General features: G+C 37.0%; 1 protein-coding gene across 1 annotated transcript; it reads right to left on the bottom strand.

Moving 5' to 3' along the window:
• Window positions 1-23,101: 23,101 nt before the first annotated feature.
• Window positions 23,102-68,244, bottom strand: LOC121378404 (wings apart-like protein homolog). Its single transcript, XM_041506559.1, is given in 18 exon segments — window positions 23,102-26,501; window positions 27,142-27,237; window positions 27,989-28,077; window positions 29,014-29,245; window positions 31,416-31,532; window positions 34,258-34,373; window positions 35,313-35,455; window positions 40,522-40,598; window positions 41,542-41,645; window positions 47,755-47,866; window positions 48,470-48,715; window positions 51,409-51,520; window positions 55,048-55,184; window positions 57,290-57,469; window positions 59,782-59,844; window positions 61,126-61,371; window positions 61,373-63,149; window positions 67,860-68,244. Coding segments are annotated over 17 exon segments (3,912 nt in total). The 5' UTR covers window positions 63,146-63,149; window positions 67,860-68,244; the 3' UTR covers window positions 23,102-26,432.
• Between the last annotated feature and the right edge of the window lie 3,845 nt (window positions 68,245-72,089).

The following is a 72,089-nucleotide window of genomic DNA, read 5'->3' as shown; positions in this document are numbered from 1 at the left end:
TAAACCAGACTCTTGATTCATTTAAGACAGGGCCCACATTGGTGTCCACAATCTATAGCATTTGCAACTCGCAATTATCAAACCTGACCCTGGAATGATTTAAGATATATATTGGTGTCCACAATCTTTAGCACTTGCAACTCTGGCGTATTAAATCGGACCCTGGATTGATCTAATACAAGGCCCATTCAAATTGCTGTCCAAAATCTGTAGAACTTACAAATCTATTAAACCGGTAGTTCTGCAGCAGAGGCTGAAAAAAAGGGCCTTAGTTTTTGAGTAACCGGGTCCGAAAGTATAACATTTGTCACTATGGCTGAAATTAATCTCTAGGTGTGGAGTTCATGAAAATATAAAATGACATTTTCTAAAGTTGGTGCGAACAAGATGGCGGTCGTTTTTCAAAATGGCCGCCAGTTCATCATCAAAACTGCATATCCTCGGAATTACAGCATTTCGAAATGTGATCTTGGTGTCAAAACGGATGATGGCTGAATGAGTTCACTAAAACTGTTTTTAATTCTGTCAGATATTGTGTTGACTAATGGCTGACTAATAGGATGGTAATTATGGTATAATATCTAAAAATATTTGTAACATGACTTAGAAAAAGCTAATTTTATGGCATTTTTAAAAATTATTAAAATAAAATATAACTGCAAATTATAAATAATTGTATAACATAACAGATCAAGATACTGACATATGTCATGCTATTGATCAATGGTTCCCCAGTAAAAAGCGTTGTTGTAATTATACACCTATCAGCATCCACAAACACCTAACCACTGAAGCGTGAAAAAATAAACGAATGCATGAATTAGTGAGTGTGTATATGTTTGAATGAATCAATGAATCAATGAATATTTAAACTCCAGGACATAAAAACCTAGAGAGTTGTTCACAAAACGACCTCAATGTGTTGTACATAATACATAGTACATAGTATCTCAGTGGTAAAGTGCTCGCCTGATGCGCGGTCAGTTTTGGATCGATCCCCGTCGGTGGGCTCATTGGACTATTTTTCGTTCCAGCTAGTGTACCACAACTGGTATATCAAAAGCTGTGGGATGGTGCATATAAAAGATCCCTTGCTACTAATGGAACAATGTAGTGGATTTCCTCTCTGAGACTATATATTAAAATTACCGAATGTTTGACATCCAATAGTCAATGATTTACAAATCAATGTGCTCCAGTGATGTTGTTGAACAAAACATACCTTAACTCAACTGACATAACTTGTGTTGGTGGATGTACACATGCAACAGAATCATCTGGTGCAGCCCTTGGATACATCTGCATCCTGCTGTGCCAGGTTGTCTAATGTTAAGATATGAGCACTTTGACGTACATGTGTATATAAAAAGAGTCGAGTGCTGCACACCAGGATGTTCAGCAATTTTGGATCAATTAATGCAAATAGTCTGTTTCATCAGTTTTGGTAAACTCTACCAATGAAATGTTTTCTCGAAATCAAACTTGGTGGAATGCTCATTTATGGGCATCGTGTTTATCGCTATGTTAACTGGTATCAGAGCAGTCTGCATAATGTAAATGTGGTGGTGATTTCTTTGCAAAGATACTTATAGACAATATCTCACTGAATATTGTTTAACAACGTGCAGTCAGCGATTTTGAACAGGATACAAAAAAGCTGATAGCTACCATTTTGTATTCCTAAAACAATATTTCCTGTGTTCCCAGGTTGGAAATGACTAAAACTGTTAAAACGGTATAAACTTTTTTCATTATTATGCAGTATACTTAGTGTTTCCCATGACCCTAGAAAGAGCTCACAGTGTTGTAGCTAGTTATAGACAGGATGCAGAACCCATACTACAGTGCTGCATACGCTTTAGCTGGTGATACACAGCAAGTGCTGGTTTTTACCAGGTATGACTGGAATGTGTTCTTTTATTGCATGTGAGGAGATATACAAATATTTTCTTTACTCTAACTATACTCATATTACGGTAATACAGAAGCAATACGAGAATATCACTGCTTATTACAATGTGTGGTGTTTCATGCATGTAGCACAATTCTGGTGTCAGCCTAATTCGTATTTAAATATATTGACTTCACAACTGCCATATTTTGTAATATTTACTTGTCTTGTCCTGTTCAACAATGAGACACAGCATATTCGTGCCGTTTAGACTGATACCTAGACATTTGACCATGTACTTTGTATAGACATATAATATAGTATTCGAGGTTTGCCTAATATTATAATTGGAATGAACAAAATATTATTATATCTCCTCATATATGGAAACAATATATGCCAGTCTTAACTGGTTTACATCAATGCGTGTTATATATGACCAGCTAAGGAATAAGCAATACAGTATCATTATTTGGCTGTGACACGGAACATTTTCAATTTAATGATGAAGAAAGTTGACCAGTTGCAGTTGACTGCAAACTTGGGAACACAAGGGATATTGTTTTAGGAAGAAAAGTTGGAGGCCACCAAATGTTGGGTCCCCGTATGAAAATGCATATTGCATATTCTATGGTAGATTGTATTTTCACAGTTTTAAAATTTAGTTCACTGACAAATCACGCACATAAATGAAATGCATAATGATTTCACTTTCTAAAACAAACATAGTATTGAGTTTATTATTAAAATTATTGCTTACTAGAATGTTGACAAACCATGTGCATTACAAAAACGTGTTATGGTTTTGTAGGGATAGCATCTCTCAGTCACGTGCTTTTGTCCCATCAGTTAAACTAGAAAATTAAGCAGTATTAAAAGCGAAAGAGGCATTTGTCTCAAAACTGATTTTAATGCAGAATAGTGAAAGGGCTGTAAACAAAAATCATATCTTTCAAGCTGAGATAGTGATTACACTGTCGGTACACTCTGTGAAAAGACTTGGTCGGTAAATGTCCCATGTGTTTTCTCGACAAGAAGAATCAACTTTCCATGAGGTTTTATAACCAGTATTTATTTTAAATTTTAAAATTTTCTCCTACAATTTGGGAATTTTTTATCAAATGTCTCATAAGTCACGATGGAATTCACCAAAATTTAATAAGCTACTCAAAGTGAAGACAGCTTTAACCTACATAGCAGTGATGCCTCTACCGGCGGATGACATCGCGAGACGTCAACACACCCAGACGTGAGTTTGGAAATGCTACCAAGAGTGGCTTTGAAAAGAAAAATGTTTTATGGGGGTATGTGGTACCCAAGCTAATGAACCAGGTTTGATGTTACCCAGAATTGCTGAACAACCTGATAGAAAAGTGACTGCCCATTTCGTGTGCTTCAAAGTGATCATGCTTTGATAATAGAATGAATGAATGAATGTTTAACGACACCCCAGCACGAAAAATACATCGGCTATTGGGTGTCAAACTATGGTAATGCAAATAAATAAAGTGATGATCAACATCAATATAAAAATTCAAGGTTTAAACAAAAACAGTGTAAAGAACTGTGCAAAAATACAAATACAAATATCACAGAATTTTACGGACACCGAATTTTACTCAAACTTCAATTTGTGCTGTATTGGCCATTCTCAAAGAGAATGTTACACCCCTGCACCACGGTGAGGTTACAGCACACGCAGGGGCTTTGATAATAGATAACCATGCACAACATCAGACAATGAAGAAACCGGATGATTATGTTGTGTGTGTGAAGATATGATAGTGAGATGAAGCCGCCAGTGTACCAGATGATAAATAGTATGTGGATATGAGGAAGTTATATTTTGTTGTAGTATTCTTCAAAACATGTCAGCTATATTTATCAACCATTACAATTTAATATTTCACATAAAAGGTGTCTTTCCAACACAATTTGTTTGGGTTTTTTGGTCAAAAACACCGCCATTTTCATCAGCCATTTTTAACTGTTTGACAACCAATTATCTGACAGTATAACAAACCGTTTTGATTAACATATTGACTCCATCAGTTTTGACACCAAGATCACCTTTCTAAATATTGTAGTTCTAAAAATACACAATTTTATTGATGGCCTGGTCGCCATTTTGGACACATTCGCCATCTTGTTCGCACCAACTTTAGAAAATGTCATCGTATATTTTGATGAACTCTGCACCCTAGAGATTAATTTCCACCATGTTTACAAATGTTATACTTCCGGCCCCGGTACACTTCACTTTTGGGGACCTCTGCTGCAGGACTAAACCCTGGATTGATTTAAGACATACTGGTGCCCAAAATGTTGTGTACTTGCAACTCTGAATGATTAAACCGGATCCTAGGATTGATTTAATACAAGGCTCATTCAAATTTCTGTCCAAAATCTGTGGCACTTTTATACAACTTAGAATTTTGCCTGAAGCATTCGACAGTACTAGTAACGCTCTTCCGACGATTCCTTAATTCTGTTGAGGACGCGACACTCGTGCTAATGTTATCAGTGGCGCTCAGACACGGCGCCTGGTACTCGCAATTGGTTTTGACAAGCTTGATAACCAGAAATGCATTATAAAAGCAATGTACTGTCGGTAGGAAATATTCAAACTGACAACCTGCCTCGGCGTGTATCTCTGGAGACCTTCAGACGTCCACTTAAATACGACAGAACACACTTGGAGTCGCTTCTCCAATGACATCGTGGCACAATTTCAGAACATAATTGATTTGATATATATGCACGAAGGGCTTTTTCATTATTCACAACTTATTATCGGTTTCACGGTATGAAGTAATGTAAACTGAAAAGTATTTCGTTTATATTTTTGGAGTGTAATATGGTTTCGTCTTTACTTTTCTTTTTTCTCTTTTTTTTCTTCTTTTTTTTCCACATAATATTTAAATAATTGTAAATTTTGTCTTGCTTTCAGAAAGAATATTTAATTCAAATCTTTATTTGTATAAAGAATAAAGTATGTATGGTCACATACCAGTTTAACTCATTTGAGGTGGGGTTTTTTTATCCAATATGAAATACAAGCTACATTAGATTTTTAAAAATTTAAAATAAAGTGAAATCTGTCAGTGTAAACTGAATATATAGTGTATAATATAAAGTAGTTATGTTGGTCATGTGACCTCAATCATTGATTCTCGTTCCTTCGTGTGCTCCACAACTAGTGTAACAAAGGCCGTGTTATGTACTATCCTGTCTGTGGGATGGTGCATATAAAAGTCCCTTGCTGTCTATCGAAAAGAGCAGCCCATGAAGTCGCGACAGCGGGTTTCCTCTCTCTATATCTGTGTGGTCCTCTGACACCATATAACCGTATATAAAATGTGTTGAGTGCGTCGTTAAATAAAACGTTTCCTTCCTTTAATTATTGAATAAATGTCTCTACTTTTGGATTTAGTGTGAGATGCTCTAATATGCTGACGGTTTTGTCATCCAGAAATAACGCCGATTATTGCTGGCTGCATTCTCCTGGGCAAGATGTTGCTGGGGTGCCCAAGAACAAGACGGGGGTGTTTGAGGACCCTGAGGAGTTTGTAAGCAGTTCAATGTCATATTAGCAAATCTTATCTATACAGTATATTGTATATATTATGTATTGTATACTGAAGCTTAGAGGTTTACATTGTTACAAGCTCCTGCTTCACATCGATATAACGAGCAGCTGATGACAACATGAGTTATATCTGTCAATTTGTCAATATAATTACATATATTGCATAAATAACTCGACATAATGCCAACTATATCAAGCATTTTAACGTTAATTTAAAGAGATTCATATATAACAAAATTACAAAAAATGTTAAATTTAAGCTCGAACTGAATGTATTTTCTTGGATGTTGCAGTAGTTTTACAAAGTATAACCGTTTACTATTGCAATTATATTTCTGTGAGATTTGTTTTTATGACATTAAAGCACACACTATTTTGTCATAGGCGTCGGCGGTGGGAAAGCAAGCAAGGAAGGAAGGAAGGAATGTTTTATTTCACGAAACACTCCACATATTTTAATTACGGTTATATGGCGTCAGACATATGGTTAATAACCACACAGATATTGAGTGAGGAAACCCGCTGCCGCCACACTACTCTTTCCGATTAGAAGCAAGGAACCGGCAGTGGGGAGCCGAAGGGCCAAAGTATCGAGCATACACGTTGCACCCCCTCTTCACCACCACATTTGAAAGGCAAATTGATAACTGACTCCTCCAATTGCTGCTATTTTCCGACGTCAATGGCTGTGTACTTTATTCCATTATGCAAAGCCAAGCTGGCCGCCTTGTCATAATCATCAACGACGTAATGCATTCCGACAGGCGTGATCTATCGGCTGGGCTCAACTCATCAATTTTCTGCAATCGGAGCCAGCCAATTCTTGTGATAATGGAGAGTTCCTGACATCAGAAGTGACAAGAAACACGAAATTAATAAGAAAATGTCACTTCCCCGACATCTCGGCATTACCCCTAGGTCGGCCAGCCATGGCGGGCTTTCGCTGGCCATAGGTCCCACAATGATGCTAAAATGTCGTCTGCTATCGATAGCCATGGCAAAGAATCATTTTCTTCTTTCGACGATAAATTACCAAGTTTCCCCCAGAGTACGGTGTAGAGAAAGATTGAAGCTTTCTGTCAGATAAACTGGCATTTCAGTAGTCGATTAACTGCATACGGGCAATCTTGTTCACTCGGCTTTTTCTCGGTAATTACACCCGAATATGGAAGCAGCGAGGAGTTTGATAAGTGGCAACTGGCATAAAATAAATCTGGCCGTTCAGACAAAAAGATTGTATTAGTGTAATAAAACCGTCATGACTCGTAATATTTATTGTGGTCACCCAATCGGCAATCTTCGCAAGATTCGGCTCGTTTGTTTCGCTGTTATGAGCGTGAGTCCGTATTATGTGAATCATAACTTTGCAGCATTACTCCATCGGTCATAAGGCTAGTAGGTACTGGGTTCGCCTCTCGGTACCAGGTCCCACCCAGGGCGAGTTTTAACGACTCAGTGGGTGGGTGTAAGGCTACTACACTAACTTCTCTCTCAGTAGCCACTAACAACTGATCACGAACCCTCTGTCCTGAACAGACTTAAAGTAAAGTTTGTTTTATTTAACAACACCACTAGAACACATTGATTTATTAATTATCGGCTATTGGATGTCAAACATATAGTCATTTAGACACAGTCATAGAGAGGAAACCCGCTACATTTTTTTTTCTATTAGTAGCAAGGGATCTTTTATTTGCACCATCCCACAGACAGGATAACACATACCACGGCCTTTGATACACCAGTCGTGGTGCACTGGCTAGAACCGATGGGCCCACCGACGGGAATCGATCCCAAACCGACCGCTACATCCCGCTCTCTCCTGGAAAGACAGTCCAGATAACTAAGGTGTGTGCCCAGGACAGCGTGTTTGAACCTTAATTGGACATGAGCACGAAAATAAGTATAAATGTATGAATAAGAAGCTGCAGTTGTTGACTTTTTCAAGATGTCCTCCGTCGCCTTGGTCCTAATGATACTCTCAAGGCACTGACTAAATGTTATTTGTCGGGCCGATTCGAAATCCACGATGGACGTCATGTTTCAACATGCAAATTTCAGTCAGACCAAATGTTGTTATTTTTCGCGATAATTCGAAATAAATGTAGTGGAAAACTAAAAACATCGCGGCAATCTCCGCGGCATTGCCGAATGTCGTGGTTACTTCCCTGCTATATGAAACTATGGGTGAACGTGCGAACGTCCACGGCATTTCCGACTACCGTGGTTAATTCATTGCTATATGAATATATTGGTGAATGTGCAAAACTCCGCGGCATTGCCGATTGCCGTAGTTAATTCCCTGCTCTATGAAACTATTCGTGAATGAGCGCGTATTAAATGCATTTTTTTGGATAAACGACAGACGTGAGTTTTGGTTCGCTACAGCCACCCATAAAACGAAGTAATTGGTTTTCTCACTAGATATCATCAGCCGAGCGGCCTGAAGGATGATATATCGGAATGACACACCCGACTCCGAGGGGACTTATATATCTTTGTTTCCAAACACGATCACACAATTTAGATCAATCTTCCCACACAACAAATGCAATTCTGCCATCAAATTCTGACACAAATAATGTCAAAACTGACTCTACAGCCGACTGCAATGTTCAGACCAATTTGTTTTGTCGTCCATTATTAAATGAACTCAGATGATTCTGTTTGGATGACAAAACTATTTTTATTGTCAGAAGTAATATATGGAAGTTTCTTTTATTAAAAAAAGAGAAAAAAATATAAAAAGCTTACATGTGGAATTAAGTATCCTCCCAAGCCTGACAGGTCATTTGCATGTTGCTGACTACTTCGCTTTAATTGCTCACATGGGAAGTCTCGATCAGACGTAACGTCTCCATGTTGGCGATTCTGCACAATATCATTGGATCGTTACATGGCCCGAAAAGGCTTTAAATGTCTCGAGCGTTTGCGGTTTTGGTATGTCACAAATATATGTAGAGCGGTCTTTGACATATTGACATAATAGCTCTCCAGATAGCATCGCGTTGGCTCCAAGGTGACCAACCGGAGCGTGTTGCCCCTGCTTGTCTCTTAATCGCTGTCTATGTCTAATGAACGACGCCCAAATTGTGTATCATCGTTAATATCGTGTGGTGTGTGCGTGTCTCTGCAAGGGGATTGGGCAGCCTCGATGATCGGGTTCGCGTTTTAAATATCAATTCAACGTTTTGGCGTCGTTCTGATAATGCTTCTTTTTTTTAATGAAATTAAAATGTTACGGAATTAGTTTGGTATTGCAACATTAATGCAGAGAGAGAGAGAGAGAGAGAGAGAGAGAGAGAGAGAGAGAGAGAGAGAGAGAGAGAGAGGGGGGGAGAGAATTAGGTAGGAACTATTTGCCACATAGGTTATTCTTACTGAAAAATAAGCAAGATATATTTTTATAATTCATTTGCTCACAGAACCGTGCACATCACATCCTTTAATGTTGTGGAGCACTGGAAAACCCGAAACCACCCATGAGTTGCTCTCCGTACATACGCATTGCTGCTTTTATGATTAAAAAAGAAAAATCCACGGTCTCCCAATTGTGATTTAAATTATATTTCATAATGTTTTTATCAGTCAGTCAGTCATGAAGCTGGTTGCTTTCATGTTGGAAATTAATTCTTGCACGGCTGACCCCATTAACAGTCGGCAGGCCGGTGCAGGGGAAGAGTTTTCATTATGTGTTTTTAACTCAGCTGTTGATCTTCCCTTTGTGGTTCTCTTTCATGTTTGTTTGGGTTTTGTTTTACAACATTGTGTCAGAGCAGACGACAGCTCTCGCGTGACTTGATGAAGTCCAATTTAAAAAAGTTACAATTAAGTTTGTTTAAGGACACTACTAGAACACATTGATTTATTAATCATCAGTTATTGGATGTCAAACATTTGATGATTGTGACACGTATAGTCAAGGGAAATTCGCAACATATTTCCATTGGCAGCAAGGAATCTTTTATATGCATTTTCAGGCCCATAGGAACCGTGTTGGGGGAGGGCTCGTGCCCCACCCGAGGACGAAAATTTACGACTTTTTTTTTTATCCTACTCTATATAAATAAACATAAAAAAATTAGCTTGTGCTCCCTCACTGGAGGCCGTGAACCCCCACCCCACCCCCCCTCTCTCTCTCTCTCTCTCTCTCTCTCTCTCTCTCTCTCTCTCTCTCTCTCACACACGCACACACACACACACACACACACACACACACACACACACACACACACACACACACACACACACACACACACACACATTAAAGAGAGTGCGCACTATTCCAGATATAGTTCCTATGGACCTGATTTTTCCACAGACAGGACAGCGTATATACCACCGCCTTTAATATACCAGTCGTGGGGCACTGGTTGGGGTAAAACATTCACGTAATAGGTTCACGATGGAGATTCGATTCTTTGACCCAAACACTTCAAGCGAGCGCTCTACCGACTGAGCTAGATTCAGCCCCAAACCTATGGAAGAGGAGTTCGACTGGAGAGATATTCGTGACTGAGACGAGTTCAGTTAGTCACAAACCCATGGGACGAGCGGGTCCGACTGACCCACCTTATTAGATAACAGCAAAAACATACAGTGTATATTCCCACATCCCATGGACGGATCCAGATGGGTTGAGGTTGTCTGGATCCCCCTGCTAACGTCGGATTAATATATTTTTAATATTTTGAATTGTATTCGCCGTTCAATGCAACTTATATTAACTTTGCATGTAGACCCCTCTGCAAAAACAAAATCCTGGATCCGCACTTGCATCCTCCTGTCTTAGACACATTTCCTGAGGATGTACCTAAGACAGGTGTGCTTGAACCTACAGTAGATGTAAGCACGTGTCAAATGGTTGATTTATTCATTCATTCGATGTAGCATGTTTTGGAAAGCAGTTTTTATAATCCCAGTATTTTGGACATGGCGTGTAGACCTATTTTAGGGTAATTATAACTGGGGTGGGAGTGGGGGGTGGGGGGTACCATCACACCAATAGATTATATGTTTAACTATCACATTATCATGGACTTATCTTTTTAATGTTGAATGATATTTTAAAGCATTTCAGATCAAATACTGTCCATTTATAGAAAAGTGGGGGGGGGTTGTGGGGGGGGGGGGGGGGGGTTTGCAACGACAACAACAAAACCAATAAACAATAAACCATACCCAAATGTATAATGCATTGAACTGGATCAGGTATGAAGTTACGATAATCGTTTTGACGTATGGGCTCCCTTTTTTTATTTCATAAGAGAAGGCTGTTTTTTGCTGAATTAATACTAATAGAGAATTCCTGAATCAGATAACAGCTATATGGGGATTCAAACGAATCACTACGCCTTGTTACATAGCTTACAACTAATAGTGTGGGTAGAATGATGGAAATACATGGTGAAAACGTTTCAGGCCATCTCATTTTGCTAGAATATCTCCATCTTTTTTGCAGAAATTTGAGGTCAGGAAGGAAGGAAGGAAATGTTTTATTTAACGACGCACTCAACACATTTCATTTACTGTTGTATGGCGTCGGACATATTATGGTTAATGACCACACAGATATTGAGAGAGGAAACCCGCTGTAACCACTTCATTGGCTACTCTTTCTTTTATATGCACCACAGACAGGATAGTACATACCACGGCCCTTGTTACACCAGTTGTGGAGCACTGGCTGGAACGAGAAATAGACCAATGGGGATACCGACGGGAATCGATCCTAAACCGACCGCGCATCAAGCGTACGCTTTACCACTGGGCTACGTCCCCCCCCCCCCCCCCCCCCCCCCAATGTCTCGTATGCTTATGGTAGTGAGCGTTGTTTCGGGGGTGGGGACGTGTCATGCTATCTCGAAAAAACGCTTTAAACTGGGTGTTTTAAAGTGACAGTCCTCTTATGGGTAGTAGGGAAGTAAATCATAATACTCTGTCCACCATATTAACTTAAATGCAAAACAGTGAAGAACAAGAATTTTCCTGAATGATTCATAATACATAGTGATAATAATGAGTCCATAATTTGTACTTCAAAGGTATCTGAACTAGGTGTTTTCAACCTAAATCTGAGAAAAATAGCTTTCACTTTGAAGGCAGTGCAACCCCTAATTTGCCTTTTCACGGCTGCTAGGAAGTCACTATACCCCAGGACCCCGTTCCACGAAGCAATCTTAGCCCTAAGATTACCTTAAGCGCATAGCTACCCTTTTAAGTTGATCTTAGGGCTAAGATCGCTTCGTGGAACGGGGCCCTGGCTTGTATACATACTGGGTACACAGAAATAGGTGATGGAAAATAATATCTTGTGAACAACATACACAGGTGCCATCGTGCCAAATATCAAATGTTTTACTTACTTACCAACCACTGAAACATGTTGGGGTTTTGTTGTTGTTGTTTGTTTTGGTGGGTTTTTTTTGTTTGTTTAGGGGGTTTGGTTGTTTTTTGTTGTTGTTGTTTGGGGTTTTTTTGGGGGGGTTAAACACTGGCTGTATTTACAATGTACTACATTCGTTACACAACGCTGATTGGTCAGTTTACTTCCCTGCTACCTTAATATAGCCTACACAAAATTGGAATAAGAAGAAGGAATGTTTTATTTAACGACGCACTCAACACATTTTATTTACGGTTATATGACGTCAGACATATGGTTAAGGACCACACAGATATAGAGAGAGGAAACCCACTGTCGCCACTTCATGGGCTACTCTTTTCGATTAGCAGCAAGGGATCTTTTATATTCACCATCCCACATACATTATAGTACATACTACAGCCTTTGTTACACCAGTTGTGGAGCACTGGCTGGAACGAGAAATAGCCCAATGGGGGCCACCAACGGGGATCGATCCTAAACCGATCGCTTTACCACCCGACCCTACAAAATTGGGATCTTGACATTGTAATATGATCAAGATCAGCTCTCTACTATGGGCAAGCGCCTGACAGTGAGTCATGATTGCACAGAGGCGGATTTAGGGGGAAGGCCCCCCCCCCCCCTAAATTTTACAACAGTTATAACTTTATTATATATTAGTTTTCGTTTTTTGTTTACGAACCCCCCCAAACCTCCCCCAAAGTTCCACTGGCATTCCGCCTCATGTCATTAGTCCCCCCACCCCCCACCCCCAATGGATTTTTTGGATCCGCCACTGTTGCATATATTCACTACTCTATAATAACATCTCTTCTATTAGGTCTTGTGCTGAGATACAGTATTGAGTTTGTAATGGAATGCGGGTTTTTATTTATCATATATGTTATCGCTTCTGTTACACACTTTTAAAATTGTATATTGTTTTGGCGTATACCTGATCAATATGATCAATTATATGTGGAACAAAATAGGCCGAGTACCTTTACAACTACATGTATATTAGCTAAACTAAAACGTTATCCTTGTCTTTACAATAAAGAATTTTAAATGATGCATTAAAAATAATTGAATCCATTGGAACATTGAAGATGTTGCTGATAATTTGAAGATTATTATTGTGTTATGCAATGCATAACAAAGTTAAAGTTTGTTTTGTTTAAGGACACCACAAGAGCACATTGATTTGTTAATCATCGGCTATTGGATGTGAAACATTTGGTAATTTTGACATATAGTCTTTCGAGACGAAACCCACTACATTTTTCTATTAGTAGCAAGGAATCTTTTATATGCACCATCCCATAGACAGAATAGTACATACCACGGCCTTTGACATACCATTCGTGGTGCACTGGCTAGAACTAGAAATCAGTGCATAACAAAGTAATAATCTTCAAATTATAATATTTTAGGTCTTTTTCCTCTTAAAGGAGAGGACAATTAAGGCATTTGGCCTGGTATGCATATTTAACGATATATAATGCACATTATTGCTTAATATCAACACGTATAATCGTATAGTTAATTAATAAAACGGTTAAATGTGACGGCTATTATATATAACGGGCGCAGCCATTTTGTACCATCTCAGTGAGTACGCCCTCTGGCGAGCTGGTGGTTACGTAATGCTTAACGTGTCACGTCAGGAATGAGCCTTAGAACTAGAGAAACACAATCTACCTGGTTTTTGCGGGATGATAAATAGGCATACATTGCAATGTTCTGTAATAATACACATCCCAGTAAGCCAGTAATAAGTATATCCAGTACTATATATATTATTATTCAATACAAAATAAAATACCATTGTCAAAGCGGCTACACAACAAGTCGAAACAATTAACAATGTTTTGCCCATGCATTAACCTACGTATTGAAATGATACACGGAGTGCTTTCTTAGTTAATTGGTCTATGCTGTTAGTTGCTTCTACCTGTGATTCCTGATTGGCAGGTGTGTATTTGATTGGTAACCAGACGAGCCAGTTAATTGACGCTGTCTAGACACAAAAATACATACCGGTATTGTGGAATATTACCTGTCGCCCCTAAAATTGTAATGGAGATGGTTTATTACTGTATTGATTAAGTAGACTTTTCCATCTAAAACCACAGAACTGACCAATTACGTAGTCCCAAAGAAAAAAACTATTATCACTTGGGTATCGTGGGTTGTCGTTTTTGCTCCAACGTAGCATATCAATAGGCCTAATAGTGTACATTTTTCCTTTGGATTATTAAACAGAAAAATACTATAACCCCATTTTGTTCCGTTAATGCAACTTGAAATATATTTAGTTAAATAGTTTATTATATTATTGCGTCATTTATGCTGTTTTACAAGTCAGGTTGATCAAAGAGAAGCGCCTTGTCGAAAATTACTGCTTTTGTTTACACTGTACATATAGGAGATGGTCAGGAGCTGACGTCACTTCGCCCCAAGCTATCCCACCGGACGTCACAAAAACGAAACAAAATGGCTGCCCCCAGTTAGCAGGAATAATCATGGTTTTTTATTAACTCTAAAATTACGCGTTTTTAATTTGCTAAAGTGTCAGTATGTGTTGGTGGTCCGGGTATGCATCTTTCCAACACATAAGGCTCTTGTTGGAGTTGACCCTACCTTTAAGTCCGAAACAAGACATATGGTATAGGAAAAACACGCACACCGCCAACCAAACAGTTTTGGTGTAGGCGTGTAACCTACCAGATAATAAAAATGTGACGTCATTTATAAAACAAAAAACTAGTCAGACCTCGTTATCTCGACCTCTGCTATCTCGTTAACCCAGGGAATGACCATGCAGAGGAGGTGCTGTGTGTGCACACCCTTCCTCTCAAAATTCAAAGAACTCCGAAAAATCCACTGATGGAAACAATGCATTTATTTTTTGTTTTTAATATGGGACATGCAATATCTTTTTCAGCTTCATATATATTTCTGTCGAGTATTACCGTTTGTGCACTTTGAACACCGAAGGTGCCCTTTACAAACATTGCATCCCGCTACCTGAATACTGGAGGTCCCATTTTAAAACGTTAAACCCTTTCCCTAGAAAACCCCTGCATCCGCCTCTGTCATAGCATAATAATGTTCTTCCCAAACCACTATTATTATGTTATATTAATCCATCGCTATCTCGAACTGTTCGGTCCTTCGGTATCGACATAACGTTTCTCTGTATGGGATTTATCTTAAATGTTTCAATATCGCTATTTTAAAAATGCCTGAACTGCCCTCGTGGAAAGGGAAATAACTGCTATTAGCATCTGCCTATACATTTTTTTTTATTATTATTGAAAAATTCCGTGGACCCAGTATAATTGATTAGATGAAACGAGATAACACGAATACGCTTATCTTTATACTAACGGTCTATTAGTTGGCACCAGCTGGTTTTTGTCATACAAAAACGCATAAAGTAGCCTGCTTTATCCAAAAATAGGTCGTTTTTGTATAGTCGCTACAAAGTGGAATACTAGTACGGTATTTAAATAAGTTGGGATATTTTATAAATTTAAGGAATACATTTCCTTACAATAAAAAAGAAAAAAAAAAGAAAAAGAAAAGGAGAAAAAAGAAAATGCTCATACGACAAGGACGCAATTACATATATAATAAATTCATGTGGAGTACACATTTTCCGTAACATATTTATTTTAAAAAAAAAACACACCCATCAGCGTCATGTTTTCAACATAGATTCAGGCAAATTATTGCCCCAATTAAAGGAAAATGCCCGAATATGGATAACAACGTTTATTCATATTAGCATCACAACCAGTTATATAGGGTTACAAATGAATCACAACGCATTTTTACATGGATTACAACTAATATTGTGGATAGAATAATGGCAATATATGGTGAAAAGGTTTCAAGCCAGCTCATTTTGCTCGAATGAAGAATATTTGTTCCAGAATTTGGTGGGTGCAGAGAAGAGATGGGCCGATTACTTGACAAAAGTAATCGATTACGATTACTTTAGAATGTCACGATTACGGTTACGATTACAAGATAATTGAAAGTAATCGATTACGATTGCGAATACATTGTCTAGCAATCATGATTACAATCATGATTACATTTCCACAAATCTACACAAATAATGAAATGATATTACCACCATAAAGTTATGTATTTGATTTTACAACCATACCGATTTCATTCATTGAAAGACATAATGGATAATTTTTTATTATTTATTAAATTATTTCAAACATTTATAAACGTATGTATACTGCAGGGAAGGAATCAGTTTCCAAAACCAGACTTATTATTCTTAAATTTGGATTATTGACGAAAAGGTACCCATAGCCATAGGTATAATTATTGTATCAATGCATAACATATATATTTTGTTATATTATTGAAATAAGCCATAATTAGTAATTGCAAACTGTCTGATCACTATTACTTGTTTTTTCATTGTTTGTAGAACGTATACCATTTAATAATATCCACAAATTATTATTATTTTTTTTTTTTTTTTAAATCTATAAATGAAGAAATAAAGAACGAAAGAAAAGAACAAACAAGTAGATAAATAATTAAATTGATATCTGCATACATATACATGTTTAATGCACAAGTTTAATTGTTGACATTCTAAAAATGACTATTATTAATGAATCGATTTACAGTCATGCTTGCTTTGTGCCATATTATAAGGATCCAATTGTATCCAAATTACAAGTATCTTAGTCCGGGTGTGTTTATTATGGTATCATTACAAGCGCCGCGTTTCGTAGAACATCAATTAAAATCAGCTTTCGGGAATTTTTATCAGACGTATTAATATTTTAAGCTATTTTAAAGGAAAATAAACCAACGTTTATCGTGATAGACTACTTTCAATTGGGTGTTTGCTTAATTAGTTACGTTATTTGTGGTTGTGTCTGCGACAGTGTGTGGATGACTGCCCATGGAATCAAGCTTGATACGACTGCAGTCGTAACCACTAACAAAAAAAAGAAGAATGTTCGCTAAGGTACCATTGGTGGACTTTCACACCTGTGACAAAACGAGATATTGTCAAGCGTTTCTTAGTTGAATTCAGACCCGTGATAACGCTGTATATGCATTCAGAGGAACGCAACTTGTGTTTTATTATAAAAACAAATATATATATATATATATATATATATATATATATATATTATTAATATTTTTACGGCAATGAATTAGGACACACAACTGGGGCATGGTGCAGCGCCCTTTTATATATTGCTAGCTAGAACACTGTATTCATTCAAGTGGTTTTATAGTAAACGTAAACACGATTGATACCATTATGTGAATGAATGTGTGTCTTCATCCCATGGGTAACATTCATTTGATAATCCAGACATTATGATCCCCTGTTTCTTAAGGCAAATAATAGTTCTACTATGATAGTAGTAGACAATGGGAGATCAGTTCTATTGACTGACCAGTACTGCTTCTAACTATAGGCACTGTTACTGGAGTTGATGCTAAACACATTTAAGTTTAGTAAATAATTATGAGTAATCATGAAAGTAATCGCTGATTACGATTATATTAGCAATGTAATCGATTACGATTGCGATTATATGACATTCTCAATCAATGTAATCAATTACGATTGCGATTACATGAAAACATGTAATCGATTACAATCGATTACGATTACCGATTACGAGGCGGGAGAGCCTTTGATCCGCCACTAGGGTGGGTGGGTGGCACAGTTGACCACCCCCACCTCCGACCACCCGTCTCGTACGATTATGTTTTTAAAGACAATTTAGCGTTTTATAATGTGGATGATAAATTAAAGGGACGTTCCTGAGTTTGCTGCAATTTTTAAGATGTTATCGACTAACAGAGATTTTTTAACGATTGTAATTACATATCAAATATATGTTCCTGCATAACATATTAGTGGCTGTATATTAAACGTGTTTCTGATCGTTTTAATATTTGTACTAGCGTAAATTTCATTTTATTTCCTAAAATAATTTTTGGGCTTCTTACAAATTTAATATTAAGACGACCAGAAACACATTGAATATACAGACACTGATATTCTAAACAAGAAACTATATTTAATATGTAAGTTTAATCGTAGAAATATTTTATTAGTCGATAACATCTTACAATGCAGCAAACTCGGGAATGTCCCTTTAAAATAACAAGAAGTCATTAAAAAAGATCCGCAAATAGAATTGCGCTTGCACATAAAGGAGGGGGGGGGGGGGGGGGGGGAGGGGGCGGAACGTTACCCAGTAGTAAAGCGTTCGTTTGATGCGCGGTCGATTTGGGATCAATCCCCGTCGGTGGGCCCATTGGATTATTTTTCATTCCAGCCAGTGCACCACAACCAAATGTTTGATATCCGATAGCCGATGATTAATAAATCAATGTGCTCTTTTTTTGTACATACGGAAAGAGTATACATTTCAAAAGCCTAATAACGCCCTTGAAGACATATTTTAATACATTTTGAAAAACAAAATAACAAAAAATTTCAGTTTCTATATTTAAATTCAGTTAGTTTTGTTTACTGACACCACTAGAGCACATTTAGGTATTAACTATCAACTAATGGCAGTCAAACATTCGATAATTCTGACACGCTAAAAAAAAAAAAAAATCCATTTGTAGCAAAGAATCGTATGTACTTTCGCACACAGGACAGCATATCCCATGGTCTTTGGTGGGGTCTTCTACAATGGTGGAGCACTGGTTTGGGCGGAGGAAAACAACCAGAGAATGAAAAAGTAAAGTTTGTTTTATTTAACGACGCCACCAGAGCACATTTGATTTTTTATCTTATCATCGGCTATTGGACGTCAAACATATGGTCATTCTGTCACTGTTTTTTAGAGGAAACCCGCTGTAGCCACACAAGCAGCAAGGGATCTTTTATTTGCGCTTCCCACAGGCAGGATAGCACAAACCATTGCCTTTGTTCAACCAGTTATGGATCACTGGTCGGTACAAGTGGTTTACACCTACCCATTAAGCCTTGCGGAGCACTCACGCAGGGTTTGGAGTCGGTATCTGGATAAAAAAAAATCCCATGCCTCGACTGGCATCCGAACCCAGTACCTGCCAGCCTGTTGACCGATGGCCTAACCACGACGCCACCGAGGCCGGTCAACTAGAGAATGGGTCCGCCTTGGGGATTGAGTCCTACGACCAAAGCACCTCAGGAGAGTTCCACTGACTGCGCTAGATCCCGTTCCTTACACTATGATAGGGGATGGGGCGAGACGTAGCCCACTGGTACAGCGCTCGCCTGATCCGCGATTGATGTAGGATCGATTCCCGTCAGTGGGACAATTTGGCTATTTCTCGTTCCAGCCGGTGCTCCACAAATGGTGTAACAAAGGCCGTGGTATGTACTATCCAGTCTGTGGGATCCTGAATATAAAAGAACCCTTGCTGCTAATCGAAAAAGAGTAGCCCATAAGTGGGCACAGCGGGTTTCCTCTCTCAATATCTGTGTGGTTCACAACCATATAACCGTAATTAAAATGTGTTGAGTGCGTCGTTAAACAAAACATTTCCTTCCTTCGCTAGAGGTGCTTACGTCGCAGGAAAGAACCACCTCGGTGGATCCATTCAGCTGATTGGGTTTTTCCACGTTCCACAACTGGTCAAAGGCCGTCGTATGTGCTTTTTTGCGTGGATATAAAAGATCCCTTGCTGCTAATGGAAAAATGTAGCGGGTTTCCTCTGACTACAAGTCAGAATTCCCAAATATTTGACACCCAACAGCCGATGATTAATTAATCAGTGCTCTAGTGGAGTCGTTAAACAAAACACTTATTATAATAATGGCAAAATATATTACAAGTAAAGAAGAAATGTTTTGTCAACGTTAACTTTTTGCGTGTGTGTGTAATATTAAATTGCATTTAGAGCCAAAAATATGAAATGAACCAATTTGTTTACATCCATATGTAGGCCTACCTTTTCATATGGGATAGCACATATGGCAAATTAACAATGAACAAAAGTAGAAACAATTTATATTCAGTTAAATACACGGATGGATAGTATACACCACGGCATTTGATACAATATGCGGAGCGCCCCCCCCCCCCCCCCCCCCCCCCGTGGAAAAAACGCCTTCAGTGTGTGAAGCAGGCGCATGTGCTGGTCTTTATGCGGGGGGGGGGGGGGGATGTCTAGACTGACGATCAAAATTTCGAGGATCGCAAACTGTATGTAAGTGCCTATATCCTTTCAAGGTTCAGGCAACAAACAAAACAAATTCATTTGAGCTGGAGCTGGGGTGGGGTACAATTATGTGACATTTGCGCAACGGAATGGATGATTATCAGTTTGATTTGAACCAGCTACAATAACTGTTGGAACTGCACTCAAGTTACTGTTGTTATTTTTATTACAAAGCGAAGTTGTGTAGCATGGATATCATGGCGACATATTTATATTGGCAAAGAACCAGTTTATAAATATAATGTCAGCTTCTGGGAAACTAAACTGTCAAAGGCTGAACAAGAATTTCCCGATATTCAGAATATGGAAGGTCAGTTATCTAGAACACTGTCTGCCTGACCTAGTAATAGCAGGTTCATTATTAAGTAGGTCATGACGACCTAGCGATGGTATATGATACACGCCCATCCTAAACTGCGCCTGTACTACATGCAAGGTTTGCTGATCCTGCGTGAATTAATACGGTTCAAAACATGGTGCAGTAAAGATTTTCTTCTTATGTGCAATAAACTGAAAAATAGGTATCCGTGACCTAGTTATGGTATGCAACATGTTTTCATTCATTGGTATATTGCAATCAATGTTTGATTGCCCTTCATGAATCAGTAATGAATATCTAACAAGGACAAGGATTTCATCCAGTGTACAGAAATCTGTTAAAAGTAGGTCATAGCGACCTGGTAAAGACATATAACACACTGCCATCCCAAGTTGTACTTGAATGCAAGGTTTGACGATCCTATATGAACTGATAAAGAAGATATGTCCTGGACAAGGTTTCACTTTAATGTATTGTAAACCGTTGGAAGTTGGTCAGTGAGACTAGTAATGGCATGTAACGCCACTCCGAACTGTTCCTGCATGCACCAGTAAGGAAGATGGCTCAGACATGGATTTCCTTTGATATGCAATAATCCGCGATAAGTAGATCACAACGCCATCCCAAGTTAATATGCAGTAAACTGTCAAGAGTAGGCGCAGCGACCTTGCAACTGACACGATCCATGCCCATGTTGTTTTTGCCTGTGAGATTTGATGGTCCTGATAAACGGGCAGACAAACAATGCCATAGCATAATTACACCTGTCAAAGACTGGTGATAAAAATATCAACTTATAAAAAGAGCTTTAAAGTTGCAGACCAATAAAAATGGACACCAACTTTAGTTAATCTACAAACCTCAACACATTTACAACAATAAAGTTGTGAAGTTGAAACAGGTAAATATCCTTAAATATAAGACAAGAACTTGACTCTATAACTGTTACTTCTCCAAAGCATGTGCATTTTTAAGAATATGAAAACTATATTTTGTGGCACCACACACTTTGGTTGTATGGAAATGTATAATCTAAAGAATAAAATGTAAGTATTGATCGATTTCAATGATTATAAATGGCTCTAATAGTGAAAACCTAGAGTCCGTCACTTTAATACAGTATCTATAATATACTACGCAAAGGCTGTTTTAACAGTTTCCAGTAGTTATGGAGGCTGCTCCTCTTAATTTGTACTGATGACCGCCTTCTTTGTACTTACTCGATGCCGCACTTCGCAAAGATCGTTTTGTGATCGGATCCAGTGGACTACCATACATACATTGTCCTAAATATTGTATACAAATATGAAGGAAGGAAATATTTTATTTAACGACACACTTAACACATTTTATTTACGGTTATATGGTGTCAGACATATGGTTAAGGACCACACAGATATTGAGAGAGGAAACCCGCTGTCGCCACTTCATGGACTACTCTTTTCAATTAGCAGCAAGGGATCTTTTATATGCACTATCCCACAGACAGGATAGTACATACCACAGCCTTTGTTACACCAGTTGTGGAGCACTGGCTGGAACGAGAAATAGCCCAATGGGTCCACTGACAGGGATCGATCCTCAACCGACTGCGCATCAAGCGAACACTACCACTGGGCTACGTCCCACACCCCATATACAAACATGAATTCCATAAATTCAAGGGTAATAAGGCCACCATAGAAGTGGCTATGGGCTGGCTATCTACACATTGGTAATATTTTTGGATGAAATCTCAGTTTAAGGAGACCACACCCCATCTAAACTTTCCTGTGCAAACATAGAACACATCTATTGTATGTCCCATCTTTCTATAAAAATGTTTTTGGTTTTTTTTGTAAATAATTTCAATTTTGTTCGAGTAAAAATTAAAGTAATAACAAACAAAAACAACAACATTTTTGTGTGCATTTAGAGAACAATCGGCTCAAAAATAAATAACTTGTAGTAAATTCCATAGTATGAACAAAGCATTCCCTGTTGGAAGGACTACAGTAATATAATAAAAATTATATACAAATGCCAAAACAACCAACATTAATCATGTGGACAAAAATACATTTTTATTACAGATGGGAAACATCTACCTGTACACAGGTGAATGACTCGTTTGATATCTACAAAACGATCAAATGTACATCATGCCTGTAAACAATGTCCATTAAAAATGCAGTGTTAAAATGTAAAATGACAGTACATAATGGACAATAAAAATGTTAAAATTCTTTATCCCACAGTTGCCCAACACCCAAATACAGTGTTATCACATTAAGAACCAGGCTAGAGACTTTCAAACCAATCTTAGCGCTATGGTATCGTAAAACCGTCATAAGCTACACCACTATGACACATGCAATAGTGACATAGCCTATGGTGGTTTTACGATATCGTAGCCCTAAGATAGAATCGAAAATCTGGTCTCAGATCAGGTAAGTTGCATGCTACCTATTAAACAATATACACATGTACAGCAAAACAAAATGAAAGATGTAAAGGACTAATTAGCTTTCTTTACCACATACATTGTACTTAAAAGTGACACTCCAAGTACCCCTAAAAAACCACACAAAAAATATTATAATAATAACACCCAAGTGTTGATTTTTTTTTTTTTAATATTTGTATCAATATATTGTTCATATATGGAAAATATATTTTAAAAGTTGATGATTTTTTAAAAATCTTTTTTTTTTTAAACAATCTGATTAAAATTAGCTGTACTGGTCTACCAGTAGATCTAACAGCATTGCGTGGACTCCCAGGTCCAGGTGACATTTCATCTATAAATAACAATTTAAATATCGACCAATTACACTTCGCCTTTTATAGCTTTATTCAGGAGCATATTTTTTGGGCGAGACTATTTATGCATTAGGCAAACTTATTGGTCTATTTCAACATTAAAAAAAACAGGTGGAAAAGTGCAGTAATAAACTCTGGATTGTATACTAGTATAAACAGACTTTATGGCTATAACATCACGGAGGGTTTCATCTTGAAACAAATTTTATATTGAAATTAGTTTCCGGCATACTTTGTAATTCACCTGAATCATTTTGTATACACTCGGCATAATCCCTAATGTTTTCAAATCTTTTTCAAATCACTGGCATGATTTTGCAAGTAAGGTTTTGATTGGTCGAATGAAAGTTCAACTGGACATGAGCTGCAACGGGGTGCTGTTAGATCTACAGGTAATTAACCAGTGGAGCTAATTTTAATTCCATTGTTTTTTAAAGTAATATTCAGCAGCACCTATTTTAAAAATATATATTGTAAATGTTTCTTAAAACATATGCTTACCAACACATTAATATCTTTGTTATGTCAATGTTTATGTCTGTCAGTCTGTATTTATCAATATTAATAACTTCTCCTAGATCGGATAATGATTTAAAAAATACATGGGAACATAAGTGATTTGCAAAACAGCAAAATGGTTAACACTAAAAGTATAAATAACCTTAAACCGATTATTTGAATTACCATTGTCAGGTTTCTTGAAGTGCTAATGATACAAGATTTGACATTGACAAGTCAAATTTGTTTTAAGAGCTATACAAAATTTACTTAATTGCAACAACTGTAGGTAGGGAATTTGTTACTATTTGTCTTGGATATCACAGTAACAATGTTGATTTTACTTTCAACTTAAAATTAAAATTTATCCAAGACATCAATCAGTCAAATTTTTCATTTCAAATCAGTTTTATTGTTATTTTAGAAACATTTTGAATTATATCTAATAACAAAACAAAAATATATGGCTATATTATTGATAGTAAGTGCTTTACTTTATTTCTTGGGTGTTTATTCCTCAAAATCCTTAAAGGTTATACTGGACTTTCAATTCAAGCCTATATAAAGAATGTTTTTAACAGATTTTGTTAGTGTTACTTCTGTTCTTCTATCTTCCATAAATTCTTTTAAATACATTACAAACCCCACAAAATAGCATCAACAAGATTACTGCATGCATAAAAGATTTCTATTGAGCTTTAAATTGAACGGTTATTCCATTTAAATGGACAAATCTATATAAAAAGTATTTGAGAATTGCACAGCATTTGGACGGTTCACATCAGAACAAACCTGGCCTGGTGTTTATACATTATTTTATAAAGTCTTGACTTGAGACTCCAGTAGAGTCTGAGACTTTAAAGTCATGGCAACACAATACAAACTGCTGGTGTGTGACATCATTAAAGATTTGAGTCTTTATACACACAGACAATGATAGCTTCTCTATAAAACAAACGGAACTGCCAGTACTGTGGCAAGTATTTCATAAAAATTGTAGATAAAACTCCAGGGATTTTTTTTCTTTCGAAAGTTTTCTCCAAACAAATTAAAGGCCCATTAGTTGGCAAATTCATAATAACATACATATTTAAAAACAAAGTATCTGTTGGCAAGATTTGAACCTACATTTGCCAAACTCAGCTCTGAATCATACACGGTTTTTACACATTTCCATTTAAAAACAACCACAAACAACTGGGTCCATTAGAATCACTTTTGCTTGCATGTGACAACATATACACAGCCTTTCATTTACCAGTTGACAAACACTGGATGAAAAAGAAAGGAATGTTGGTTTAGAAACACACTCCAGCAAAGTTTAGACAACGGCTATTATTTTCTATTTGGCAATTACAACTAATTAGGGCTAGCTCTGGCATTCGCCAAATTCGACAATTGCAAATTTTAGTAACAATTGGTGAATTTTATTTTAATTTGGCAAACAAATTTCAAGCAATAATTGGTATTTTGTTGGAAAATAACTGATTTTGCATGTTTAAAGATAATTTGGCGAAATGTTTTGCTCATTCAGAGCTAGCCCTGCTAATCAAAACATTCTGAGAAGAAACCCACATCCACATAGGCTACTCCTATACATGTGAACTAGCAACAAGGAGTCTTTTAAGAGTATTTTCCATTGACATGATAACACATATCACACAACCACTGATGTTCCAGCATTGGTTAGATGGATTGAGACGAAAAATGGATTGATCTATGTATGTATCAAGGTGAAACAATGCTATGAGCCACTAACAGGTAAGCATCGTCCCACAGGGCAACCTCTTGCTCCTGTATGGTCAGAGAAAATACCCAGATTGCTATTATTTTGAAGGACTAAAATCAAAGATGCTGAAACCACTGGAAAGGAATATTTAGTGGTCACCTCAGCATATTATAAACTGCGGCTCTTTAGTGTCTTGAATGATGGTTGAAACCTACACCTGGTTCACATGGCAAGAGGAAACCCACAGCTGCCACATAAGACTGCTTCCAATGAATGACAGCAAGGGGTCTTTTATACACACTTCACCATACACAGCGCAGCACATACCAGAGGTGATCAATCCTACATCATTGCACCTCAGACAAGCTATCTACCACTGAGTTCCATTAATATCCATTACATAGGCTACTCTTGATGGGTGACAAGAATAGTTTACATGCACTTTTGCCGCAGCAGAACAAGTTGTTGTGTTTTAAAGCACTATAACAACAGAGCACCATTTCACTCTTGAAAATATTTACCAATAAAATTCAGTATGGCTGTTAGTACAACCTGAAAAAAAAAGGCATTAAATACAAACAGCATCCAAATTAATGCTGAAATCCAAATGCCCTGCACCACATATTTTGTTTTCTTGTATCCACTGCAAAATACAACCTATTTTTACGTTCAAAAACTATCACATAAAAAAGGAAGAAAAAACCCACGGAAAACAAAAATAATATCGGCACCATTTATACACCATTTTTTTTTTTTAAAGAGGAAAATAATTTACAATAATAATCAAAAATGTTTAAAACTGTTCATTCAGGCATGATTCAGGTAATATATAACTGTACAAAAAAATTGTTATCTTTACTACTATTCTTTGTGCTACAAGAAGAAAATATTAAATGGATGATATTTACAAGGTTTTGGTCATGATACTGACTATAAAATAGTACATGCACACACTGATGACAGATCGCAGTAACAAATAAATAACAGTGATGATGTCCATATGATTGATTAGCACGCTGCCTCCAGCACTTCTATAACTTGATTGATTTTCTGCGCTCCGGTGTTATCCACAGCATTCTGAAAAAACCCCACAAGACATCATAGAACAAAACACACACACAAATACAGTTAAAAATACAATATATATTATGATAAAAAAACCTCTGTAGTTTAGAACTGTGAAATGTTCTTTATTCATGTTATAGTTTGAATCTACCTAAATATGAAAATGGCAAACTGAACGCACCACATACAAACTAACGAAAACATTAAATTTGAGATTTATCTTTATCAGAAGAATATTGTAATTTGAAATACGAAAAAATGATAAGTCTAACTGCTCGTTCTCTTGGAAGTTAAAAATAAACCCAAATCCACTGTTAGTCAATATTTTAATTTGGCTTTTCATTTGACCAATCAAAGTACCAACATTGGGAGTGTTAATAAGAATTAGATAAAGAAAAATACTGTTACAATCTGATGCATCATACAAAGCTTTCGAAAGACATGAGCCCCATTTTAAGAAGTGATCTTAGCGCTAAGATCACCTTAAGTGCATAAGTTAGTTATGCACTGTCTTAAGGTGATCTTAGTGCTAAGACCATTTCGTAAAATGGGGCCCAGGATTACTTTTTTCCTGTTTTCAAAGGGGAAAAAATATGAAAATGGTCCCACATGCCGATTACAAAGAATACCAATGATATGCCAAAATACTTACTGTTAAATTCATGAATCCCAAAAATTTCTTCAATATTCTAATAACAGGTTCGTAACTTCTGTTTGGTAGGTGATCCCTGACTTGTTCAACATAGTCCTAAAAGATTTAAAAACAAATTCAGTTAGTAAAAATATAGAAATATATTAATGATATAGATCAACATGCCAGAACTAGATCATCTTAGAACGATAATATTCATCTGGGACAGACAAAATCTGGGGGTTTTCCAGAGGCTGACCTGTTGCGTTTTAATGCACACACATTGTGTTGTAGGTCAAATTAGAATGCATGTGGTTATTTTTTATAGTGTTTAGTTATTCAAAACAATGCCTTTATCGTCTCTCAGCTGCAACTTCTGAAACTGTTATTCTGTGACTAAACCCCAATTCTGGTGAGCACCATTAAGCTCAAAATTAATATGATCCAGTTTTCTACAAGTTCTGGCATCCAAGTTTCTTACAGAAAATTAAGTAAGGATGATACTTCTTGACTGTCAAATCAACAAAGTTTCTGCAATTGGGAAACATTAACAGAAGACACTGGTTTTAGGGTGCAAAATATACCACTTTGGATAGCTTTTCTTTTTCTTTTAAAAAAATTGAACAGTATCTATAGCAACACAAATTACCAGTGACACCCACAAAAGTCAAAACTGATATCATTTTACGTTTTTACATCAAGAAAAAAATAACAACAGAGGTAACAAATAAGGACAACAGAGGTAACAAAAAAGGAAGTTACAAACTAAAATTTGAGTCAGCTTTAGGCCCACAGTCTTTGGTTTTGAAAGTCCAATACGGTAGGCACTGGACCACAAGGCTGCCTCCAAGACATAAAAGATACTTACAGAGTTGTCCTGTATCAAGCAGCCTATCAAGAGTCCGACGTACGCAGCGATAATACTGTTCTCCATGTGTTTACTGGCCTTGTGAAGAGCTGAAACAAATAACATACAAACGTCAGGCACTGGAGGTCATCTACTCAAAACGCTTAGTCTGTAGCTTTTGGTGGCCTTTATGGTGAAATTTGACTGCACAGTAACAGGAACAGCACATTAAACACAGTAACTAATATAATAATTGTTAACTGAATAGTAAGTGTCTAAACATACAATATTGATTATGTAAACACAACATTATATTCCTAATTTTTTGTGTTATTATCTATACAATGACAACAAAAATGTGTCTTAAAAACCCACCACCACACTGTTTTCTTAACGACACCACTAGAGCACATTTATTAATTAATCATCGGCTATTGGATGCCGAACGTTTGGTAATTCTGACACAGTTATCAGAGGAAACATGCTACATTTTTCCATGAGCAGCAAGGGATCTTTTATATGCACTTTCCCAGACAGGAAAGCACATACCACGGCCTTTGACGAGTTGTGGTACACTGGTTGGAACAAGAAAAAATTCAGTCAGTTGAATGGATCCAGTAAGGTGGTTTGATCCTGTGACGCAAGCACCTCAACCAACTGAGCTAAATACCGCCCCATGTGTTATTATTAGAAGAAGTTTGTTTTATTTAACGATACCACTAGAGCACATTGATTTATAATCATTGGCTACTGGATGTCAAACATTTGGTAATTCTGAAATATAGTCTTAAGAGAGGAAACTTGCTAAATTTTTTCATTAGTAGCAAGGGATCTTTTATATGCACCACCCCACAGACAGGATAGCACATATCACTGCCTTTGATATACAAGTCATGGTGCACTGGCAGGAACAAGAAATAGCCCAATGGGGCCACTGGCGGGGATTGATCCAAGATTGACAGTGTATCAGGCAAGCACTTTACCACTGGGCTATGTCCCACTCCCTTTACCAATACAATGACAACACAAATGTAGTGTGTGACAACCTTTCAAGAATGTTTCTTCTTCATCGTCCTCCCCGTCCTTGGCGTTGTGCGGTCGGTTCACTCGGTTGTTGTCGTCCGCCTTCTTCACCTTCTCCACTGACTTGGCGATCCACTGCATGCCCTGCTCAGACTCGTGCCACTCCCCACTCTTGTTAGGTGATCCCCCTAGTGTCTCGCACTGACTCTCGTCCTCCTCCAAGTTACGAGCCGCCTCCTCGCGCTGGAGAAACAACTGTAACACAAACGTAAAATTTTTAAAAGTTAAAGTTTGTTTTGTTTAAGTTTAACGACACCACTATAGTACATTGATTTATTAATTATCGGCTATTGGATGTCAAACATTTGGTAATTTTGAGTCTTAATTAGAGCAAAGGATCTTTTATATGCACATCCCACTGACAAAATAGCAGATACCATGGCCTACAACACACCAGTCATGGTGCACTAGCTGGAATGAGAACTAGCCAAGTGGGCCCACCAACAGGGATCAATACCAAACCGACTGTGTTTTACCAGTGGGCTACGTCCTACCCTGACACGGTTTCTTTAATACATTAGACATTTTTATGGATAAAAATAATTATTCATTTTGTTGGACCGGCCTCGGTGGCGTCATGGTTAGGCCATCGGTCTACAGGCTGGCAGGTACTGGGTTCGGATCCCAGTCGAGGCATGGGATTTTTAATCCAGATACCGACTCCAAACCCTGAGTGAGTGCTCCGCAAGGCTGAATGGGTAAGTGTAAACCACTTGCACCGACCAGTGATCCATAACTGGTTCAACAAAGGCCATGGTTTTGTGCTATCCTGCCTGTGGGAAGTGCAAATAAAAGATCCCTTGCTGCTAATCGGAAAGAGTAGCCCATGTAGTGGCGACAGCGGGTTTCCTCTCAAAATCTGTGTGGTCCTTAACCACATGTCTGACGCCATATAACTGTAAATAAAATGTGTTGAGTGTGTCGTTAAATAAATCATTTCTTTCTTTTTATTTCTTTCATTTTGTTAGATGAAACAGCATATTTCATATTAAGACGATTTATTTAATATATGGTTATAATTGGACTAGAGTTTGAAAACAAAAACTGCCTTAATTAATCAGTGTCTATTGGATGTCAAACATAAGGTAATGCCGTGAAGTTTTTCATTCTCTGCGGCAATTTTTTTGCCGTGGACTATACAGGATTTTTTTTTCAAGATGTATTTTTTTCCTTTTTGTTAAAAATAAAATATACTTTGTGAATTAAAAACAGATTAAAAGAAAATATCAACATTAACTGCATCGTTATTTTAAGTATCTAAATATCAGCAATATGGGGTATGATCGAAAATACATGTAAATCACCAGCAACAAGTTCTAACTAGGTCAATGAACTCTTTTGACTGTTCATAACACAGGCTTTGCAGGGACAACTGGATTGCATGGGGGTGACATCTTATATATTATTGAACCGTGGCTATGGCACAGTTTGGATGTCTTATTTTCAGTAAAATGTTCAACATGCACTCCTACTAATTACTTGAAGTGTTATGGTCGGCCTGATGATGAGATATTTGTAGAGATAAACATATAAAGAGAGATCATTCCGATAAATTTAATAAAATTTTCTCTATAATTTATATTGACAAAATATACTACCCTTTCCTAGTGCCGAGTGGCCTAATCCAAAAGAAAAAAACTATAGCAATTTACTTGGGTTTGAAAGATGGGTATTCGGTCTTGGTGACAGATTTCCTAATACAAATTCTGACGTTATTAAATAAAATTATTGTAATTATATATCGCATTAAATATATTCTGACACTTTGATGTAATATAATTAAAAGATAAAGATTGAGCTGGCACGTCACTGTGGACCAACTACGCTGTATATGATAAATTGTCATCCCCTTGCAACCCCATTGTTCTTGAATATGCACGTGCCATTCACGTATTAACTGTTACATCACTTTTAGTCAATGAATACCGCCACCGGTATAAATGAATCTTACAGTATATTAGCAAAAAAAAACAAATAACAAACCCATAATTCAGATTTACTTACAATCCAGAGTTGCAAACACGTTGATGATAAAACTGCCGTGGAAAATGCTGTAGACATTATTTTTCCGTGTAATTGTTTTTGCCGAGGTAATATTCTTAATCGCAGGGGTTGCTATTATTTTTTCATTTTTTTATGTGCACTTTTCCACAAACTGAACATATCACAACATTTGATATAGCAGCAGTGGGACACTAGTTGGGATGAGAAAAACCCAATGGGTTTGCTTTGATGGTTCTATCCTATAACACAAGCACCTCAGGCAAACACTCTAGTGGCACAGTTAAATCCTGGTCTAACCTGTAGTTAAATGGCATCCATTAAATATGTGGTTGAAAACTGTATTTTCACCATGTATTTGTACCTTGATCAAGACTGTGATAATCGGTGTTGATGTATTTTCTATAGTCGTCACAGATGTCATCAGCCTCCGGCGGTTCACCTCGCAGTGCTCAGCCATGTTGATCATCAAACCTAGACCCTGTTGTACAGAGAGTAGTGTCAGTAATACAACAAAATAACAGAAGGTAATTTTAATTAATGAGACTACTCCGTGGATATAACCCATGAAGCAGATGCCTAATCTTTAAAGCAAGACTCACCAACAGCAAATATATTCCCCATCCAGTCCATACTAAACAAGTAATTAAAAAGGTAATGATTAAGACTGGAATATTACGTAATAATTAGCAGTTACTCTAGGGTTCAGAAGCCCATTGCTGACAAGTAGCAGTAAGAAATATTTTATTTAACATTCATTTCACCTTAGACAAAACAGTACATTATGTTTCTTGGCTTTCAATGTACCAGAAATAACAGTACATATCTTGGCTTTCAATATACCAGAAATAACAGTACATATCTTGGCTTTCAATATACCACAAATAACAGTACATATCTTGGCTTTCAATATACCACAAATAACAGTACATATCTTGGCTTTCAAAGTACCAGAAATAACAGTACATATCTTGGCTTTCAAAGTACCAGAAATAACAGTACATATCTTGGCTTTCAATGTACCAGAAATAACAGTACATATCTTGGCTTTCAATGTACCAGAAATAACAGTACATATTTTGGCTTTCAATATACCAGACATAACAGTACATATTTTGGCTTTCAATATACAAACATAACAGTACATATCGGCTTTCAATATACCAGACATAACAGTACATATCTTGGCTTTCAATGTACCAGAAATAACAGTACATATCTTGGCTTTCAATGTACCAGACATGACAGTACATATCTTGGCTTTCAATGTACCAGAAATAACAGTACATATCTTGGCTTTCAATGTACCAGAAATAACAGTACATATCTTGGCTTTCAATATACCAGACATAACAGTACATATCTTGGCTTTCAATATACCAGACATAACAGTACATATCTTGGCTTTCAATGTACCAGAAATAACAGTACATATCTTGGCTTTCAATATACCACATAACAGTACATATCTTGGCTTTCAATGTACCAGAAATAACAGTACATATCTTGGCTTTCAATATACCAGACATAACAGTACATATTTTGTTCTTTCAATATACCAGACATAACAGTACATATCTTGGCTTTCAATATACCAGACATAACAGTACATATCTTGGCTTTTAATGTACCAGAAATAACAGTACATATCTTGGCTTTCAATGTACCAGAAATAACAGTACATATCTTGGCTTTCAATATACCAGACATAACAGTACATATCTTGGCTTTTAATGTACCAGAAATAACAGTACATATCTTGGCTTTCAATGTACCAGAAATAACAGTACATATCTTGGCTTTCAAAGTACCAGAAATAACAGTACATATCTTGGCTTTCAATGTACCAGAAATAACAGTACATATCTTGGCTTTCAATGTACCAGAAATAACAGTACATATCTTGGCTTTCAATATACCAGAAATGACAGTACATATCTTAGCTTTTAATGTACCAGAAATAACAGTACATATCTTGGCTTTCAATGTACCAGAAATAACAGTACATATCTTGGCTTTCAAAGTACCAGAAATAACAGTACATATCTTGGCTTTCAATGTACCAGAAATAACAGTACATATCTTGGCTTTCAATGTACCAGAAATGACAGTACATATCTTGGCTTTCAATATACCAGAAATGACAGTACATATCTTAGCTTTCAATATACCAGACATAACAGTAAATATCTTGGCTTTCAATGTACCAGAAATAACAGTACATATCTTGGTTTTCAATATACCAGACATGACAGTACATATCTTGGCTTTCAATGTACCAGAAATAACAGTACATATCTTGGCTTTCAATATACCAGAAATAAGAGTACATATCTTGGCTTTCAATATACCAGACATAACAGTACATACCTTGGTTTTTAATATACCAGAAAAAAAGAAGATTTTATTCAGTGTAACAAGTATTGACATAAGCAGTGTTTTGTAACCCATGCACAGGTTACCACTAAATATATTGCTTTATTAATCATCAGCTGTTGGATGTCAAACATATGGTCATTCTGACAGAGTCATAGAAAGAAAAAAAGAAAGAAATGTTTCATTTAACGACGTACTCAAAACATTTTATTTACGGTTATATGGCATCAGACATATGGTTACAGACCACACAGATTTTGAGAGGAAACCCGCTGTCGCCACTACATGGGCTACTCTTTCCGATTAGCAGCAAGGGATCTCTTATTTGCACTTCCCACAGGCAGGATAGCACAAACCATGGCCTTTGTTGAACCAGTTATGGATCACTGGTCGGTGTAAGTGGTTTACACCTACCCATTGAGCCTCGCGGAGCACTCACTCAGGGTTTGGAGTCGGTATCTGGATTAAAAATCCCATGCCTCGACTGGGATCTGAACCCAGTACCTACCAGCCTGTAGACCGATGGCCTAACCATGACGCCACCGAGGCCGGTAAACATAGACATAGAGGAAACCTGCTACATTTTTCCATTAATAGCAAGGGATCTTTTATATACACCATCCCGCAGACAGGATAGCACATACCACGGCCTTTGATATACCAGTCATGGTGCACTGGATGCAATGAGACACAGCCCAATGGGCCCACTGTCAAGGATCGATCCTAGACCGACCGTGCATCAGGCATGTGTGCTTTACCACTGGGCTACAAACCCCCCCATGATGCTTGATTACTGAATCTGTCATGACACCCATGGCTGTTTTACTTACCAAGACATACATATCAAAGCAGTGTTCAAGAGGCACGTATTTCGGCATTGTCAGCAGACAGACGACAATGATATCCAACAGTCCATCCTGCTCACCAACCTTCGTACTGCCCAGTTCTGTAAAACAGACCAGACATAACGTTATCAGGATGCATATTTGATAATCACAAACAGGTAGACAATAACTGAAAAATTTGCAAGCAATTAATGGTAGAAGAGCAGCATAAACAAAACACTGTTTGATTGATATACGGCTAATATAATCATTTAAAAATTCAACAAAATATTTTTTAAATATTAAAAAGAAAACAATTATCATAAACACATACATATTTACACAGCACATTCACTTAAAACAATTTTTTTTTTTATTATTTATCTTTTAGCATAAGGTTTTGACACCCTGTTTTCTCAAAAAATACTTTTACTGTTGCTTTTTTTGTGAAATGAAACTGAAATTATTTACCAAAAACAATGTTAATGGATGCTGGGAAGGACTATAGGTAATGGATTGGCCAGTTAATAGAGTTGTATTTACATAAATGGTGCATTACAATTTCATTCACTCAGGTAAAAGTTTGTTTTGTTTAACGACACCACTAGAGCACACTGATTTATTAATCACTGGCAACTGGATGTCAAACATTTGGTAATTTTTACATATAATCTTAGAAAGGAAACCTGTTACATTTTCCCATTAGTAGCAAGAGATCTTTTATATGCACCATCCCACAGACAGAATAGTACATACCATGACCTTTGTGCATCAGGTGTCCAAAAAGGAGACTAGAATAATCTAGAATACACGAATACAGTCTGCAACCGTTACTTTTAGAATGCACTGATTCACCATGTAACTGAATATAGGCAGGTTATGACAGTCTAGGACTTATGGCCAGTGAGAAATAGAACTAAACAAAAACACTGGCACAATCACAGACGGAAAAATAATATCAATATATTGCCTTTTGACTTGTCAAGGTGAGATAAAAATGTACAGACAGTGGATTTAAATTTTAATGCATATGCATAATTTAATAGAGTGAAATAATTTACCGTTTTCATGAGTCAGGTTTAAGAGGACTCTCAAAATGGCAAGAATACAGTTGAAGAGCACCACACCAGGTGATGACTTCCTTTCTTCCTCGTCATCCGGTACAGGAAACGCAGAAATACACTCCTGACAGACCTTCAGTACACTGGAAAAGAAAAAAACCCATACTACTATAAATAAACTGACATTTTAAAAGAAGCAGAAGAGCACATCGATTAATTAAGCATCAGCTATTGGATGTCAAACATTTGTTAATTCCGACACGTAGTCATCAGAGGAAACCCACTACATATTTTCCTAATGCAGCCAGGGATCTTTTAAATGCACTTTCCCACAGACAAGAAAGCGCACACAACGGCCTTTGACCAGGTGTGGTGTAATGGTTGGAACAAGAGAAAAAACAATCAGTTAAATGGATCTACCAAGGTGGTTCGATATTGTGACGCAAGCACCTCAAGCGAGCATTCTGACTGAGCTAAATCATGCCCTGACATTTAAAACCCCCATATTATTATAAATAAACTGACATTTAACAAACCCATATTATAAATAAACCAACATTTAACAAACCCACATTTTAAATAAACTGACATTTGAAAAACCCATATTATTATCAATAAACTGACATTTAAAAAAAAACATTTTATAATTAAACTGACATTTAAAAAACCCATATTATAAATAAACTGACATTTAAAAACCCTCATAATTATTATTATAAATAAACTGACATTAAAAAACCCATATTATAAATAAACTGACACATAAAAACCCGTATTATTATAAATAAACTGACATTTAAAAAAACCATATTATAAATAAACTGACATATAAAAATCCATATTTTTATAAATAAACTGATGTTTAAAAAAAGTATTTCTCATGTCTAGCATTCAAGGTGCAATAAATATCGTGAACATCATTATATATTTACATCTGTTGTCAGTTTTTTCTACTTATTACACTTGTTTATTCTGTAAAAGAATATGTGGCATGTTCTCGCACACAATCAATGAGTCGAATGGGTACAAAGCTATAACATTATTAAGTACCTTTCATAACTTCATTTCAACTCAATATCCATGTCTACAGTTTTCCTTATACACCAAAAACAAATATTTTACTATAAAGTCCAGGATTCATATACCCAAGGACAGACCCCACATTCATAAAAATCCAAACTATTATAGTCAAAATTCATCTCTTTGACAGCCTCATTTAGGCACTATTTTCCTTTTATAAGTGTCCTATCTGACAGTGTATGAAAACACAACTCTAATATTGGCGCAATGCAGGTGTTTCAAGTTGAACTTCGTAAAATAAGAAATACAAAACATTTTCGTGGCTTTTCACAGTAGGGCAGTTTTCAAAACTTTTTCTGACCTAGAAATTATTATTGAAATTCCATACTCTTCCAAAGTTCCATACTACATAACAACCCTGCAAGTTCTAGTAATTGTTCAATATATGCAAATCCTCTGTGAAGATCACCCATCTGTGGTTATTTTCTAGTATGCATATTAATATTGTAAATTGGAAACATATATAGTTGGATTAATTCTGCGACAAATAAGAAAATTATAGTCTATTATACAGCTATTGCTTAATCTTTGCCGACTTGTTGCAATATATATACTGAACAAAAAAATAAATTTCTGATTTGTACATATAGTATTTGTGTTAAAGAATTCATTGTGTAATGAAATTATATAGGTAGTATTAGCCGTGAGCTGTATTATCAGGATTCATGAATTTTATCGATTATTTTTGCACTGTTAATCGTCGACAACGTGAAATTATATTTGCACATGCATGCATGGTTCGACATGTCCCGTGTAGTATTCGGTCAATTTGTTTTACTTGTCTTACTGACATTGTTGTCAAGTGAACGAAAAAGCTTCAAAATATGTTTTAAAAAAAAGAGTTTTTTTACATTGTAGCATTTTTAGTATGCCAAGAATACCCAATAATTTATGCAAACGGGCGATTGGCATGCTTAATGCTGGCATGTCGACAGAAGACGTTGCAAGGCATGTTGGGAGTTCTAGTCGAGCGATACGAAATCTTCGCGTAAGATTTCGAAGGACAGAAAGCACCAACGACTTGCCACCTTATGGAAGTCCACGTGTTACAACACGTGGTCAAGACCGCTATATCATGAACACGCATTTGTGCAATTGATTCCAAACTGCCACTGCTACTGCTGCTAACACACCTGGGCTTCACAATAACCGAATCAGTGGGCAAACTGTTCGTAATCGTCTGCGGGAGAACAGTTTACATGCACGACGTCCTTACGTCGGATGCGTTTTAACACAACGTCATCGTCTAAATCGGGCACGTGTACACACTCGTTGGATACGGTGACGCTGGAATACCGTTCTTTTTTCGGATGAATCCCAATTTTCTTTACAACGTGGTGATGGCAGGGTGCGCATCTACCGTTGGAGAAATGAACACTATGCTGACTGTTGTGTTCTTGAACGAGATCGTTTCGGGGGTGGGGGTTCTGTCATGGTCTGGGCGGCCATTGCCCATGGTTATCATTCACCACTAGTCGTCATTGATGGCAATTTAAATGCTCAACGTTACCACGATGACATTCTTGCTCATCACGTCATTCCTCTGTTCCATAACAACGCCAACATCTCGATTTTTCAGCATGATAATGACACCTCTCATACAGCTAGAGACACTGTAAATTTTCTTAGGACAAATAACACTGATTTCATTGATGACTGGCCCATTAAAAGTCCTGATCTCAACCCCATCGAGCATGCCTGGGATAGTCTGGACAGACGATTGAGGCGTCGTCCCAACCCACCCGCTAACGTCAACGAACTTCGCCAAGCGCTCATTCAGGAATGGAACAATATTCCACAGGCAGAAATCAACACTTTAGTCAATTCTATGCGCCTGCGATGCACTGCAGTGGTCAATTCAAGAGGTGGTCATACCAGTTATTAAGTGGGTGGTTTTATTTTTAAACCCTACCACACTTGGTCAAAATTTCTCCCAGTTTCTGTTAACCTATGGCCATGATTTTTGCACCAAATGATGCATCATGGAACACTCTTTAAACGCATATATAACAATTATTCCCCCGGTTTGTTTTCATCAAGTTATGTTCAAGCAAAGTTAGCGGAAGTTTCTTATTTTGTTCAGTATATATATATATAAAAATTCTCAGATGTTCATACATAATTGGGTTAAGGTGGGTTTATTTTTGATGGATGTCTTTAGTATTTAGTTAAAAGTTTTTAAAAATAAGTCTTGGTATAGACAATAATAAAAATTCTGTTACAGCTAGAACATTCTAAAAGGGGATTCCCTTACAAGAACATAAACAATGAAGTTCCTTGATCGTATACACATCTTCCATGTTTGACAGAATCTTATCCAATGCCCCCAATTCTAAACAGTAGAGAATATGAGATCAAAGTTCCTTGATCGTATACACATCTTCCATGTTTGACAGAATCTTATCCAATGCCCCCAATTCTAAACAGTAGAGAATATGAGATCAAAGTTCCTTGATCGTATACACATCTTCCATGTTTGACAGAATCTTATCCAATGCCCCCAATTCTAAACAGTAGAGAATATGAGATCAAAGTTCCTTGATCGTATACACATCTTCCATGTCTGACAGAATCTTATCCAATGCCCCCAATTCTAAACAGTAGAGAATATGAGATCAAAGTTTGTATGTTTTGTTTAACGGCCACCAGAGCATATTGATTAGATATTCTCATGAAGAACTAAGCATTTGACAAGGTGCCTTCATCCAAACTAAAACTTAAAAAAAAAAAAAAAAGAGTTATTGCCCTTTTTTTGTTTTGCATGCTGCCTGCAGAAACTGTTCAATGTTACATCATCTTGAACCAATGTCAGCAGGATTTACAGGGGACAATATTTCAAAATCTTGATTCACACTGTTTTCCCCAAGATTCAGTTATTATATTTGCTTAACCAGTGAGTGAGTTACCTATTCCTCGCACCCATGTAACAGTGACATTTAAAACTTATTTTGTCATAAATTGTATTTTTCCATCAAATGTTTTGAAAATGTGAATAAAATTTTGATGATCCCAATTTCCAACTTATAATGTTTTTAAATATAACAGTTCACCATGTAACCCATTAGTGATTTGTGAGAATTTTAAGTTGCTTCACGGATACGAGAACAGAACGACAGTTCACATTAATATTGTGCCCATACCCTAATTGAATATATATATATATTTAAATCAGTGTCACCCCTAACTAGTATACTAATAACTGAAATCACTGAAACACACACAAAGCATGTTAAATAATTCTGCCTATTTCAAAGATTAGGCAAGTCTCTCTTTGCAACAAAGAGTGAGTCTAATTCAATTAACGATTGCCCTGTTATTTTTTTTAAGGTTTAACAGGGTATGAACAAAAAAGCATGCACCAACTGTGTGAATTGGTGAAGTTTACCATGCCTTTTGTTTCACACCCAGATGAACCTGAAACAGAACACACAATCCGTATTACTGAATTTGAAACATATTTATTGATAATACACAAACAAGATTTTTTTTGCTTCTTTTTAAAAAAAAAATAACACTCAATAATACAAAGCACGAATATAAAGTGACATAATCAGATGTAATGTTCCTTTTCCCTAACTTCATCATTTTTATGTTCAATGAAAAATAAAATCATGTTGCTACAGCTAAACTAAAGGGGATGCCTTTGAAATATACTGAATATAATGGAAATTAATAACATATTTTAGCAAGGAATATCAATTAAATACAATAAACTACAAAAACACAAGATTATGAACAAACAGTGTTTTCCCTAGAAATTTGGCAAGGCTTGATAGACTAAAACACTCTTGGGGAATTTTCACAATTTTCAAGGCACTTATTTTTTCTTCATTAAAGACAAAACAAATCTATTGAAATAAATACAAATGTAATTAATGCTTGCTTTAATAAATGAACAACAAAATACATAACAGGGATATATAATTTATTTATTTAAATTAATAATAATTTATTTTTAGTTATATAAGTTAACCCATGAAAGGCACTTTTAGAATTCTTGAAAAAGGCTTGTTTAATCTCAGGGCAGTATAGTACTGATTAAGGCAAGTTGGCACTAGACTATTGAGGCATAGTGTCGCACCATACTAAAAGCAGCTAGTGAAACACTAGATAAATAGAAAATACAAACCTGCATTCAGCAGTGATGAGTTCGGCATGTTTGTACGACAGCAAGTACGACTGGTTATCTACATTTAAAAAGCTAACCTGCAAAATAATACACAGAATGGCTTCAAAAACATTATCACAGTTCAGTGCTGGAAAATGATTTCTGATAACACTTTAATTTTTTTTTTACAATTCACTTAAAAGCCGTCTGCAACAATTTCAATCAATTTAAATATGCTTCCACGTAGATGAGTCAACAGTTAGCTCCCTTGCCTACAGTAAATTTTTCTATAATCTTAATTATGACTACATTTTACAGAGTAGTCTTAAGATGGCAACAGATATGTGAATGCTTTTTAGATCAAACAATTTTTTTTCTTCTCTAATAAGCTAAGTTTTTTTTACATGTATATTGTTTTTTTAGTAAAAGGTGCCAAACTTGCTACCTAGTTCATTAAAAACAAAACTTGCCAAAACTATCATTTAATTCAGAATAATGCAAAGGTGTCTGACAATGACACCAACTGAGGCTGGGGAACTTATATTTTTATCTTCAAAATTGCCCTCTCCCCACTTTAAATGCTTATGTAATGTTACTGACTACAGTCAGTATTTAAAAATATATACCATATTGACATTACAAATTTGTATCTACTTATTTAATGTCAGAGTTTTCACAATTTTGATTACTTGGTGCCCCTCCACCTTCCCCACCCATTTAACGACATACTCAACACATTTTAGCTATTGTTATATTGCATCGGACATATGGTTAAGGACCACAGAGATACTCTGGAAATTCACTTAATGCACTCCATGTATGGTTAAGGACCACAGAGATACTCTGGAAATTCACTTAATGCACTCCATGTATGGTTAAGGACCACAGAGATACTCTGGAAATTCACTTAATGCACTCCATTGGCTATTATATTCCATTAATTAGCAGCAAGGAATATTTTATATTCACTATCCCATGGACACTTGGTGGCCCAAGTTTAAAATACAAACAAAATAAATAAAGGTTTAAAACATTGCTTACATTTTCTAACACTCTAAGGCAACGGTCAAATCTTCGTAAACTGGGAACGGCACTATCAATACCATCATGAAGACTCTCAATAATGGTGTGAGAACATTTAGACACTGAAAATAAAATAAAAAAAATAAAATTAAGAGATAAAGAGTCATTGTTTGCTGCCAATGTAACATGTTTTAGGCATGTGTGTGGGTGGGGTGGGGTGGCACTGGGCTGTGGTTCCAGATTGTGGTCATGCCTCCCTCAGAATTTACAATTTATATAAAAAAAACCCAAGAAAATTAAAAACAAGAAAATTCACTTTAAGCAGGGATAGTTTTGACTCCCCAAAAACCCCCACAGCACACGTTTCTGTTTCAGACTAATACAAAAATTTTAACAATTAAAATGACACAATCCAATTTCTCATTTAAAATGTAAGTTTTTCTAGTCGTTCTAATGTTTGTAATGGCACAAACTGTATTTTACTTAATATATATCAGGAAATATGTTTGAGCTACTACATACTTGGGATAAGCAGAGTTATTGGTATACCAGTGCATTATGATTCAAATGGTAAATAGTTATTACAATCCACCCCACCTGTACCAATACATTCGGTAAATTCCACGTTTCTAATTTATTATCAGTCAGAAACACCAATCTCTCAGATTAGACTGGTTTTCTTAACGGTGTTCAAAGATGTGATAAAAGAAGGGCACAACATTATTATGTAAGCTTTAGTATATCAAAGTAATCCATATATGTCATGTTTAAATAATATAAAATATATAAAAATTGTCTTAAAACTATCTAAAATGCAACATTTCATTTAAAAACTTTAAACTTCCCCATGGGAATAAAATAAAGTGTAATGATTAAAACAGACCACCAGATGAACAGATTAAATACAATGTAAGCTAATTAACTTCAACTTAATCATGTATTTTTTTAATTTTTTTTAGTAGAGCTTTCTTTGAAATTAAACGTCTTGTTTGCAGTAAACCGCCTTGATTTTTGCTGTTTAACTTATAAAAATTGCTATGCCTTAATTTTATTTCACTCTAAATTTAAGATAAAATTGATGTACTATTAGTACTATTTATAAAAAAAAAATTTAACGAGATTAACATGCAGTGAGAGACAAACTGGGCAAAAAAGTTATATATCCAATTAACATTCTTCTGTACCAATAGTTGACAGAGTTAATTCCCTTTATCCCTAAGCTATTGACCAGCAATTCCAACCTTCATTTAAATTTACAACTTTCAACATACATGCTTACTGACATGTTCTACTGTAGCAACATGTTCCTTCCCCCTAATAATTATCACCAAAAAGACACCCCCCCCCCCCCCCCCCACACACACAAATTAAATATATGTCATTAGCTTTTGCTGTGGTTTGAACACCATTTCCCTTTCTGTGTGCTCATTTTCACATTCTCTGTCAAGCTTTTAACAGTGCTCATAGAATAATAAATTCAAGACGTATTTGAGAAGAAATTAAAACTTATAAAATAAAGTGGCACCATGTTTTTATAGGAATTTATCTTATTTCTATTTTTAGTAGGCCTACTTCCATTTCTGATGAAACAATCTCAGTCACATGTGCATTGAACAGAAATAAATAAGGAAGGAACAATGAAATATGTTTACAAATCCATGTCAACTATGTGTGTACTGTACAGCCCACCCAGGTGGATCATAAGAAGGAAGAAACAAGGCCATGTCAACTATGTGTGTACTGTACAGCCCACCCAGGTGGATCATAAGAAGGAAGAAACAAGGCCATGTCAACTATGTGTGTACTGTACAGCCCACCCAGGTGGATCATAAGAAGGAAGAAACAAGGCCATGTCAACTATGTGTGTACTGTACAGCCCACCCAGGTGGATCATAAGAAGGAAGAAACAAGGCCATGTCAACTATGTGTGTACTGTACAGCCCACCCAGGTGGATCATAAGAAGGAAGAAACAAGGCCATGTCAACTATGTGTGTACTGTACAGCCCACCCAGGTGGATCATAAGAAGGAAGAAACAAGGCCATGTCAACTATGTGTGTACTGTACAGCCCACCCAGGTGGATCATAAGAAGGAAGAAACAAGGCCATGTCAACTATGTGTGTACTGTACAGCCCACCCAGGTGGATCATAAGAAGGAAGAAACAAGGCCATGTCAACATGTGTGTACTGTACAGCCCACCCAGGTGGATCATAAGAAGGAAGAAACAAGGCCATGTCAACTATGTGTGTACTGTACAGCCCACCCAGGTGGATCATAAGAAGGAAGAAACAAGGCCATGTCAACTATGTGTGTACTGTACAGCCCACCCAGGTGGATCATAAGAAGGAAGAAACAAGGCCATGTCAACTATGTGTGTACTGTACAGCCCACCCAGGTGGATCATAAGAAGGAAGAAACAAGGCCATGTCAACTGTGTGTGTACTGTACAGCCCACCCAGGTGGATCATAAGAAGGAAGAAACAAGGCCATGTCAACTATGTGTGTACTGTACAGCCCACCCAGGTGGATCATAAGAAGGAAGAAACAAGGCCATGTCAACTATGTGTGTACTGTACAGCCCACCCAGGTGGATCATAAGAAGGAAGAAACAAGGCCATGTCAACTGTGTGTGTACTGTACAGCCCACCCAGGTGGATCATAAGAAGGAAGAAACAAGGCCATGTCAACTATGTGTGTACTGTACAGCCCACCCAGGTGGATCATAAGAAGGAAGAAACAAGGCCATGTCAACTATATGTACTGTCAGTGTTTTTGCTGCTCCATTTAAGTGGGGCAGCTTACCCAGCTATTGCTATTTGCCGCCCTCCTTTATTTTTCTGCGCCCCTTTTTATTTTCTCGCACCATACTATATTTTACAGCACCTATCTCAGGTATTTTCAAATGCACACTTTTTTCCACATAAAAAAAACCCAACAACAATCAGTCTGCACACTGGACATCAAAGGAAACAAGCTGCTTTGTATGTACGAAAAAGCAACTGACGAAAAATTTACGATAGTTACCGTAACGTAATATAACAATATTTTTAACAGCCTCTATTTTGTCCCATACCTGTATCCATTTGTATGTTTAATATACCCAATAAAAGTTATATTTTATTTGAGCAATGAAAACATTTATATTTTTTATGGATTTGGCAATCTCCAATTGAAAAAAACACACCTTATTTGGCCCCAAATTTATCACATGATCAGAACAGTCATTCTGTCTTTTGTTTCCACTAACTATTGTTTGATATTTTGTCCTCAATTGGAGATATAATTGGTTGTAACTGATGATTTTTACTTTCTGTCATTCTGTTAATTCAGCAATTCTTTATAAAATATTATAAACTTTTAATTTTGGGGGGATATCACCTCTTATAAAAACAACGAAGTGGTAGTGTTTATCATTAAAATCATTTATCTAAAATATATACACCGCCTTTACAAAAACGAAACTAGAAACTAAAAAATGTATCCGCAGTGTTCTCGCTGGGTGAAAAATGAAGGAGGGCAGCCGCTCGGCTCCACACCCGTAAAACCCCCCCAAAAAACCCCAATAAACGAAAAGCAACCAAAAAAAAAAAGGGGGGGGGGGGGGGTCAAGTTTGGTTACCATATTGTTGTGTGTTGGTAGACTTGTTGTGACGGAACATGCTCTTAATTTTGTTTTCGCCTGTGGCGATATTAATTGTTTTAGAGGGCCGTGTGCAGTCTCAATATGCACTTAAGCTCAGGTGGGTACCTTGTTACGTAATACCTCTGCACGACGGTCGTCGATCTGTACTTTCTAATACACACCCAGCCCAGGTACGGAGGCCATGTGGCCAGTAGTTACGTAATACCTCCGCGATTGGCGACAGTAAGTCTGGCCATCTAAGCAAAATTGTCGTCTTGGTCGCTGTGGAAATATCACTTGTAGGTATTCGGTGCCGCGATGTACCCCCAAGCGATACTGGAATTCTATAATAAATAGCTAGGGTTTTAGAGATATCAGGGAGAAACATAGGAAGGCTGCAGGGGAAACGGACACGGAAACGAAATATTTAAGTTCAGTCCGGGCGTGGTAAATATATTTTTCTGCTCTGTGATTGACGTGACTTTAAATATTTTAATACTGTATTATACCAATATTATTTAGACGGTGCTGCCGGTAATCTGACGCAGTAAACTGTAGGCTCACTGTCTAATATATTTAAAGCTTAACCAGTCATCCTAGAGGACCTAGGTAAACTGTAGGTTATTGTCTTTATTGTGATTGGTACCAGTATTAATTCTGTGTTACAAGGTTACTGAATGAGTAGTTACGGGTTAATTAAAAATTAACCAGTTAGGAATAGAGTTGTAATTCCTTTATTAATTAAGTTCCCCTGGCAGCGTTTCTCAATTATCACAGGTTACTGAATGAGTAGTTAAGGGTTAATTAAAAATTAACCAGTTAGGAATAGAGTTGTAATTCCTTTATTAATTAAGTTCCCCTGGAAGCGTTTCTCAATTATCACACGTGTGGGTGTTGTGTCACGGTGAAGTGATTAGAATATTGTGTAAACTAGACACCTAGAGATTAACTAATTAAGTGATCAGTTCTGGGTTGTTATTATTTGTTGTTGTTAATTAACTACTGCGGCAGTACATTTGTCAGCATAGGTTAATACAGATTCCAAAGTGTATCGTGTTTTTGTTGTTTTTTCTAGTGAACTAAACGTGCTATATTATACATATTTTATATAAGATCGTATCTCTGATCATACCTAGAGACGAGCCACTAGGATATAACCGCCCGTTACAGAGAGATCTAATAGATATACAGTTAGGAGAGATATTTTGATAATCGTGTTTCATTCAGTTACTGGTATTATAGGATCCCCATGACACTTGTGAAAAGACATACTCCTTATTTTGGCTACAAAAAAGTACAAAAAGTAAATACAAAATACAAGCACTCGTCTTTTAAATGAACTGAAGATGATATCGGTCTGACATTCACGGACAGTTCCGGTTTTGCTGAACCAATCAGAGTTTTAATATTATTATTTTTAATAAAGATTTCAAGATATACGAAAAACATAAAGATATTTGTAAAGTGATCCCCTAATGTCGGATATATTTTTTGTTATTTCCATCTTCATTGAATGAATCGATCGCTGTGATAAAATATCGCCAGTTTTGTTTTTGTAAAGGCGGTGTATATATTATTTGGCACTCAAGATAAATGATTTTAATGATAAACACTACCACTTCTGTTGTTTTGATAAGCGTTCATATCCCCCCAAAATGAAAAGTTTACAATATTTTACAAAGAACTGCTGAATAAACAGAATAACAGAAATGACAGAAAGTAAAAATCATCAGTTACAACCAATTTATATCTGCAATGGAGGACAAAATATCAGACGATAGTTAGTGGAAACAAAAGACAGAATGACCGTTTTGATCACGTGACAAGTTTGGCGCCAAATATGTGAGGGTTATTTCATTCGGAGATTGCCGAATCCGTAAAAAAAATTTCATTGCTCAAATAAAATATAACTTTTATTGTGTCTATTAAACATACAAATGGATACAGATATGGGACAAAATAGAGGCTGTTAAAAATACTGTTAAATTATGTTATGGTAACTGTTGTAAATGTTTCGTCAATTCCTTTTTCGTACACAACGCATCTTGTTTCCTTTGATGTCCAGTGTGCAGACTGATCGTTGTTTTTTCTGTGTGGAAAAAAGTGTGCATTTGGAAATAGCGGAGATAGGTGCTGGAAAATAGAGGGGAAAACAAAAATAAAGGAAGGTGGAGAACGTGAACGGAGGGCTGCAAAATGGAATAGCGGGACGGGGCGCCCCGCTTAAATAGAGCAGCGAGAACACTGATCCGACATTAGGGGATCACTTTACAAACACCTTTATTGTTTTTCGTATATCTTGAAATCTTTATTAAAATAATAGTATTAAAACCCTGATCGGATCAGCAAAACCGGAACTGCCCATGATTGTCAGACCAACAACATCTCCGGTTCAATTAAAAGACAAATCGGCTTGTATTTTGTAGGCAAAAAAAAATTGTAGGCAAAACAAGGAGTATGTCTTTCCACAAAGTCGACAACACACAATATGGTAACCAAGCTCTCCCCACACACCCTTTTTTTTAAAGGATGTGGTGCCGCGTGGCCGCCCTACTTTAATTTTCACCCAGCGAGAAGAAGGAAGAAACAAGGCAATAGGTTCACAAACCCATGTCAACTATGTGGTCAAGGGCTCCTTGCGTTCTCAACTCCTCTTTGAACCACTCTCCAGCTCGTCTCGAAGTTAAACTCAACAAGGATTCCATCGCTAGGTAACCAGTCTGAAACACACATCAATAAAACAAAAAATTAAATGGCATGACTTGAACTTCAGAATTTGTCATCTACACCAATTTTGAAACAATTTATTTGGACACAATATGACTATTTTGAGCTTGTAAACGGCAATTTTAAAACTATTAATGTTTGCAACAAATATAAAAACTAAACGTTATCTCTTCAAACGATAACTCATTTTTGTTTTTTTTATTCACCAGCAAAACAAGTGCCATTAGTAAAATCCCTGACCTACGGCAATTCATATAAGTGTTATGGCAACATCCATAGCAGCATGATATTTTCAAAAGAATAACAGTACATTTTATTTTATTAAAGGATCTATGGACCTTAAACATTACTGAGTCATAACTTTTAAAACTAACAAGATATTATGGTAAAAGAAAATATATAAAATATGAAAACTCCCTAATAGCAAAGATACTACTAAAGCCCTAGATTAATATGTTCACATTTTGTGAAGTTATCTTTAATGGTTTTGCTGTTCCAGAATAATTATCCATCAAGACGGTCCCCATTTTGATATCCTCCACAAATCTATTTGCAGGGGATAATTCAGAAGAAAACACAGATTAAATTGTACACACAGATATAGTGTCAGTCTCAAAATTTGAGGTTTCTTCATGCTTCAAGTCTTTAATAAGGTCTTGCACCCTCGTTTTTGTTTTCTCAAGTTCTTTGACCTCATCTGGGTTCAGCTGGGAAAATGTCTCCTTTTCTGAATCGAACTCGAGTAGTCGTAACATCAGATTGAGGCTGTCCGTCTCTAGATCCATGTTCAGTCGATCTCGACTCAACATATACATCATGGCCGCTGTACTCAGGGCAAGACTCTGAAAATATTCGAATAAAAACATTATCACTTATAAAGTCAGTGTACCGTATTTCCAACATCCCTCCAAACCCAATTCAAGAATAACATAACTTGAAAAAATATGAGAATGATAATTTTGTTCGTGTGTTGCAAGTGCAAATTTAATTTTACGTAAAAAGTTTTTATTCGCATGAAATTTAGGGCACCATTTACATGGGACATAATGGGTTAAGCAAAAAGAAAATAGGTTACCTTAATTTATTTCTGTGTAACATGTAAACGGGTTGTGCCGATTGTTAGAGGCTAGGGGCAGGATGTAACCCAGTGGTAAAGCGTTCGCTTGATGCACGGTCCGTTTGGGATCGATAACCGTCAGTGGACCCATTGGGTTATTTCTCGCTCCAGCCAGTGCACCACGAATGGTATATCAAAGGCTGTGGTATGTGCTATCCTATTTGTGGGATGGTGCATATAAAAGATCCCTTGCTGCTAATCGAAAAGAGTAGCCCATGAAGTGGGTTTCCTCTCTAAATATCTGTGTGGTCCTTAACCATATGTGTTGAGTGCGTTGTTAAATAAAACATTTCCATCCTTTGTTAGAGGCTAACAGGTGTCAAGTCTACAAACACCAAAATATGCCGTAACAGCTGACTTGGGATAGGAATTGTTACATTTATAAAGAATACTCTGAACTAGATGGTGTTTATATACGATGTGACTATATATACGAAGGCCGTGTCTATAGCCTCCATTAACGAGGGCTGGCTATATTCACAGCAAAAATGTATATAGGCAGTAAATAAGTACATGTATTTGATTGATCCATATTACCGAACCATCTGGAACATGAGGAATACATACTAAGTACTGTACAAACAGTGCATTTTCTGAACAGGGGAGGGGGTGGGGGAGTATATGAATTTAGCGGACCCTTTTGTGTACGTTTTCCATAGATATATCAGTGTTCGAGATTAACGGTATCCCGATATCCCGGGGATACCAGAATTTAATTTTGGATACCAGACTTCAAGAACCCAGTATCCCACCGGGATGCCATATAATACTAAATTCTCAGGTGGATTACCAGATTTTGAAATGTTAGTATCCAACTGGGATACTGGCCAATTTTTTTTATCTCAAACACTGTATATGAATAGCGTCATATTGACCCTACAGTACTAACAAAAAATTATGATGATGATGAATAAATAAATAAAAATAACAATTATAAATTATCAGTGGCTGAGGTAGATTAACTGAAAGAGAAACTACGGACATTATACAAACTAACAACAGGGCTTGAACTTAATAATTTTTCACTGATTGCAATTTTGAGGCTGCTTACGTAAATTTTTTAAAAAAGTTAATTTTATCGTAAATAAATATGACTAAAAGGTTATTTTGTTGTATTTAGACACATTTCAAATGCTCAAAATTGCAAGGAGCAATAAAACTCAAAATAAATTTTCTTATAGGCTACTACTAAAGCTGAGACCACTATCGGGTCCCCCTCTAAATTTATATAATGTTTTTGTAACAACCGCCTACTACTTACTACCTGCTACTTACTACTACCTGCACGTAGGACTGGATTCAAGTGGGTTAAGTAATAATTAGCCAACCTTTGGACGACAAAACATGCAACAGGACACTGTTTTTTTTACGCTATACATTAAAACCAAAATACTCAAAATAATTTGCACACGCACCTAATAATAATAATAATAGTAATAAATGGCGAGTTCATGTTCCGACTGTTTATTATTTTATTTCAACATATTAGCAGTTATTTTCGTCATGAAATAATATATTTTTTATTATTTGCCATGTATATAGCCGGCCCTCATTTGCCAAGTCTCTATACACGGTGATCGTTTATATAAAATCCAAAAATACATTATACAGTTGTCATATATATAGCCTCATCACTACGAGTCTGTTTTTCCATGTTTCATCACAGGAAGAGTTTCAAATTTTAAAAAAGAAGCATATCATGGAATTCCCTCGATTGTAGTTCAATTAAAATATTTTGGATCATACAATAACTAGGTTTGGTATTCCAAATGAATGTAAGTTTCATTTATAACGCATATTTAGAGAAACAAGGCCCACTAAATCCGTGAAAGGGTTCGCTAAATTCATATACTCCCCCACCCTCTCCCCTGTTCAGCAAATGCACTGTACAGTACTTAGTATGTATCCTCCTGTTCCAAATGGTTCGGGAATATGGATCAATCAAATATATGTATTTATTTAACGCCTATATACATTTTTTCTGTGAATATAGCCAGCCCTCGTTAGTGGAGGCTATAGACACAGCCTTCGTATATATAGTCACATCCAGATATTGTTCCTATGCCACAGGCCATAGACTATGGGCCTATATATTTAATCTCTTTGGTAATAAATACATGTATTAAGAAAAAAAAAAATTGAAAAAAAAAATGGCCAGACTGGCTGTGATTTTGCCGTTGGATCCATCAATGGTGGAGCATCAATGTACTCACCTATATTATTCAGGACTAGCTCTGGCATATACCAAATTTACAAGTTGCAAACTTTTGAAAGCAGCTGACAAATTTTATTTTAACTTGTGAGAAATAATTTCATGTAATAATTGACATTTTGTTTTGGAAATCCAATAGAAAATTTGGCACAATGTTCTGCTCACTCAAAGCTAGCCCTGTTATTACTGTACAGGATTATACTCACAGGGTCTGTACAGGCGTCATGCAGCAGGGTGAAGATCTTGGTGACTGTACCGTGAGCTCGGAGGTGCATTCTGAATGCTGGCATTGTACACTTCGTCGCCATCTGAATACAACTGTCGATGAAAAATAGCATGTTAATCCAATATGGCAGCATTCCCACTACAAATGATAATCTAGTATTAAAGAGTACAAATTTACTGTGATCAACTTGCCTCACAGTGATCAAAGACTTTAACTCAGTAAATTGTGTTTGTCTTACCAGTACTAATGACAAAAAAGTGAGAAGTTTTTTGTTTTTGTTGGATACAATAAGCTGCATTTCATCATGTGAAGTAAATCCATTTCTTTAATACAATAATCACGAAGAAAAAATTGTATGCTAGTTTAAATTCATATTAAAAATTTAACGTTTTCTTTGGGACATTAGATCTTACTGGTTTCTCAAGCCTCTGAAAATTGCGAGAATGATAGTTTCGTTTGCATGTCACTCATGATCATGACAGGTTAAACAAAAACAAAATGAGTTACCAGAATTTGTTTTTGTACGACCCATAAATGGATTAAGCAAATTTTAAATTCCCAGAGGCCTGTCTCTGCTCATCATCAGCAGCAGATCTGAGCAAAACCAATCTTATCTAATACCCAGATGACCTTTAATTCCATCTGCTGGCATAAACCCACCATTCATCATTACTATTCACATAGATATGGTACCACAACGACTCACGCAAGATCGGATCACAATCAGATATTCCAGAAATAACTAAAACACGGAAGAATTTTACACATGGTTGGGAAGGAGGGAGGGGGTGTCCCTGTAAGAATCTTGTTTATGTAAGGAAAGAACAACTAAACCTAAACTGATAATATCTCATTGTGTGTGAAGTAGCAATTAATAAAGTTATTTTGTTTAACACCACTGGTGGTCCCATTGGGTTATTTCTCGTTCCAGCCAGTGCACCACAACTGGTATATCAATGGCTGTGGTATGTGCTATCTGTCTGTGGGATGGTGCATATAAAAGATCCCTCACTACTACTGGAACAATGTAGCATGTTTTAGACTATATGTTAAAATTACCAAATGTTTGACATCCAATAGCCGATGATTATAAAAATCAATGTGCTCTAGTGGTGTCCTTAAACAAAACAAACTTAACTTTAACGTTTTAATGACACCACTACAAATGAAAAAAGTTTATTTTGTTTAACAACATCACTAGAGCACATTGATTAATTAATCATAGGCTATTGGATGCCAAACATTTGGTAATTTTGACATATAATCTTAGACAGGGGTTTCCCCAGGGCCGTTAGGCGTAGCTGCCCGACACGCCTGGTCCGTAAAGTAAGCGATTTGACGGCGTGGAAGCGCCTTAAATCAATTGCCGCTACGCCTTGATTTGAAGTACTTTAGAAAAACAATTATCACAGGTACGAGTGTGACAGTCGACTACCTCTTGCAAACAACTTGTGTACCAGTATATCAGCATACCTAATCACTATGACAGGTAAAACACTTCCTAATTACTTAACAATGGACCAGTCGTCTGCTCACAATTGGTGTTTGGTAATTTTACCACATCTACTGGGACCGCTAATCTGTCAGGAAGGCACTTACGCGTAACGGGATTCCCATGCCAAGCAATCAAGCTTCAAGGCCGATGAAAGAAGATGCCCATTGACAGAATCAACTGTACTATTTAACTCAATAAACAATAGGTGAAGCACTTTTTAATAGTACAGTTAAGTTGGCAATCAGTAATTTCTATCCCAACATCCCCTTCCCAAAACACATATTGAAAATATCCAAGGCTCGCGCTAACTGCAGTTTCGGTTATTTCCTTTGTCTTTGTTAATTTTGTACCTATGGTCATGAGCACGCATGCAGATCGCGGGAAATGAACATGCAGTATTTATACGAATTGCAGTTACACGTACACTGAATTAGTTTACAACAATCATATTTGTTAGATAATGCTAGATATATATTTATAAAACTGTGAGGTGACATTTAATAAGTTACCTGGATTTTAAAAAGACCGTAAAATTTTATTTTATTAACGTTTTTTGTTTTGTTTTTTTATAAATGAATATACTGTGAAGTCAGCATTCTTAGCTGAGGTATTTTACAAGCAGAAATCACAACAAGCATTTAACATGACGCTGAAATCAACAGCAACAACATGGCGCAAATTATGAAATTGTTGGGGGTGTGTGTGTGTGTGTGTGTGTGTGTGGAATTGATGGGTTATTTTAAAAAAAGTTTTAACCCCCCAAAAAACCTCCAACAACCCCCCCCCACCCTCCAAACATGATTTGATGGATTGAAGGCAAACACTTAATTGTTTTCAACCCACTACCCCACTTCGTTTGGCTTAATTTTTGTTATAATGATGCTAAATATGTAAGCGCCTTAAACAAAATCCTGGGGAAAGGCCCGTTAGAGAGGAAACCCGTTAAATATTTAGACCCAGTGGTTTTCCGTTTCAAAAAAAGCTATTTTCCATTTCATGTTTTTGTAAATTCCGTTTCATTTCCGTTACAGAATACAATATGTAGGCCTAATTAACAATTTAAATAAGACAAGTTGTGACAAATTACCATAACAGGCAGACCACGCCGTTTATTTTTTACTTTTTCAAAAATTTTGACAAAATATTAATTTTTTAAGTTTTAAAAGATGAAAAAAATTAATAAGTACCTTTTGTCAAATATATCATATAAAAAAAAATTACCATTCGGTCCATTTTAATTTACTTTGAAAGAAACCAAAACAAGGGTCCAAAAATTGACTGGCGTTGTGCGTTGCTATTTGTTGTTAAATCAAAGTAGGCCTTCATATTAGTAGCAAAAAATCGGAGCAAAGGTTACAACTATGACAACTACATAAAGCATAATTGACTGCACTGTTTTATTCAACGGGGCTTAGTGTCAACAAAACGTAAACATTTATTTGTGTCACCGCTTTGACAGTCTAACATCGTCTGCAATGTGAAGTATGCGCATGACACAGTGGAAATAAAGTAACATTGCAACGTTCAGCCAGCCGTTTGCAAACATATTTTGACTGGTTCCCGAAGTGGTCATTCGGTTTAATGTGTAGCGTAAAAATCAGTCTTCCAAGATGAGCGTTAGCGACAAACTGCTGGCTGAACTTACTTCTGAAAAAAAAAAAAACCTGTCCCGTCTGTGCAGGCGCAATAGACTAAGCAGTAAACCAGTCCCAAGTTCAGCCAGCAAACGTTTCGCTAACGTTCACGAAGTATTTGGTTTACTGTGAAGCGTATAATCCAGTCTAGCAGACATTTTTCCACTCGGTCTGGCTGATTGTAGCCCCGGTAAATACGATACAACGCGTTTGCCAACAGTACTGCACATGGGCCAATCATCAGTTTTACAGTGTGTGACAATAGTAAAATGGTATTATTTTTTTTAACTTCGCGGGGTCTAAATATTTACATTAATAGCAAGCGATCTTTTATATGTACTATCCAACAGACGGGATGACACATACTATGGCCTTTGATATACCATTCATGGCGAACTGGCTGGAACGAGAAATAGCTCAAAGGGCCCACTGATGGGGATCGATCCGAAACCGACCGAGCTCTAAAAGAATGTGTAACAAGAGCTGGAACCTTAAGCATCGGATGGAGACTGGTTCTGTATTCCGGAGCCCGTCCAACAGATACTCGACATCGTCCGTGAACTCCTGCGTCTCCCCACTCTCCTGAACCTCGAACGCTTGCTTCACGTTACGCACCACCGTGAACAACTGAAACATAAACACCAATTCTCAGAGAACTGTTAAACCAACACGTGTCCCCTACCAGGCCACACACATTTTTGCATCTCCTAAATTCAAGGGCCATAATTCTGTCAAAAAGGGTGAAATCACCACAAAAGTTGAGCATGATCTGTAATTCTACCGTAATTTTAGCTCAATAATGTGAAGCACTGCAGCGAAAGAAAAAAAGTCTGGAAAACTATACATAAGACAGATGGACGAAAAGATTGAGACAAAATGTATAGGCCCTTCCAGTTAGACCGGTAGGGGACTAAAAATTAATACAGCAGAAACAAGAAACAAACAGTAGGAAAAACTTACTTCAGAATAACAGCATTGGATATACTTATTTTCAGAAATATCAATTATCTTTTGATTACGATTAATCTTATATGTAAAAATGGCTGCACAACAATTTCAGTAACATCTAAGGACATTGTCCAGATTATTACACATGGGTGGACCACATTAATGGTTTGCATTTTGAAGACTAGAATCAACGTTAACGGTGTTTAAAAAAATGGCTGTACTGACAAATCTAAAACATTTTTTATAGAATGTTAGTTTTGCTCATTTGACTGGTCAGTTATTGTAATTTGTGATACAGCACTGTATGGTCCACAGATGATGGCATATTTTACATGTTTAATTAAATGTTAGCAATTTAATAATTGTGTAAATCAATATTTACTTAACTTTCTGCTGCCTTGGAGCAGGCACATTATCAGCGCAGAAAAAACTGAACCAACAAAATCACTGCCGGTTTGGTTGGATTGTGTTGATATGAAATTGACACCTTTTGTACCACACAATTACATACAATTTTATGATAAACCTATTGTCCATCCCATCCTCCTATAAAAACATGTTTTTTTTGTAAGAAAAGTAAAAGTGTTTTAGAAAAGACAAACAAACAGCAAACTATTTTTGTTTACAATTTAGGAAACAATCGGCTCAGAAATAAATAATGTGTAATAAATTCTATAGTATGAATAAAGGCATTTCCTGTGGGAATTACCAAGTATTTACCAGGTGGGCAATAAAAACTATTATCCTATAACTTACCCATAATATCCATGTCATAAACCCATTTAATATTTACCATTATTAACTCGGTTAATAATATTTTGATGTCTGTGGGTCATATGTTTACATCCAACACGAATTGTATCCCTGAGCGTAATGTTTTGATGAAATTTAATTAAACTGTGTGATGTCAAACTATATTTGTACTAATCGCGATGATGTTATATTACCAGTGAGGTGACTTCGGAATTTTTATTTACTAAATATCAAATTAAAATGTTATTTTACAAGTGTTATAGGAAAAATAAAATTCGCTACTCTTGTTTTTTAATATGAAAAATATCAAAAAAACTTTTCAGTTACTCTGGACCAGTATTTTGGAATCAATTACCTAAAGCTATCCGATCACTGCCAAATACTGCTGTTTTTAAATATAGACTCAAGAAATATTTTCTAAAATAATATCATTTGTCCATATGTTTATTGCCATATATGTATTTTCTATTTGTTCATAAATGTATGTATTGTAATTCTGTATTGTTTGTAACTGAGGGCCTCAGAGAAGATTAGCTTTTGCTAACTGTGTTACCCTCACTAAATAAAGAAAGAAAGAAAGAAATGTTTTATTTAACGACACACTCAACACATTTTACTTACAGTTATATAGCGTCAGACATATGGTTAAGGACCACAGATTTTGAGAGGAAACCCGCTGTTGCCACTACATGGGCTATTCTTTCCAATTAGCAGCAAGGGATCTTTTATTTGCACTTCCCACAGGCAGGATAGCACAAACCATGGCCTTTGTTGAACCAGTTATGGATCACTGGTCGGTGTAAGTGGTTTACACCTACCCATTGAGCCTTGCGGAGCACTCACTCAGGGTTTTGAGTCTGTATCTGGATTAAAAATCCCATGCCTCGACTGGGATCCGAACCCAGTACCTACCAGCCTGTAGACTGATGGCCTAACAACGACGCCACCGAGGCCGGTCCCTCACTAAATAAAGAATTTATTATTATTATTAAAAACAACTTGTGACGAATGTGCTATTTATAGTTATATACCTGTCTGTGTTCTCTGCTGACTCGCAGTGATGTGTACGCGTCTTCTCCTCCGCGTCCCTGCCAGTGAACTTTGCGGCTTACTTTCAGCTCATCTGAAAAACTGTCATCACCGAAGTCATCAGAAGAATATTTTGATTTTGAGTCTTTTTTCGGTCGGCCGTGTGATGCATTGACTGAAGTCTGAAAATAAATAAAAGGCATTAGACGCTAACCTCTGGAGGAGAACAAGTGGTCCCAGGACTCACACTGAACAGGATTTTGTTTTAGACAATTTTCAGATATACAGATTTTATGCTTGAAAATTATTCAAAAGACGCTAATGTAGATATATTTTATTAGCCAAATAATAAATGTTATAGTCATATTGTATATAGAGAATACTACATGAGTGGCAGTTACATACTGCTTATCTTACGAGTTTTCGCTTGTTGGATACAGTTTTTAAACAATGAGTTGTAAGATAAGTGGTATCTAACGGACACAAATGTAGTATTATATTTCTTACATATCTTCAGATTTAAAATAACTTTGAACACTTTTTTCAACTAAAACCTATGTATGGTCCTAGCGCTTATAGTTAACTTGTCACAGACAAGTCTATTTCAGGTTAACTTGTCACAGACAAGTCTATTTCAGGTTAACTTGTATGTATCGGACTGATCGAATTCGACAATGCGGTTCTTTTTTCATTGGATGGTATGGCATTGGTGACCTGGTCATCACCTAGGAGCAGCCAGTCATATGTCTTTAAAATGTTATCGCACATATGTGTGTTAACACTATGTGTTACCAAAAATAACTTATGGTGTTCTCACCAACATTGTAAGAAATACAAATTACCACTTGGCAAATATAGCAATGAACAGGTTAAGTCCTGGATTGGCATGCAGAAACTGTTTCACACAGAAACAGCAAGTAGATCCAACATGGCTCCTGAGGTACAACTCTACCAATAAGTGCACAATATTTCGTGCAAATCACCAGTCTGTTCATATGTTGCTTACCCAACTTTTAAGTTCACACTAACAGCCTACTACTGGTTATTTGGTGAACTGTTACATTCTAAAATATAAAATTGCAAACTTTAGCATTAAAGGAATGCTAAAGCAAGGCTTTTGGACTGGTATGCATATTCAACGATACATAATGCATATTATTGCTTAATATCAACAAGTATAATCGTATAGTTAATTAATAAAACGGTTAAATGTGACGGCTATTATATATAACGGGCACAGCCATTTTGTACCATCCCAGTGAATACGCCCTCTGGCAAGCTGGTGGTTACGTAATACCTAACGTGTCATGTCAGGAATTAGTCTTTGAACTGAAGAAAGAAACCATACCAGATTTTTGCGGATGCATCGCAATGTTCTGTAATAATATCCATCCCAGTAACACAGCATTGTGTATATGTGGTTTGTTTTTCAATACAAAATAAACCACCATTGTCAAAGTGTTTAAATAACTATATTATGTTTTGTATATAAATTAAACCACGTATTGAAATAATAGTCAGTGTTTTCTTGGTTAATTGGTCTTTTCTTTCCATGGCCTGTACCTATGGTTCTTGATTGGCAGGTGTATATTTAGACGGTCCCCAGACACTGTGGCTAGAACACTAAAAAGACGTGTGTGCCCACAATACCCTTTTATTAAGATCACAGGGTATTGTGTGATAACCTCAAATCGTAATGGACTTTACCTGCCGTCCTGCTTTATTACTTTAAGTAATTCTGTAAAACCTTCGATTAAGTAGACTTTCCCCATCTAAAATCACAAAACTGACCAATTACTTAGTCCCAAAGAAAAGGATCACTTGGGTCTTGTGAGTGGTTGTTTTTACTTGAATGTATCCTACCAATAGGCCTAATAATATGCATTTTTTAAAAGAAAAAATTCTACAACTCCATTTCGTTATACTGATGCAAATTGAAATATATTTAGTTTAATAGTTTATTATACTATCAAGTCATTTGTGTGGTTTTACAAGTCAGGTTGATGAAAGCAAAGCACCTTGTCGTTAATAAAGAAGTTGGACGTCACTTCGCCCCAAGCTATACCACACAAATGAAACAAAATGGCTGCCCCCAGTTAGCAGGAATAATCATGGTTTTTTATTAACTCTAAAATTATGCGTTTTTCATTTGTTAAAGTGTCAGTATGTGTTGGTGGTCCGGGTATGCATCTTTCCAACACATAAGGCTCTTGTTGGAGTTTAGTCTACCTTTAACAGAACTTTACTGTACTGTTCCAGACTGATTTTTGAATGCTTGATGCACAGCACACCTGTAGCCAAATTGAAAAATACTTCATTTTAAAATTGTTTTGTTTAAAATACCTTTGAAATGTCAGCCACTGAGTTAGTGTTATGTAATGCAGCAGTTATGCAAATGTAATTCACGAATCTAGGTAAAAGAAATATGTGCACCACTCACAAACAGTGCAACTTCATCTCTTACAGTTTTATTGTTATCATCACTTGTACAAACCTCTTTGGCATCATTGTCAGTTTCCTGCCACGATCTTGCATTGTACACAGCCTTGGAAGGTGACTGAAACAAAATGGACGTAAATAAAGAATGAATTGACACGAACACAAGAGTTTGCCATAAGCAAAATAAAGCTGAGCCATGTCCCGAAAATACTTTTATGAAAATCTAGAGTATATTTTATGATGGCCTTATAGATGAAATAGCATTATTGTGACATCAACTACATATAGACCAAAAAAAGAAGAAAAAAGTAAAAAAAGAAAAGAAAAGACACTTGAAAATGTGAAACACTATTTAACTAAAAATGACTGCATTATTATACCTGGTAGTGAACACACTGGTGAGGTATAATATCATGTATAGTACACAGAGGTTTACCATTCACACAAAGCCTCAATATATGATGCAATGAAACATCATTTGGACCACCAAAATAGAGATAAGTATGTCACCTGTGAATCAATGGATGTCAACTCAGAAATTAAGTTCCGAGGCAAAAATCTGTATACTGATTGTACCCTGGCTCCTAATAATTAAGATCTGCATAAACTATATGTGTGTCTACTTTAGTTTCGCTTATCCCATCGTGTAAATGGTCAGAGGTTTATCCAGGATTTTTTCAGGTCTTCTAGAATTTTATAAAAATCAATTAGCCATATGATCAGTGATTTTTAAAATTTACTAGAAATGATTTAAAATCCAATAGCCCTACTTTAAGTAAATACAATTTTACTAATAGTAATAATAGGCTATGTCACCTAAAGAGGGAGTTAGGCGCTTAAAAACCCTTAGATTTGGGGGGTGGGGTTGGGAGGATATTAATATCTAAAAAATGACTTAAATACAGCATTTGACAAGTTTTCTTTTCACTAGCCATCGGACATGGCGATAGTAGTTATTTACTAGCCCACCACTGAATATCACTAGCTATGGGAGTGGGGCTACCATGATCTAGAAGTCCTGATTTTTTGCTACTCCCATTTATCATGGGTTTGAAAAAATTAGCGCGAGTAAATTATACTTGGTATATTTTTTTCAGGCCACTGAATGATGCAGTATGTACACCACTGTTGAATTAATTTATTGGAACAGACATAATTAAATATATATTTTGGAATTTTTAAAATTAAAAAAATTAGCTTTTCAGTTCCACTTTCTTTTGGTAAGGGGCCTATGTTCATACCCACAGAACACCTGGATAAATCCCTGATGGTATTCTAAATTTTATGCGGAAATGAAAAATGGGTTATGCAATACCAGATTTGAGCGAGCGACGTACTAACAAAATGACACTTCTCACAATTTTCAGAGGGCTGTGTGCCTATTAAAAGTTACACTAACTTTGCCTGGACTCTGGAGAACGCGTCTGCGAAGGTCTGACACCCCGAGGCTACTCTTGGAGCTCTTTGACTTGAAGAACCTCCTCGACTTGGGATGCTCGGGCTCAGACTGCTGGCTGCCGCTGATGGATGAGGGAGAGTCTTCGTGCGAACACAGGGACCCATCCGACGGATTTCCCTGAGAGTCCCCCTCACATTCCCCCTCAACTTTCTGTCGCTTCGACGGAACGACATCTTCCACGGTCTCCGAAATCATCCACCTCACTTGCACTGACTTTTTCAGTGGCCGACAACTCCATTTGTTCCTCAGACTGTTCGCTTATGTCAAGGGGTGTCGATTCACAAACTGGCGACAGAACGGGAGGTTCTGGCGAGTCTGGCATAGAATCCTCGGGCAAAGCATACTCAATATATTGCGGTTTTGGTGGCCCTCGTGACTTGAATATCTTATACTTCTTACCACCACTACTAATGGTGGGCGTTCGTCTGCCCTCACTTGCATAGCTATCACTTTCCGTTTTTAATGTCACAACTTTCTCCAATACAGGAGCTTCTGGATCAGAAGCAATAACAGATTCTTGAGAACTACTACTAGGCACATATTTGACACTATCCTGAGTGTTCTTTGATCGAGAGATTTGTTTCTGTGACGATGAAGCAGCACTATTTCTAGGTGATGGATTAACAGAATGTTTATTTCTGTGTGATGCTAAATTATTTGACTCGGGCCGAGGGGCACTGTCTTGAGAACTAGAAGATTTCACACAGTCATTCTGACTCTGACTCCTGTCAGTATCACCATCCTCCATCGACACATCTGCATCACCTTTGGGGGCCGAATCGCCTATGCTGTGCACAACATCGGCAATGAGATTTGATCGGAACTGACTGAAGTCCTGGCTCATCCGGAAATACTTCGATTGCACATCCTTCTTCTCCTTCTTGCCGGACATTTTTGGTTTGCACACGACTATGACAGTCTTTCCTTTCTGGTTACCTGACGGAATCTCGGCCTTTGATATGACGACGCTGTTGTCCAACTTATACAGAGTATCGCCAGTCAGGCCTTTTGAAAGCGCATACTGTTTCTTGTACTCCTCCAGCAGGACAGGGTCATTGTACTTTGACACCCTCTTCCGAGGACTCTTGGACACAGTGGATGTCTTGTGGCTGACATCGTCAAACACATCCACGGTTTCAACCACAGGCGATGAGGTGAAAGAAGACGATGATGATGTGTCGAAGGATGAGTATCGGCTACCATACGTTTTTTGAGGTTTTTTCATGAACTGGACAGGAAATATATCGTCATCGGAGTTGTCGTCCACTTGCTTCGAAGATGGAGGTTTCGACTGGTAATCACACTGTGAATGTCTAATGGAATGCTCTACGATTTGCATCTTGTGAAGTACATTACTTCTTTGACTGACCTCTTCTTCATCGGACAAATCCCCAAAACCGAAATCTTTAACAGATTCTTTACATTTGGGATCAGTACTCTGTTTCTTTGGTTCTGGTTTACTGTTGAATGGAGCACGGGAATATGTTTTGGATACTTTTGATTCAAAATTGAACATAACTTCAGGATCGTCATCATCATCCTTTTTAACACTACTGTCACCTAAATCTTCAATGACCGTGACATCTTTTTTCACCTCTGCACTCCTCGTCATGATCCGAGTTCCAGGCAGACGTGTGTTGCCCATGATGTTTGCATTAGCCGTCTGCTTCTTAACGGGACTGTTCCGTTTGCTGGCGTCCTCGTCGAAGCTGAATGGATCACCGACATTCTTTGTCTGCTTTACTTTGCGGCTGCCTTCAAGCACCTCACCTTTCAGTCTCTGACTTTCCCTGAGGGCAATGAAGTTGGTCTTGCCCCACTTTGTGTGAGTTGTGGCAGCCTTGATGTGAGCTGGCTTGGGAGCAACTGCCTCATCAAAAGCACGACTGGTGCTTTCCTTGGACCTTCCATATGTTCGCACTGCAAGACGCCTCGATGAACTTGTGGCACCAGTACTCATAATTCTGAAAAACAACAACACAAAACATTCAATCAATACAACAATTAAACAGCAATTCTGCATGCAATTACAGGGATATTTTAATTTGGAACTATTGCAATAATAGATAATCCATATAAAATAGTTTAGCAACTACTACATTTTAGAATTGTAGCAATCTCTAAAACTTTCATGTTCAGAGACGGTAAATCTTTACTTGTACATAGTTCCGAGATGCATAATCGTAAGCATGAAAAAAGATAGCAAAGGAGGCTGCATTTGCATTGGCTGCAAAAAAAAAAAAAACATCAACTGCTGAATACTAATTAGCACTCTGTAATTCAGGGTTCGACAAATCCATTAGACCTTGATTCCGGCCAGTGAATTTTTGGTATGGACAAGTGAAAATTATCAAATGTATTACTATAATACATATGGCAAAAAATACATGTGCAACATAGCTGAATACTCAATTAAAATTATTTTTAAAAATTCAAATAAACATGTGGACTGACATAAAAAGTTTTCAAAATAACTGTCCCACCCCAAATACTTTCAGTACTTTTCAAAATACAGCTAAAACCACCATATTTCTTTTATCTTCAAAGTACACAGAATATTTCTATCATTGTATAGTTTATACATTTTTTTTTCACTAATCTTCAATTTCTCCCCCCAGTCTAAATATGTATTCGCCAATTACATTTTGACATTTCAGTCAAACGATTTTGTTTTTAATCTCGCTGTTTATGATAATATAGTATATGCTAAAATGTACAAGGTGCGATCAAAAAGTTCCGAGACGTGTTACTGTTGCGAACGAACTGAGTGCGACATGGTCATGCACGTGTGCACAGCAGGAGTGAGCAGTGACATCTGTTATTCAGTATGCCACGTGACGTTGCATGTGCAACATCAGGATCTGTGTTACATGCATTTTTGTGACCATGTGTACTTGCTTATTTGCGATTTCACTATGGACCTGAAACTTGAGCAGAGAGCAAACATCAAATTCTTGGGAAATCAGCAACGGAGACCCTTGAAATGCTTAAGCAAGCCTACAGCAATAAAACAATGAGCCGAGGTGTTTTGAGTGGCATTCTCGCTTTAAGAATGTCACTGGAGGATAACGAGAGGTCAGGGCGACCATCTACGAGCAAACCCCAAAAATGTCGATGAAATTGTGTGTTGACTTGCTTAAAGAATGTGACTTCCAGGGGGCATTCCAAGCATGGCAGAAGCGCTGGTAGCAGTGTATCGCTGCACAAGGTGGCTACTTTGAAGGGGACGGCGGCCAAAATTAGATCCGGCACGATTTTTGCTGCTTTAGAGGTTTAGTATCAGAACCTTTTGATCGCACCTCATACTTATTATTCAGTATATGTCCTATATGTCGTGTAAGTCATGTTTAAAAAAAAAATTCTGTACGTTCTCCTCTATGCCGATACACTCTTATTCTCCCATCCCCACGGAACAGGCAGAACCTAATCTCATCAGAAAAGAGAACCCTTCGCCAATCACGAATCAGCCAACGCCTCATATGCCTGGCCCATCGTAATTTGAGCCGACGTTGTTGGTCTGTCAATGTGGTCCCACGGTAGGGTCTGTAGGCTCTGATACCAGCAGCACATAATCTTCTTGACACGGTGTGTCTACTCACATGGTGGCCGAATGCTGTTGCCGCTGATGATGTCACCGTCAGAAAACGATTACGTAGGTGTAATGTTCGTAGGTATCGGTCATCCCGTTGAGTTGTGGCACGTGGTCTACCTGTCTGTTGGTATCAATTTATCAGGTTACCAACAGCAACTGTGGAACATCCAAACATCCTTGCGACATGAGCGTTAGATGCCCCCATTTGTATCATGCCTATGGCCCGCTCGTGTTGTTCTACAGTAAGTCGTGGCATTCTTTTGGTGGTTTTCTATCAAATGCATACCCTACCAGTATCCTGGTTCATTTTAATACCATTATTGCAAGGGTGAATTTCGTAGGTCCTGGAAAACGTGATTTCGATATTTTTTTTGCTGGGCATGAAAAGCATGCAACATTATGTTTCAAATATACTGTAGAAAGTTGGGTTTTGTTTGGGTGATTATTTATGCAATTGGTTATGTTAAGATATATGGATGTTTTCAGAGACTAAATTTTGTTTTCATGTGTTCATATATATATACTCTTCAAAAAAAGAAACGCAAAAGGGTACAAATGGGTTATAACTCCGATTTTATGTTTCCTACCGGTTCATGCTTTGTGAATATAAGGTCATTGCATGCCCCAAACACATTCCCACGGTTACATTCGATAAAACGTAGCTACTGTACAATAAAGTTCCAAAATGTGAATATTCGCAAAAACGCAGCCACGTGCAAACCATGTCACCACTGCACGTGCTTTGTCTGCACGTGCAACATGAACACCGACAGTATAAAAGTGCAGGGTGTTCGCTTGCCTGGCCTCTGTATCTGGCCGACAGTTGACAATCCAGGACATGCCACGTCTCAGTGAACCGCAGAGAAACAATGCCATCGGCCGACTAGACGCAGGCGAATCCAGAACAGCCGTTGCCAGGGCATTCCATGTGTCCCCAAGCACCATCTCCAGACTGTGGGACCGTTACCAGCAACATGGATCAACACGTGACCTCCCTAGATCCGGTCGACCACGGGTCACTACCCCCGGGCAGGACCGCTACATCCGGGTACGCCACCTTCGGGAACGATTGACTACTGCCACCTCTACAGCCGCAGCAATACCAGGTTTGCGCAGGATATCCGACCAGACCGTACGGAACCGCCTACGTGAGGTAGGAATTCGTGCCAGACGTCCAGTTCGAGGTGTCATCTTAACACCACAACACCGTCGACTCCGACTGCAGTGGTGCCAGATTCATCGACAATGGCCTCAACTGCGATGGAGACAGGTGTGGTTCAGTGACGAGTCCCGATTTCTGCTCCGACGTCATGATGGAAGATGTCGCGTGTATAGGCGTCGTGGTGAACGTTATGCGGCAAACTGCGTGCAGGAAGTGGACAGATTCGGCGGGGGTAGTGTCATGGTGTGGGCAGCCATCTCACACACTGGCAGAACTAACCTGGTCCACGTGCAGGGCAACCTGAATGCACAGGGCTACATTGACCAGATCCTCCGGCCACACATCGTTCCAGTTATGGCCAACGCCAACGCAGTGTTCCAACATGACAACGCCAGGCCTCACACAGCACGTCTCACAACGGCTTTCCTACAGAACAACAACATTAATGTCCTTCCTTGGCCATCGATATCACCGGATTTGAACCCAATTGAGCATCTATGGGACGAGTTGGACCGACGCCTCCGACAGCGACAACCACAGCCCCAGACCCTGCCCGAGCTGGCAGCAGCCTTGCAGGCCGAGTGGGCCACCATCCCCCGGGACGTCATCCGTACTCTGGTTGCTTCAATGGGCAGGCGGTGTCAGGCAGTTGTCAACACACGCGGAGGCCACAACCGGTATTGACTCCAGATGACCTTGACCTTGGTGGTGTGTCCTATCACTTACTCACAATGGACTAGAGTGAATTGTGAACAATCCTGCAACATTTGGTAATTATCGGACTCACCATTCAATAATTAAATCAAATTCTCCAAATGTTACGACAATGTGGTTTTGCGTTTCTTCTTTTGAAGAGTATATATATATATATATATATATATATATATATATATATATATATATATATATATATATATATATATATACACACACACATATATATTCATATATATATATATATAATATATATATATATATATATATGAAGAGTTTCATCGCAAAACATGATAAACGCCCTATTAAAAACCATTGTGTGAACATCACTCTGACACTGTTCATACATAGACAAACACAAGTTCAAATTCAGTTTTCAGCAAAACGCGATACGATTGTCTGAGAAACAGGTATAGTGTTTATGGTGGTTTGGAATAAAACGTTTTAGGATTGGGTGTGTATAGTGGCATTTATCGCATTTTGCAATGAACCTCTTCATAAGTTCATGAAGTTTAAAATTCTTAAGTTTAAAGCGGGAAAAAGCTCCATTTCTCTGATCGGAATTTCTAACAATACAATCGTAATAGCGGAATCTGTGCTTTAAATTCATAATGATTCCTCTAAATTCGTAATGGTTGGCATCTCTGCACTACTGCTGATAACTAGTTGACTTCTAAACAAACATGTTGTTACGTCAACAGTCTACAATGCACGGTTTAGTTTTTAAAAGCCCAATTTTAAAATGGTATAATATCCGCCCGGTCCCCTCCGTTATTTTTAGTTAGGGTTAGGGGTTAGGGTTAGTGGTTAGGGTTAGGGTTAGGGGTTAGGGTTAGTGGTTAGGGTTAGGGTTGGGGTTGGGATTAAGGTTAGGGTTAGGGGAGGGGGGGACCGGGCGGATATTTTTCCAGGCCTATTCCTGTAGAAAATAAAATAAAAAATAAAAATAAATATCCACTCCTGTAAAGTAACAGTTTATTAATATTATGCAGTGATCAAAATATGTTGTTCACAAAAACGTTAGGTAAATACAAATTCCATAACTAAATTAAAATCAGAAAACAACAACCATTCCTTTCTTAGTTTCTACTCAAATGTTGAAAATTCTTATGACAAACGACGGACAAAACTTATTCGTGAAAATTAGTAAAAGCAAACAAGCATTAAAATATAGACTTATTCACAGGTGTCAGCCACATTACCTACCAAATGTCTGACGTGTATCGTTTGATTCTGAGCAACAATAAACTACAACAGACAAAAAATACAGCAACAATAACACAAATACTTCGCGTTGACCGCCATTTTTCCTGTGTGAAAGGTTTTGGACAAACAGCGCAAGCGCAGAACGCTAAATAACGTGAGTCCTTTACGAATTTCAAGGCACAGTTTCGCATCTGATATTGATGGGAGATAACTTTTAAAACCTTAGTTTAAATTAAAAGGGTTGTTTCCCATTTTGGATTTTGGATTTTTCTAATTTCACATTTATCGCGTCGATAAAACTAAAGTCATGTCAGAGGCCATGTCAGTTCTTCACACAAAAGTTTAAAATAGGGGATACATTTTCCAATAACTGCGACCTACCGCATTTACAGAATGAAAGAATATCGCATTTTCTTACACACCCGTTGGTAAGAACATCATGTCTGCTGTCTGCTCCTAGGTGATGACCAGGTCACCAATGCCATATGTTTAATACAAATAATTTAAAAAAAAACCCAGCGCGATGGAAATCTATTATACTGTGACGTATTGTTAACGGTGTCTGTGACGCTTATGTCGATCAGCTACAAGCGCAACGGCTGTATATAAGAAAGAAGAGACTTGGGTACGACCAAAACAGACCTGGCAACCAAAGGACTTAAAACCCTATTTAGTCTTCAGAAATCTATCTCTGGTTTACTGCCACAACCCCATATATATATATATATATATATATGTATATGTATATGTATATGTATATGTATATATATATATATATATGTATATGTATATATATATATATATATATATATATATATATATATAGAGTATGATATTGCTATATATATAAATGATAAAAGAAAAAGAAAACAAGTGTACAGTATATATGTATTTTAAAAAACTATTTAAAGAAATAATGATCCTTTTACATGTTTCAATGTTATCTTCAGAAAGGATCTGCCAAATAACTGCTAAATATGACGTCATACATATTATGACGTTACTGTAGTAGAAGGGGATTGATTTAATTACGTCATTGTTGCTTTTATCTAACGAAGAGCATTAAGAAGTGGACAAAACTTTCTAATAAAATACATTTCCTTTGTCTTTCTTTTCATTTCATCATTGGTATCTATGTGATAAAATGGGAAAATGGTGAATTTAATATCTTTTTGTGCTGCACATATATTTAAATGTGAACTCAAGGGTATGCATCTTGTTTCAGGTTGTTTTATTTGCTGTTTGTGTACGCGTACTCTGGCTCTCAGCTGATTGGTATGGCCAATGTATTGTTCTTTGCAACCTTGGCATGTAATTACATAAATAACATTGTTAACGGAACAATCCATATCCCTGTGTACCCAAAATAAACCTTTGTGGTTGAATTCTATATGTGTGCCTTCTAAAATATGTTGGCATGTACCACAGTTACTTCGGTTACACTTTTTGACACTGCATTTATGTTCTACTGTTGTAGATTCAAATCGTGCTTTTGTCAGTATGTGTTTCAAGTTTTTGCTTTGTCTCTTACTATTTATAATTGAAATAGAGTCTAGTATGGATGACATTTTTTCATTTTGTTTTAAAATGTGCAATTCTGACGAGATCTTTTTATATATATCGGGGTTCTGCGGGTTATGGGTGGATACAAATGCCAGTGGCCTTTTCGCTGAAACGATTTTTGTTTTGGTTTTAAAAGATATTTTCTATCTAATACTACCGCCTTTTCGATACTATCTGATATTAGCTGTTTTGGATAACCTCGCGTTTTAAGATACATGTTGAGTTCCCGGAGACTTGGTCACGTGTTTGTATATTTGACACAATCATACAGATACGCCGTGCTAGGTTATATGGTATACTTCTTCTCGTATGACTCGGATGACAGGATGAGAAAGAAAGGTACTGTTTGCTATCAGTTGGTTTGTAAAATATATCAGTTTCTATTATGCGTCCACATTTGATTACTAAAGTGTCTAGAAAAGGAATTTTCTTTGCGTCTGTTTCCATAGTAAAGTTTATGTTACTATTCAGTGTGTTAAGTAACTCGTGAAATAATTCCAAACAGTGTTTGGACAAAGGCCACAGTATGAAACAATCATCAAGAAAACGTTTCCAGTTCTTCTTGAAATATAGCTGAAAGTCTGATCCAAATATATTTGTAATTTTAGTTTCTAATATTTGTTCTAGGTAACCTAAAGTCAGTGTGGCATAGCTTGGTGCCATTTTGGTACCCATTGCCGTCCCTTTAATCTGTTTGTAGTGTTTCCCATCAAAGTAAAATATATTGTTTTCCAATATATATTTTATGCTTTCTACAATTAAAGACTTCGAAATTCGTTCTGGCAAAAGTTGGGGATATTTGGTTAACCAGTATGACATTGCGGTGATTCCAAGGTCATGTGGTATGCTAGAATATATATATATATAACAAACTATTCGATTCACCAATCAAACCGATCTTGCCCTACAACTGCGAAATCTGGGGTACAGAACTTAATAACAAAACAAAGGCACATAACCTAGACAAGCTCTTAGATATATTGGAAACGGAACCTTTTAAAAAAGTGCGTACGAAATTCTGGAAATACAACTTACAAGTAGGACAAAATACAACAAATATCGCATGTGAGTGAGCTAGGCCGATATCCATTAAAAACTGAAAAAAAAATCAAAAAAATCTTAAGTTACAGGTCACATCTAGAAAACATACCACAAAAACGTACTTTATTATATGATGCAGTCCAATACGGCAAACTGCTCAACAAGAATGACAAAGACAGTTTCCACAACTACGTAATTAACATGCTCAAGAAATAAAAACAATATTGATATAACAGAAATCAGCGTTATTCTAAAGAAACCAAAAACACTAAAGAAAATAATACTTGAAAAATTACAACATAACTACAGACATTATCTACAGAAACTGAACAATTCTGAAAAACATATATTACAAGTATATTGCACAGCCATATAGACTTGCAACATATCCGAGAAAACTTAACAACTGTAATTTAAGACATCTCACAAAAATAAAAATTTGTGCACATCGCCTTAAAATTGAAAGAGGTCGATACCATAATATACCAAGAAACAACAGGTTATGCAAACTATGCAGCATTACAATTTGGACGAAACACATTTTCGTATTAACAACATTTTTACAAACTCAGATGAATTTCCTGCATTTCAATCAATGAACAGCTATGAAAACTACTGCTATATAATATCAACTGCCCTGCTGCCCATCTTGTAACAATAGTACAGCTCTGATGGGACAAGGATACAGCAAGAAATTAATAAATCATAATAGCTACTAGAAAAAATCCCTGTCGAGGCCCATGGGGGATGGGAGTGGTGGTCGCAAAAGTATTACTGGCCTAGAGGCGCAAAATACTCAAATACGATAGATAATATCTTTATCACCTCTTGAGGTGGATTTCTCATTAAAAAGTTGGCGCAGTCAGTGACCAAAGTGGTATTCGTGTCACTTTGCTCAGCAAGATTCTCACAGTGTTTGATATTTTTTGCCTTTCGAGCTTAATTTGATTCTGATGAACAAATGTGTACTTCCTTTGGATGTCATTATGTAATAAAACAATTACTGACCATACTTCGGGGAATATCAGATTTGAAGTAACCGTGTATACTAATTTTAAGTAACCGTGTATACTAAACAAACAAAATAATAAAGCCAAAAAATTAATACCTGTGGCCATAAATCTCAAAGTTGTAGCAAGATGGTAGGCCTATCTTTTTTTCGAATTTCGGGTTCACCGTATGTAAAACAGTGTTGAATGATTCTACATCCATTTGATGATATCGCTGAACGTTTTCTGGGTCTTCTGTGCTCAGTTCTTGTAATCCCCGTCGGTGGGCCCATTGGGCTATTTCTCGTTCCAGCCAGTGCACCATGACTGGTATATCAAAGACTTTAATATGTGCTATTCTGTCTGTGGGATGGTGCATATAAAAGATCCCTCGCTACTAATGGAAACATGTAGGGGTTTTCCTCTTATCAAATTAATGTTTGATATCCAAAAGCGATGATTAACAGATTTGACGTGGCGATACGATGAGGCAAAGTACGAAAAAACTTTCTGACATAGAAAAAGCAGAAAAGCAAGCAGCAAAAACTGTTCAGCAGCAGAAGGAAGCAGCTCAGATAAAAAGAAGCAAGCTCCTGCTGCTGTTGCTACTACCTCTACGATACAACACAGGTGTATT

The sequence above is a fragment of the Gigantopelta aegis genome, chromosome 8 (assembly GCF_016097555.1).
Source record: "Gigantopelta aegis isolate Gae_Host chromosome 8, Gae_host_genome, whole genome shotgun sequence".
NCBI lineage: Eukaryota > Metazoa > Mollusca > Gastropoda > Neomphalida > Peltospiridae > Gigantopelta > Gigantopelta aegis.
The sequence above is the reverse complement of the archived record's forward strand: the minus strand, read 5'-3'. Positions and strand labels throughout refer to the sequence as shown.